General features: G+C 35.2%; 1 protein-coding gene and 2 pseudogenes across 1 annotated transcript; all 3 read right to left on the reverse strand.

Annotated features, from left to right (window-relative positions):
- Window positions 1–18,288: 18,288 nt before the first annotated feature.
- LOC131275276 (DCN1-like protein 1 pseudogene) lies at window positions 18,289–19,058 on the reverse strand (annotated as a pseudogene).
- A 9,480-nt stretch (window positions 19,059–28,538) lies between these two features.
- LOC131275277 (olfactory receptor 14A2-like) lies at window positions 28,539–37,086 on the reverse strand (annotated as a pseudogene).
- Window positions 37,087–59,488: 22,402 nt separating this feature from the next.
- LOC131275278 (olfactory receptor 5V1-like) lies at window positions 59,489–60,457 on the reverse strand. The gene has a single exon (XM_058285107.1). The coding sequence runs from the start codon at window positions 60,455–60,457 to the stop codon at window positions 59,489–59,491; it is 969 nt and encodes a 322-aa protein (XP_058141090.1).
- Window positions 60,458–72,089: the final 11,632 nt, after the last annotated feature.

Raw genomic sequence — 72,089 nt, forward strand, 5'->3', positions numbered from 1 at the left:
TTTTTTTTCTCCTTTCTTTTCAAGTTTGGATGTTCTATCTTCAGTATAACAAATTCTGTCTTTGATCAATTCAAATCTGCTGTTATATATGTTTATTTTTATTTTTTAATATCATCCATTGTGTTTGCATTCCCTTAAGCTCTTGTACTTTTCTTTGAGGTTTTCAACTTGTTCCTTATGCTTACCCATTGTCTTCTTATTATCAGTTATCATTTTAATCATATTTTCCTTCAACTCTTTCAATTGAGTTAGGAGATTTGTGTGATTATCATTGATTAATCTTTGTAAAACCTGCATCTCCTCAGGATAGTTGGTTTGTTCCTTTGACTTAGTCCATCTCATCCTGTTTCAGAGTGTGGCTTGTAATATTTTGCTGATGTTTAGGCATCTGAAATGTTGGTGTATTTACTCTGATGGTCATTTTTTCCGTCTTGCCCAGTGGTTTTGTTTCCCAGCTCCTATCTGATTTTGTTTTAACTTTTTCTGAGTGTTTAAAATTGCCTAGAGTAAGTTATCAGATATTCTCCCATGGATTTTGGACAAAGGAGATAAAAAAGTAGTCTTTTCCTCATAGTTTTTGGTGACCAGAAGGTTGTGCTTGTTGGTGAATGTTTTCATGGAGGTGTCTCTTTCAACATCTGCTTGCCTGTGCTTCTTGTGTAGCAAGAGCCAAGATTCAAAGCAGTATTTGCTCACCAAGTTCACTGATGAGTAACCACTCTCCAACTTCCATTGCATCCTTCTTTCACAAAGGGAAAGCTCTTCTTCTCTCAGTCAACTGCAGTGAACCATGAATTTTACCTAGGCTGCATATTTTGAAGGTGAGGGATAGACAAGTTTTCATGTCCACCATGGGGGTTCAGTAAATCACAATTATTTTAGGTTCTTCACCTCTTTGTCCCTCACCCTCCAGCATGTTGCACATCAATTTTCCAGGTCTGCTGACTCCAAATAAATGTCCCTCAGACAGTTTTCTACCCTTTTTTCCATTGCTTTTGTGAGAGATTTAAGCCTTGCCTGCCTACTCTGATGCCATCTTCCCTGTATTCTTGGAATTTGCCTCCGATTCTGAAGGACCTGCTTTAACAGGCTGGGGTTCAGAATTGAAAGTATGTCCTCATTGTTTATAAGAAATTATATATTCCACTTTATTAATTAGGTTTCAACTTGTGCATTAAAGGTATTCTATGGGGGGTTGAATGGGACCTCATATATATATATATTTTTAATGTAATATTATTACAAAGTCAATAAAAAATAAATTAATAAATACCAAAAAAACACACAAAAAACAAAAAACAAAAAATAAAATAAAGGTATTCTATGGAAGTGCTCACAGAATTCCTCAGAACTCCATTAACATTGATCAGAGTTTCCTTTATACACTGGTAGAAAGATTTTTTTTCTCATGGCAATCACTCTTCCAGCGGCCAGGTTGATTGACAAAAAAGACACATATTTCTAGGCCATTGTTTGGGCACTTGGTTTCTGTACTTAAAATTGTTATTGATTTGAAATCCTCAATTCATCAGTCTAGATCTGGGTCCTTATATATATTTTTTCAATTGCAAAGACATAATTTGGGGATTTCTCTGTTTTTTTCATCCATTTCTATGTATCTTTTAAAATGTTCAGCCATAGTTTTAAGTTCAGCCAGGTCTAATTCCTTCCAGCCTGCTACTTTTCTTTTTATATGTCACCCTATTTTGAGGTATAGGCCATTTACAAATAGGAGTACCCAAATTGGGCTAGAGAGTAGCAGTTTTTTCTCTAAATGCTACATGTTTTAGAAAAAAATAGTTTCTAATCTAATTTTAAAATTGATAGCATATCGACCCTTTATTGTTGCAGGTTTGAGCTGTCCAATCAATTCATGAAGTGAGGAGACTAATTGCTATTAGATGGAGAGAGTTCTGCTGAACAAAGAGAACAGTGGATTGGCAAAAATAGGCATGTATATTGTGAGTGTCTTTCGTTAGTGCAGCAAAGATAGTTTCTTAGGAATAAGGAAGGTAGCTGGAGTTAATCAAACAGTTGTTTTTAAATTTGTTTTTCTGGGAAAGGTGGGCATTTATAGGAAATATAAACTTATTTAGATTTTTAGTTTTCTGATGTGGGGCTTGGCACAGCTGCTACCATATTAGGCCTGCCAGATTTTATTTCTCACTATTTGTATCTAATATATTAGTGTGTGCTTGTTCATGTGAAACAATATGAAAATATTTTATATAATATCCCTATTAATGTAAAATAGCATGTAGGTTTAGTTTATAAGAGTTGAAAACTTATGCTAGATTAGAAATTAAATACTTCTTGGTCTTCAAGCAGACAGGAATTTCCTGTATATATTTTTAATGTATACATGTATGTATTTTTAAACTTTTGTTGGAAAACCAATTGGATATTATATATTGAATTTTAAATGTCAAATTTAATTTAATTCAGAATGTAATGTATTCTGTATATGTGCATTCATAAGAATAATGTAGAAGGAATGGTAAATAGGGATTTTCTCAAGTGTGAAGTTCAATTTTTTGGTAATGACTATTCCAAGTGGAACTTTACATAAAGGAATTCTTTAGAGCATAAAAAACAATGGAGTACATCGATCTCCAATCAGATGGTAGCATAGTGATTACCCTGGCACAAATTGAAGGGATATGGAAATGCATGGTGATCTATAGCTCTTCCCTTAGCGCCACACCAACTAGCCCATTAGGGTAATATTTATGGCCTAATTAACCTGTTTTCCATTATGGCTCTTTTATAAACTAATTCACCTATACATCAATAATTGTAATTTCCAAAATTCTTCTGGATGAGTTGATATTTCTATTACATTTTCAGTTTTTCAAACAAGTTAATTTTATTGTTACATATTAATAAAGCATAAATCCATCCAAAGAGTCCAGTCATCCATTGATGGACACCTGTGTTGTTTCCAACTTTTGGTTATCATGAATAATGCCACTATGAACATTAATGTGCAGATGTCTGTGTCTCTGCTCTCTGAGTATATACCTAGAATGGTATTGCTGGGTCACATGGCAAGTCTATATTCAACCTCCTTAGGAACTGCCAAACAGTCCTTCAAAGTGGTTGTACCATTCTACGTTCCCACCAACAATGAGGAAGTATTCTTATCACTCCACATCCTCTCCAAGGTTTAGTTTTCTCACTTGTTAATAGTGGCCAGTAAAATAGGTGTGAAATGATATTTCATTGTAGTTTGAAACCATTTGTTTTTCTTCTTTGAACATTTTTTCCAGTCTTTTGCCCATATTTATATAAGTAGTTTGTCTTTATTGTAGAGTTGTGTGATCTCTTTGTATATCATTGATATTAAATTATTATCGAATATGTGATTGCCAAATATTTTCTCCCATTGAGTTGTCTACCTTTTCCCCCTTTAGACCAAGCAAAAGGGTTTAATTTTCAGGAGGTCTCATTTACGTATTTTTTCTTTTGTTTCTTAGGCTTTGGGTATAATGTTTAAGAATCTAACACATACCATGCAATCTTGAAGAAATTTTCCTATAGGTCCTTCTAGGTTTTTATGGTTGTTGCTTTTATATTTAGGTCCTTGATCAATTCTGAGTTAAGTTTTGTATAAGGTGTGATATAGGAGTCTTCTTTCTTTATTTCAGTTATAGATATCCATTTCTCCCAACACCATTTGTTGACTAAACTGTTCTGGCACAGCTGGGAGGACTTGACCACCTTTTAACTAGAGATGTGAGAGATTATTTCTGAGTTCTTGATTAAGTTCCATTTGTAAATGTGTCTGTCTTTATGCCAGTACCATGCTGCTTTTACTACTGTAGCTTAATATGCGTTAAGTTCTAAAAGTGAGAGTCCTCCAAAATTTTTATCTCTATTAAAGATCTTTTTAGTTATTTGGTACCTCTTACTCTTCCAAATAAATTTGATAATTGGCTTTTCCACTTCTGCAATAAAGGCCATTGGGATTTTTATTGGAATAAATGAATCTGTAAATCAATTTGTGTAGAATTGGCATTTTAATGATATTTAGTCTTCCGATCCTTGAACACAGAATGTCCTTCCATTTATTTAAGATTTCTTTCAATTCTTTTACCAGTGTTTTGCAGTTTTCCAAATATAGGTCCTTAATGTATTTTGTTAAGTTTGTTTCTAAATTTTTGATATTCTAAATTGCTATTATAAATGGATTTTTTTCCTGGTTTCTTAGTAGTGTATAGAAATGCTATTGATTTTTGTGTATCAATCTTATATCCTCCAATTTGGTGGCTTGTCTGTTAGTTCTAATAGCTTTTTTGTGGATTTTTGGAAGATTCTAAATGCAAGATTGTATTATCTGCAAATAAAGTTTTACTTCTTCCTTTGCTATTTGAGTGCTTTAAATTCCTTGTCTAGCCTAATTGCTCTAACTAGAAACTCTAGAATATTATTGAATAACTGTGGTGACAGTGGACATTCTTATCTTGTTCCTGATCTCAACAGGAAATGTTTCAATCTTTCAACATTGAGTACTAGGCTAGCTGTAGGATTTTCATAGATGCACTTTACCATAATGAGAAAGCTTCCTTCTATTTATATCTTTTGGAGTGTTTTCATCTAGAAGAGTGCTGTATTTTCTCATATGCCTTTTCTGCATCAATTGAGAAAATCATGTGATTTTTCTTCTTCCATCAGTGTGGTTTATTTCATGAATTGATTTTCTTGTGTTGAACCACCCTTGCATACATGGGATAAAATTCACTTGATTGTCACAAATAATACTTTTAATTTGATTTTGGACTCAGTTTGCAAGTATTTTGTTGAGCAGTTCTCAATCTATATCCATGAGAGATATTGTTCTGTAACTTTCTTCTTTTATAGCATCTTTATCTGGTTTTGATGTTAGGGTGACGGGCTTATAAAATAAGTTTGGTAGCATTCTTTCCTTTCAATTTTTTGGAAGAGCTTGATGAAGACTGGCATTAGATCATCTGGTCCTGGACTTTTCATCTTTGTAAGGTTTTTGATAACTGTTTCAATCTCTTCACTTGTGATTGTTTTGTTGAGTTAGTGAAGTCGGTTTGTATGTTTCTAGGAGTCTGTCCATCTCCTGTACATTGTCTAGATTTTTGGCATACAGTTGTTCATAGTGTTCTCTTATGATCTCTTTAATTTCTGAAGTGTCAGTAATGTCCTCCATCTCATTTCTTGCTTTATTTTTTACATATCTCTTTTTTTTTGTCATTCTAAGGTTTTTGTCAATTTTATTGATTGTCTCAAATAATTTTTGGTTCTGTTGATTTTTTTTGTTATTGATTTCATTTATTTCTGCAGTTTAATATAATATATCATTCCTTGTTTTGGTTTAGGATTAGTTTACTTTCTTTAGTTCCTTCAGGTGTGTATTTAAATCTTGAATTTTAGCTCTTTCTTCTTTTTTAATGTAAACATTGAGAGTGAGAAATTGCCCTTTCAGCACTGCCTTAGCAGTGTCCCAGTTTTTGATATGTTGTGTTATCATATTCATTTTTCTCAAAGTGATTCCTTAGTTCTCTTGCAATTTCTTCTTTGACCCACTGATTAAGAGTGTGTTGTTTAATCTCCGTATGTTTTGTAATTTCCCCTTTTTCTGTCCATTTTAAATTTCCAGGTTCATTCTGTTATGATCAGAGAAAGTATTTTGTATAATTTGAATCTTTTTAAATTTATGGATTCTTGCCTGGTAACCCATCATATGGTCTGTCTTGGAGAAGGATCCATGAGCACAGAAAAAGAAAGTATATCACGCAGTTTGGGGGTACAATGCCATCTATATGTCTTTTAGGTCTAGTTCATTTATGATATTATTTAAATTCTTTTTTATTTTATTTTATTTTTTAAAAAATTTAAAGATACTTAGATTATACAACTGTTACATAAAAAATACAGGGGGTCCCCATATGCCCCACTCCCTATACCTCCCACATTTTCCCACATTAACATTCTTCATTAATGAGGTACATTCAATGAAACAGATGGATACATTTTGGAGCATTGCCACCAAGTGTGGAGTAAAGGTTACATTAGAGTTTACACTCTGCCACAAAATTCTGTAGATTACAACAAGATTTATAATGGCCCCTATTTGTCAGGGGATTCTTGCTGATATATAAGAGAATATGGCTGAGCTCCCTAAGATGGGAATTTGATATTCCTTCCGTTATTGTGTAAATCTCCACCCACAGTAAAAATGCACCATAAATATTTGAACATATTTCTATGCCTTATATGTATGCCCAGGGGATCTTCCTCCCATGTGTCCCCTGTCACACCCCATAGCAATAATCCTCCTCTGCCACAGATATAACACTTTTGTGACCCAAAACTTCAAAAATGAATCCAACAAACAGCCAAATATGATTGATAAGAATATTAATAAAAATGTTAGTTTTAAAAATAAGAAATAAAATACAAAAATTAAAAATTAAAACTTGAAAAATAAAAATTTGGAATAATAAAAATAATGGAAAAATTTTTTTAATTTTTTTTTAAATTTTTACCTTTCATCACTATAAGATCTGTTGTCCTTAGTGTACAGTGACATTGTTTTCTGTTTACTCCCCCAGGTACTTTTTTTTTTTTCATTTTGTCCTCAGAAAGTCTTAGATACAGAAAAGTCATGTACTAAATACAGGGGACTCCCATATACCCATCATCCTCCCTGTTTTTCCCCTTCCCCTATTAATAACATTGTATATGTTGATGGTACATTTGTTACAACTGCTGTACAAATATTGAAACATAGCTACCAACCATGGTAAATAGTTTACACTATGGTTTACATTTTGGACCATACACTTTTGTAAAATTTGATGCAACTCAACAAGGTCTGTATTCATAATAGCAAGGTCAATTAGAACACTTCCATCTCCTCTAAAATGCCCCCTGTTCCTTCTATTCCATTCCTTCCTCCCCCTCCCTCAGGACCCATGGCAACCCATGGGTCTTCAAGATTCATACATGTTATCCCATGTGTTAGTACTGTATTCCTTCTTACCGCTGAAAAATATTCCATTGTATGTATATACCACAATTAATTTTTCCATTCATTTATCCAAGAGTATTTGGGTTTATTCCAAGTTTTGGCAATAGTGAATAATGCCACTATGAACATTGGTGTGCATATATTTATTTATGTCCATGCTGTCCATTCTTTTGGGGATATACCAAGCAGTGGAATTGCTGGATCATATGGCAGTTCTAAATTTAGTTTTCTGAGGAACTGCTAAACTGTCCTCCATGGAGGCTATGCCATTCTACATTCCCACGAGCAGTTTATGAGGATTCCCATTCCTACACATCCTCTCCAGGACTTATAGTTCTGTTTTAACACCCACCAGTCTCATTGTATTTTTGTTCTGCATTTCCCTAACAGCTAGTGATGCTGAGTATCTCTGCATGTGTTTTTAGCCATTTGTATTTTTCTTTCAAAAAGTGTGTATTTAAATCCCTTGCCCATTGTCTGTCTTTTTATTTTTGTGCTATAGGATTTCTTTATGTATACAGGGTATTAGGCCCCTATCAGATACATGGTTATCAAATATTTTTACCCATTGAGTAGGCTGCCTCTTCACTTTCTTGGCAAATTTCTTTGAAATGCAAAGTTTAATTTTGAGGAGTTCCCATTCATCTATTTTTCTTTCATTGCTCATGCTTTGGGTGTAAAGTTCATGAAACTATTTCATTCTACAAGATCCCACAGATGCTTACTTACATTGTCTTCCAATGTCTTTATGGTCTTGGCTCTTATATTTAGATCTGTGATCCATCTTGAATTAATTTTTATATAAGATGTGAGATTTGTTCTTTTGGATAGGGATATCCAGTTCTCCAAGCACCATTTATTGAATAGGCCATTCTCTCTCTCCTATTTGAACAGGATTGGTGGTCCTGTTGAATATCAGTTGACTGTATGCACAAGGATCAATATCAGAACCCTCAATTTGGTTCCATTTGTCAGTATATCTATCATTGTGCCAATAACAAGCAGTGTTGACCACTGTAGCTTTTAAGTAGGTTTTAAACTTGGGTACTCTGTTCCCTGTAATTTCATTTTTCTTTTTCAGTATGTCTTTGGGTAGTCCAGGCCTCTTCCTCTTTCAAATAAATCTCATAGTTAGTATTCCCAATTCAATAAAAAATACTGTGGTGTTTTTATTGGATTTGTATCAAATCTATAAATCAGGTTGGGTAGTATAGACATCCTATCCATGAACAGGGAATATTTTTCCATTTATTTAAGTCTTCTTCGATTACTTTTAACACTGTTGTGTAGTTTTCTGCGTATCAGTCATTTTATATCTATAGCTAAATTTATTCCAAGGTATTTGATTATTTTTGTTGCTATTGTAAATGAGATTTTTTCTTGATTTCCTGCTCAGATTGCTCATTATTAGTGTATAGAAATGCTACTTATTTTAGATGTTTATCTTATATTCTGCAACTTTACTGAACTCATTTATAAGCTCTGAAAGCTTTGTTGTGGATTTCTCAGGGCTTTCTATATATGGGATCATGTTGTTAGCAAATAATGAAAATTTGACTTCTTCCCTTCCAATTTGGATGCCTTTTACATCTTTTTCTTGTCTAAGTGCTGGAGCAAGTTTCTCTAACACTGTGTTAAAGAGAAGTGGTGAAAGTTGGCATCCTTGTCTTGTTCCCAATCTGAGAGGGAAAGCTTTTAAGATTTCACCAGTGAATATGATATTAGTGGTGGGTCATATATACCCTTTATTATGTTCAGAAATTTCCTTCTATTCCTATCTTTTGTAGTGTTTTTATCAGGAAAGGCTGCTGTATTTTGTTGAATGCTTTTTCTGCATCTGTAGAGATCATCATGTGGTGTTTTCTTTCAATCTGTTTATGTAGTGTATTACATTGATTTTCTTATGTTGAACCATCCTTTAATACCAGGGATGAAACCCACTTGATCACAGTGTACAATTCATTTGATGTGTTGTTGAATATTGTTAGCAAGTATTTTGTTGAGGATTTTGGCATCTAAGTTCATTAGAGAGATTGGTAATTAAATTTACTTACTTGTGGCATATTTATTTCATGTTGCTTTTAAGATGATGTTGGCATCATAGAATGAGTTAGACAATATTCCCTCTACTACTTTATGGAAGAGTTTAAACAGGATTGGTGTTAGTTTTTTCTGTAATGTTTGTTAGAATTCACCTGTTAAGCCATATGGTCCTGGGCTTTTCTTATTTGTGAGACTTTTGGTGACTAATTTTATCTCTTTACATGTGATTGCACTGTTGAGTTCATCAATTTCTTCTTACAACAATGTAGATCATTTATGTGTTTCTAGAAGTTTGTCCGTTTACTCAAAATTATCCATCTTGCTGTTGTATAATTTTTCAAAGTAACCTTTCATGATACTCTTTATTTCTGTAGGGTCTGTAGAAATATACACTTCCTTGTTTTTTATTTTATGTATTTACATCTTCTTTCTTTATCTTTATTAATCTAGTTAAGGGTTTGTCAATTTTATTAATCTTTTTGAAGAATTGCTTTTGGTTTTATTTATTTTTTCTAGTGATTTCTTTTTTCCAATTTCATTTAGTTCATTTCTGATCTTTGTTATTTCTTTTTTTCTACTTCCTTTGTTCTTTTTCTAATTCCTACAGGGGTGCAGTTAGGTCTTGATTTAATTCTTTCTTCTTTTTTAATATAGGCATTTAGGGCTATGAATTTCCCTTCAAGTACTGCTTTGGCTGCATCCCATATGTTTTGATATGTTGTGTTTTCATTTTCATTCATTTCAAGGTAGTTACTGATTTCTTTTGACATTTCTTTCTTGACCTTCTCTTTTTCTAAGAATGTGTTGTATAACTTCCATATCTTTGTGCTTAATCTGGTTCTCTGCCCCTTACTAATTCCCAGCTTCATTCCATTTTGAACAGAGAAATTACTTTGTATACATTCTATCTTTCTGAATTCATTGAGAGTTCTGTAGCCTAGCATGTGATCTGTCCTGGAGAATAATCAATGTGCAATCAGGAAGAGTGTATATCCATTGTATTTGCGTTTAATGTTCTGCATATGTCTATTAAGGTCTTTATTGATTCCCTATCAAGATGTTCTTTCTATTGTGATAATGGTGTATTAAAGTCCCTGACTATAATTGTAAAGGCATCTATTTCTCCACTTAGTCTTTCTCGTGTTTGCTTCATGTACTTTGAGGTGCCTTGGTTAGGTGCATAAATATTTATGATTGTTCTCTCTTTTTGTTAGATTACCCTTTTTATTAATATTTAGTGTCCTTCTTTGTCTCTGACAATAATTTTGCATTTAATTCTATTTTGTCTGACATCATTAAAGCTACTTCTGCCCTTTTTTGTGTATTGTTTGCTTGTAAAATTATTTTCTAACAATTCAATTTCAGCCTCCTTGCATCCCTAGGTTTAAGATGGGTTTCTTGTAGACAGTATATAGATGGGTCCTTATCCATTCTGCCAATTTGTCTCCTGACTGATGAGTTTAGTACATTAACATTCAGTGTTATGACTCTCATGCAATTACTCACATTTGCCATATTTTCTTTGGGTTTATGTATGCCATATATTGTTCCCATTTCTCTTTTATCTTTTTAATTGTTCCTACAGTCTCCTCCAATTATCTCTTTCCTCTAAAGTGAGGAGAACTCACTTTAGAATTTGTGAAAGGCATGTTTCCTATTGACATAATATTTTCTTTTCTTTTTATCTGTGCATATTTTGATCTCTCCCTCATTTTGGGATGCCAGCTTTGCTGTCTAGAGATTTCTTGGCTGGAAGTTTTTTCTTTCAGCACCTTAACTGTGTCATACCACTGTCTTTTTGCCTCCATGGTTTCAGATGAGAAGTCATTGCTTAATCATATTGAGCTGCCCTTGTATGTAATGGTTCTCTTTTCTCTTGCTGCTTTCAGCATTCTCTGTCTTGATCATTGGAAAATTTGACAATTATATGTCTTGGAATCGGCCTTTTGGGACTTATTCTCTTTGGGGTGCACCGTAATTCCTGGACATGTTCATCCATCTCCCTCAGTATGTTTGGGGAGTTTTCAGCCATTTTTTCCTCCAACACTCCTTCTGTCCCTTTTCCCTTCTCTTCTTTCTCTGGTATGCTTATAATGCATATGTTTGTGCATTTCATGTTCTCATTCATATCTCTAAATCTGTGCTGGAATTTTTTCCTACTTTTTATCTATCTGTTCTTCTATCTTTTTATTTTCAGATGTAATGTCTTCCACATCACATTCTTTTCTCTGCCTGTTAAGTCTGCTGTTATGTGCTTTCAGTGCATTTTTTATTTCTTGGATTGTGCCTTTCATCATTACCACATTGGTTATCATCTTATGTAAGATTACTTTACAATTTCTTCAAGATATTCTCTCACTGTATTCTTAATGTTCTTAATCTCTTCCTTCACTATATTAAGCTGATTCATGATGTTTGTTTGGACAGCTCTGATTAGTTGTTCCATGTTCTGCATCTACTCTTGGTTTTTAGTTTATTCATTGGTCTCGGCTATATCTTCCTATTTTTTAATATGGCTTGTAATTTTCTTGATATGTTAATTCAGTTGATTAACTTCTCTCTCTATTCTGTGGTTTATTTTGTTATTTTTGAGTGTGTAAGATATTGCTTTGACACTTCAATGCTTTTATTGTATTTCCTTGCTGTTTTCTTTGTTCCCTTGAAAAAATTAGAACCAAAGAAATAGAGATAGTACAAAAAAAATGAATAATAGTAGTAATAATAACAAAAGGCTGGAAAGGGATTATACAAGACATAGGAAATTGAATAATTGACCCAAGGAATAATTGCAGAGGAATACAATTAGAAATGTGGAATAGAAACAATGAAAAAAGAAACAGAATAGAGACAAATATAGAGTAAATAAAAGGTTGGAATGTTAAGAAGAGGGGAAAAGAAAAGTAAAAGAAAGAAAGAAACCAAAAGAAAAAATAAACAACAGAGAAAGTAGGAAAGAGAGAGAGAAATGAGAACAACAAAAATTGGAGTTCAGGCAGAGAAGAAGTGCAGTGAAAGAGCAACAACAGAAAATAGAATATATAAAGATGAAGGAGAGAAAAATTTAGCACAGATAGAGAAATTGGTACACAAAAGCAAAAAAAGAAAATACTAACAGAAACAAAGGAAGGGAAACACAACAAGGAAACAAGATAGCATGTGCTAGTTTAAATTTAAAAAGAGGAAGATAGCCAAAAAGTTTTTTGAAAAACAAGATAAACATGGAAAAATAGCCTTCTTTTTTAGCTCCCTCGGGATTTTTTCAAGCTGCTAGTGTTCATCAATCACTCACCTTATGGGTTGCCCTCTGCTGGCTTTGAACTGGGTTTTAGTGTGTAAAATAAGGGAAATTTTTAAAAAGGAACTTTTGTGAAAAAATAAGAAATACAAGAAAAGCTAATACAAAGAGAAGGCCTATATATTCCTTATCATAAAGTTCCACCTGGATAGCTGATAACCTGGTGGGCCACTTCTCAGGGAAGAGCTGGGAATCAAACCAGCATTCTTGCATATCCTAGGCAAGAATTCTTCCACTGAGTTATTCTGCCTCCTTAGAATAATGAGCCTTTCAGAAGTTTATCCCTCCCTTTTCCCTCAGAAATGTTAGACTCCCTGCAGTCCATCCCAGTGGTGCTGACCAGCCTCCTGTCTCTGTCTCCTCTCTGATGTTATTCCTTTCTTTCCCTACGTGGGTGGGCCTGACCAGCTGCCTGAGGAGTTCCCTCCCCACTCTCTGTGGAGTCAGTGTCCTTTCTGATATACAAGGGGTCACAGCTGGCTAAACTCACCTCAAAGAAATCACTTTCTGCCCTCCCAGACTCCTCTTCTTGCCATGGGAACTGCCATCAGACTCCGTTTGGGAGCAAGGGGCCAAGTGCTCTACCTCATCTGTCTATGGTGTGTGCTGACACTTCCAGCCACTGATGTAAGCAACTCATGATTTCCCCCTGGCTTCTCTGTATTTCCAGTAATATCTCAAGGGTAGGCAATGGAAGCCCTTCCCAGCAACTGGAGGTTTAATAACTCATGACAACTTGTTTTGGCTTCTTCATCACTCTGTGTCCATTTGCTCCTCATTTTTTCTGTATCTTGCCCTTTTTATGAATATATAATGATGTTCTTCATCCTTATAACAGATTTTTGTTTGAAATCTCTTTTGTCTGATATTAGTATTGCTATTCTTGCTCTTTTTGGTTACTGTTTTAATGGAATACCTTTTTTCAACCTTTCACTTTTTACCTGGTCATGTCTGACATCTGAGGTAAATCTCTTCTACACAACTTATAAACAGTACATACATTTTTATCCAGTTATTAGTCTTTGTCTTTTTATTGGGGAGTTCAAACCATTACCATTCAATATTATTACTGTAAAGTATTACTTAGATCATCCACTTTGTACTTCAGCTCTCTATCTTTTATCATTCTATTGTCAGTCTTCTTATCCTTTACTTTATCCTTCCTAATGAATTTCATTTCTAAATTTTCTCCCAATGTCACCAATTTTTTCCATTAAGCCTGCAGCACTCCATCTAATAGTCTTGTAATTCTGGTCTTTTGGTAATACAATGTATCAAATTTTGTTTCTTTAAACACACCCTCTTTTTTGAAGGATGGTTTTGCTGGATAAAGAATTCTTAGCTGTTGTTTTTCTCTTTCAGTACCTTAAATATATCATACCACCTTCTTCTTGCCTCCATGTTCTCTGATGAGATTTTATCACTTAATTTTATCAAGTTTCCCTTTTTATGTGATTCCTTGCTCTTCTTTTGCTGCTTTCTAAGTCTGCTCTTTGTCTCTATTTGTCATTCTGAATAGTAGGTGTCTTGGGGTAAATCTTTTCAGATTTGTTCAGTTTGGGATTTGTTATCCTTCTTGGATATTGAAATTTATGTCATAAAAGTTGGGAAGTTTTCAGTCATTGTTTCCTCAAATATTCTTTCTGCATCTTTTCCATTCTCTTCTCCTTTTGGGACATGGATAACGCAAATGTTTGCGTGTTTCACATTGTCATTCAAATCCCTGAGTCTCTGTTCCTTTTTTTTATTTTCTTCCCTTTCTGTCGTCATGTCTTTTCGAGTTCAGATATTCTGTCTTCAAATCACTACTTCTGTCTTCAAGCAATTCAAATCTGCTCTTGTGGACATCTAATGGACTTTTAATCTCATTCATTATTACTTTAATTCCCATAAGTCTGCTACTTTTCTTTGCAGGCTTTCAAATTTTTCTTTATGCTTACCCAGTGTCTTCTTAATAACCTTTATTTCTCTAGGAATATTTTCTTTATATATTTTTAAGTGATTTAAGAGAGTTGTGTGATTATCACTGATACATTGTCTCACATCCCAGATCTCTTCAGGATATTTGGTTTTTCTTTTGGCAGGACCATTTCCTCCTGTTTCCTTAATAGACTTGAAAATTTTGCTGATGTCTGGGCATCTGAAAATGTTTGTAAATTTATTCTGATAGCCATAATTTCTCTCTTGCTTATTTTTTTTCACAGCTCTTCTGTGATATTTGGTTCAACTTATTCTAAGTCTTTAAAATTGCCTAACTTAAATTATCAAGTTTGGACCAGGGACTCACTAGTAGGCCACAGATTTTTCTCCTAGGGGTAGGATACAAAGAGAACAGAGAACAATTTTTGGCCTTTCAAACTCCAGACCTACCAGCTGATGGAGATGAGCAACACACATTTCCACAGAGGTGTTTCAGTCTTTGCCTTACTGTGCCCCTGTGTTAAATCTCCAGAGCAGAGATTCAAAGCAGGCTCTGTTGTCAAAATTAACTGAAGAAAAGCTTTCCACTCCTTCCCTTTTCCCTTGATACAACTGACAGGAAGGAAGATACCTGTTCCATTCTCAGTCAGCTGGAATGAACCTTTTTCAGCTGCCATGGGGGAATGGAAACTCACATTTGTCATTTGGGCTTCTTTGTATCTCTGTCCCTCACCCTCCTGGGAGTTGTGTGCTGACCCCCAAAGCAGGTCCTTCAGACAACTTTTGGCTCTTTTTCTATTGTTTCGGTGAGAGCATTGAGCTCTGCCTGTTAGTCTGGCACCATCTTCCCAAAATTCCACATTTTCAAATTTTATCACTGCAGGCACATGCAGATCTTGGGCTTTTATTTTATTTTTTTGGTTTTAAACCCTAGTATTTGTTTGTTTGTTTTTTTAAATCATTCATTAGGGTAGTACATTTGTTATAATTAATGAACAAACATTGAAGGATTGCTTCTAACCATGTTCTATGATTTTGCAATGATGGATACGGGTCTGGTATTAATTTTAATTCTATGATTCTTCATAGATTGAACAATCTTAACATTTATGCTATATGACTGTATTCAAAGTTTTATTTATTGTTGTTAATAATTACAAAGTAACTGTAAAAGTTTAGTATCAATCTGACAAACTCATTTTGTGCAAAAGGTCTTCATTTAAAAGAAAAAAATCATTAAAACTCCAAGTCACTGGGCAACAAACTAACACCAGAATTTTATGAAAAACTGTTTATATAGAAGTAAAAACCTAATGGGATCTCATTTCAAAACATAGCACATTTGAAGTACTCAATCAAAAAATTATAACTCAAAATCTTCAAACAGAAAGACAATACAGTACTTATATACACATATATAATGCATTTATGTATATATATAAACCTTAAATTTATTATAATTGAAGACCTTTATATTTGTAAAAAATGAAAAATCAGGAAACACTGAAAGGAGCAGGATGTTCTTTTACTTTCTCTTCATTTTGTTTAATACAATTCCAGTAACTTGAATATAAATGTTCAAATTATTCTTTTTTAATAATGTACTCTTAAAATAAAGTATTATCAATGAGGGCTATGGCTGGGACGCTCTTTGTCTCTTAAGAGATAACCTAAACTTGCTTCAGGGGCAATCACCAGACATTGTAAATCCTCACAGGGCCCACTGGATGGAATGGGGGAGAGTATGGGCCATGATGTCTACCATTGACCATAAGGTGCAGAGGTGCCCAAAGATGTACTTACCAAATGTAATGGATGTGTCATGATGATGGGAATAAGTGTTGCTGGGGGGGGGGGAGAGGTGGGGTGGGGGTGGTGGGGTTGAATGGGACTTCATATATATATATATATATTTTTTTTAAATGTAATATTATTACAAAGTCAATAAAAAAAAAGAGATAACCTAAACTATCTGTGACTTGTGGGTGTGGGATGATAAAAGGCTGCAGTCCTGCTCTTGGTGACCATGGCAATGACTCCAGTCCCAGGAAACAGTTTAACAATGTAAGGTCTATAAACTTTAAGTATTCAGGGGAAATGCAAACTAAATATGCTAAAAGCTTATCTAGAATGCCTGAGGTCCATGCTAAAAGCTTACCTAAGATGTGGAAAATATATATGCTAATTCAAGCCTATTGAGAACTGAAACAAAAGGACCATTTGGCCTTTCCTCTCTGTATAAAAGGGACTCAAAAATCTTGTTCCGGGCTTGGGATTGAAACAGAAAGCTCCCGAGTCCAGCCGACCATCAATAAACCATTTTTCCTTCTCAAAATCATTCCTGAGTCCTGGCCTTTCTGTATGCTAGTAAATGAACCTCTCTCAAATTCTACAACATTATTAGAAAATTAATATCTATGGGGAAAGATTTCAAAATCATGTAGTTAAAATAGTTTTAATATGTCATTGTTTCTGAAAATTATTTCTACATCTGCATGAAATGTTCTGCTATTCTAAAGTATATTCTTTTGCTAATTTCAACACTACATGTTAGAATATGAGTATCCCTGGATATACCAAGCAACACCTATGCCTATTACAAACATAATCATCCACCTTTTGAAGTTTTGCATTTTTTAAATTGACTTATGGAAATGTTTATTGTAGGAAGGCAATAACCCCTTTTTTCATATGTTAGTTTAGTGACCAGAAAAATGAACATTTTCAGCATGAAAGTAATTCATGGGTCTTATAATGAAAAAAATACAAGGAGACATTCTGCTTTCATGTGAAAATTAAATTAGTTTGAGTGAAACAACCAAACAAACAAAAAAAAAACGCTAAAGAGACTAAAAAATTTATGGAAATAGAAGCCAGATTGATATTTCACATCAAGAGAATGTTTCTTTAAAATTATTTGCTCTGAAGTAAACATTAGGCAACCACAGTGATTAGCAGTTAAAACAATTTCAATAAAATAAGAAGCTATCAAAAATGAGCTATTTGTCTGAAAGAGCAGTATCTATCTTATAAAGATTGAAGTTCATGACTCACCACAACCATTTTCAAATTTTAATTTCTACTATCTTCTTATAAATTAAAATAATCACATTTGTGTTCCATAGGGTGATGAGAAAAAAGAAGAGACTCAATACAAACCAAAAATAAACCCTCATGCCTAAATTTAGAATATTGTGTTATATAGCAATCTAAGCCATTCAAAATTAACTTATTTGACAGGCATATAAACATTTCAAAATCATACTGAAATCCAATTTTGTAATCCATAATATTGAAAGGAACAGAGTCTACCATTATGTAGACCTTTTCTATATAAAATCTCTCTGTAGAGCTATATATATAAATGTAGGTGCAGTAAGTGCAACCTAGTTCTGTAGAACCTTTTTGAATCCAAGGGTCTGAAGCACAATAAACTTTTCAAGTATGCACCAAATTGTCTAAAATTTTTCACATTGGTCATTATCATCAGATACTCTACTTACATCAACAATACACATGGTTTGTCAGGAAAAAAAATATACAATACTGAAACACCATTTCAGATACGGCACACTTAAATATATCACTTATTGGAAGTTCTAGCCTAGTATTGCAAATAGCCGAAAGCATATATTTAAGTTTTATAATTTTTTTGTGGTGTTCATGTGTTTAATTATTATGGTAAACCAGTTTCTGATGAAGACAACATTGTGCTTCATGTGAGAATGGAAACCTCAATATAGTCACCATAAAGCTTCTGAGAATTATAGAAGACTACAATGATATTCCACACATATAAAATGAATTCCACAATAGTAAAATTATAAATATTAAACACAGCCAAGACTAGAAGACAATCCCAAATCCCAATTAAAAGAATGACATACAACATGGTCTTAGATATATCCTTATAGTTTTGTTTCAACCTTTAGAATGAATTGTAAAGATTGATCTTCAGGTTCAGTTCAGCCAACAGAAATTAACTGTGCAGTTTTCTGCTGTATTTATTGTATAGACTATATACAATCTAGAAGATTCCTTTAGTGCTACACTGTTGTACCAATAATTTGAGGGCATGCAATTTCACAAAGTTATCAATAAGAACTTGCCGTGCACTTTCATCACAATTGGAGATGTCATCTGCAATTATTGTACTAAATCTAAAAGATTTCAAGTATCTCCAAGGACTGATCATTTAAGATTTTGAACAAAAACTTATTCCACTTATGGAATAATCTTCCATTAAGCACTAAATTCTTGTAGACAATGGCCATTTCTAGATCTAATCCTTATTTTTTTGTCCTAAATTCTTTGCAAAATTAAAAGTAAACTGGTAAAAATCCTAAATTCATACTGGTGCTTCCAATTCTTTTCCATATCATGTCTATAGACCTTTAGACTTTCTATGCTTTCACATCATAATTCTGTCTTGCCATCCATGAAATTTTGTTTGGAGAACTCACATTGTGTTACTGCTCTGAAGTTCCACTCAAAGACCAACACACTAATGCTGACTGGATAGAGTGCCACTTCATTAAAGTACTGCTGTATATTGTGTATTCCAATTTTTATTTTCATCTTGAGGGTCTCTGTATCTATTGTATAGTTGTTCTAACTTCTTTATGTCAAATAATCCTCTCATATACAAAGTTCCATGTTTGGGGGGAAAAATGCCTGTCGCAACATCTAACATTAATCATTTTGAGACAGACAGATTACTTCTTTCTATTCACAAGACTGTGTGAAGATCACATACTGACAAACTTTATCCTTCTGCAATGATTTCAACTTGTTCATTATGATATCCTCCAGGTCACTTCCCTTGGGCTTTTGTTTTAGCCTCTGTTAAAGTACCATATTATATTACAATACCACCATTTAGTAAGCTGATCTCTTCAATGAACATTTAGTTTGCTTCCAGTTTTTTTAAAGATTTTGTCTATCTTTCTATCTATCTATCTATCTATCTATCTATCTATCTATCTATCTATCTACCTACCTGCCTACCTATCTATCTATCCATCTATTTATCTTTCTTTCTCTCCCTGCCCCCTCATTTGTATTTGCTGTGTCTGTTCATCTTCTTTTGTTTCTGTAAGAGGTGCCAGGAACTGAACCCAGGACTTCCAATGTTGAAGGGAGGTGCTTAATCACTTAAGCACTCTCCATTCCCTGCTTTTTTGTGTGTTTCTTGTTGTGTCAACTGACCATGTCAACTCACTTCACCTGCCCATCATGCCATCTTGCCATCCTGCTCATCCTCTTTAGGAGGCCCTGGAAACCTACATTCCCTACTTTTTTGTATCTCTCATTGTTTTTTACTTCTTGTGTCTCTTGTTGTGTCATATTGTTGAGTCAGCTTGCCACACCTGCCAATCATGCCAGCTCACTGTCTTCTTCAGGAGGCACCAAGAACCAAACTACAGACCTCCCACATGGTGGGTAGGAGCCCAAACACTTAAGCCACATCTGCTTCCCTGCCTCTAGTTTAATTATCAAAATCTATTTTGCAATGATCATGTTTGATCACTTATTCCTGAAGATAGAGAAAATAGATTCTCAAGGGATATATCTTGTAGCATTAATCAAAGGATATGTAAATCTTGAACTTCTCTAGATAATGCCAATTGCTCTTTAAACAGTTGAAACAATTTACATTCTAAGTAGTGATGTCTAGTCATTCCCATTTCTTCACATCATTTTCCAAACTTGATATTCTCAATATTTGAATATTTTGTCAGATAAATGGAAAAGGGTATCAAATTTGTACTTTAATGTGGGTTTTCTGTTACTAGTGATTTGACTATCATTTCAGTTTCATTTGTGAATTTCTAACAAAAACTTATATTAATCCAGGTTAAGACTTTGAATAAATTCTCACTGAATTGAAGATAATTTGGTGGACAATTGAGGCATTACTGAGACTTCCCCGTATTGTACCTGGTGTACAACCCAAATATTCTCATCTCCTTTATATCTTTAATTTTTAAAACTATTCCCTCAAAGAGGTGTTTTTCTTCTTAGATGAGAGCTTTATTAGATAATTTATATTTTTAAAACTTCTTGTGAATGAGTAATATCCCTTTTGTCAAAAGACAAAGTGGTGTAGATGCTATACTACAGCATTTTGGGGGACACCAAAAGTTTGTTGCTGTGAGGAAGCAGGACTTCTTTCAAAATGGAGGAAGGTTCAAAATTCTAGGGATGGCAATTGATTTTTGTGGACATAAAAAGAAGTTACTTTGTCTCATCAATTAGATGAGGGTGTGTATGTCTTAGAAGGGCAGGTTTGGGCTTTATTTTATTCTGATTAAATGTAAAGAGTTAGAAGTTTCTTTAGCGATCTAGGTCACTTGCCTTGGAGATTTCAAATTTCAGAAGATATTAAGAGGAAATTAAAGAGACTTTAAAGGGAAGTAGCACATGAGGTTTTTTGTTTTGTTTTGTTTTTGTTTTGTTTTGTCTCAAAGTGGGCACTGGGTCATTCTTCATATAAGTTTTTGCATTGTTTTCTTTTAATCAAGCATATCACTTAAACTTTTTCCTCACTGTTTTGACATTTTGAAGTGTCCAGGGAACTCTCTTGGAGAATGTTCCACATTTGGGATTTTTCCAGTATTTCCTCCATAGTATTGTTCTATTTTCATGTAAACTGGAAGTTAGGTCTTAGTCTTGGTTATATTCAGATTAAAAATTTTTGTAAAGAATATTTCAAAGTTCAAGTATTTTACTAAACAAACATATCAGCAGGCACATGATAACAAGTGGTTTAATTCCTATTAATACCAATTTTAATCACTTTATTAAAGAGTTAACCATTTATTTTTCCATTATATATAGAGAGAATGTAATTCAGTGTTGAAATCATATCATTATGAGAATATATCCTTCACTTACAACACTTCCCTTAATGATTTATAGTATATGTTTCTGATTCTTGCTTGAATTATTTATAGCTTAAGTGATTAAAAATGATAACTTTTCAAATTATTTCAATCCTCTATATTTACTATGGCTCATCTTTTAAAGGTAAAATAAAACATCTTTTTTCATTGTTTTCCCAAGTAAAAACTCTTCCCATTTAACTTGGCAATAGATACATATCAAACAAGTCTTATTGTTTAGTAGTTTTATTTCTTAAGGAAAAAAAAACAAATATTTTTTTTACTTTTGCTGGGTTCTCTGGCAAAAATTAAAGATGATTTTACATGTAAGTAATATCTCAAAAGTATTTTTTAATTTTTATTTTTATGATCCTGTTTTGGGATGTTGAAAATCAAGAGTTTTCAAAAGATATTTGGGGACATGATTAATTACTCTTGAGGATGAGATTGCATTTGACAGAGAAACATTATCTGTTCATCTATTTAATCAAAATAACAAAAAATATTGGTGACCCAAGTGAAAAAGAATATATCATTAATGAGAAAAATGTTCTAAGACTGACACTTCCCAACCTCTGGACTTATAATAAAGCTACTGTCCTCCTGCTTGCATTTGTAGACACTCGGTTCCCTGGAGTGGAGAGGGAAGAAGTGCTGTGATGTGGGGGCATTTTCAGGATGCGGAGTTGTCCTGAATGATATTGCAGATACAGATGCAGAACATTATATATCCTGCCATAGCCCACTGAATGAACTGGGGGAGTGTGTAAACTACAATGTAACTATAATCCATGCAGTGAAGCAGTGCTCCAAAATGTATTCACCAAATGCAATGAATGTGTCACAATGATGAAAGTGGTTATTGATATTAGAGGAATGGGGTGGGGTGTGGGGTATAAGGGAACCGCATATATTTTTTAATGTAAGTTTTTTTATGATTTATGTATCTTTTTTAAAAAAGACAAATAAAATTTTAAAAGATTTTAAAAGCTTGTGTGATCAAGATGGGGTGTTATTGATCAAAAGATAGACAAATATATATGCCCTACAAATAAACCCACTTAAATATAGTAGATACATCATTAACTAAAGAACATAGTCCCAAAGGTTTCATTCTCATTGGACTAAGAGTGGAGTCTCCTTTTGCTCTGGGACTATACAACCTTGTCCACCTTTGCTCACCTGCTGCTTTTCTGATTGTGATGCAAACCAAGAGGCAGCCAGTGGTCAGGTTAGCTATTAACTATACAACCACTGTAATTAGTGAACTTGAATGATGTTGCTATAACCATCTCACAGGGAGAGTGAGCATGATGGACACATCCAGAGGAAGATATTTAGAAATGTAGTGCTGGAAAATTTCAATTATCTCGTCTCATTGGGATGTCAAGTTTGCAAATCAGATCTATGTTCCCAATTGAAGAAGAGAGAGGAACTTTGAACAGAAGTAAAAGGATTTCTCTGAAACCAGAATTCAGGTGTGCTATAGGAACCTGTTCTTCTGTATAAGGAGAATATTAAATGAGTGGGCATGGAAAGTGGCATTAAAAACAAGAAATGGTAACCATAAGATGTATTTCCAAGAAAAACATTTCTAGCATTTTATCATTGGGAACTCAAGTTCCAAAAAATCCCTCTAAATGCAATGATTTGCAAAATTTCCCTCAGATATCCACATGTGTCAGTTCATAAGAGAAGTGATTTGTATTTCAGCAAACACTTTGGAAAATCCTTCAGTTACCAATAATCTTTTACTCAACAAAAGCAAGTACACACTAGAAATAAATCAAATGCTTATCATCTTAATGGCAAAGCCTTTATTAAAACCCCTATCCATAGATAACACAGGGGAGCCAAAGCTAGAGAGAAAGTCTTTTGAATGTTATTATGTGAGAGCACCCTCAGTAGATGTTCTTATGTTAGAGAACATGAGTAAAAACCCACACTGGTGAGAAACACTGAATGTCATTAGTTTGGAAAAAACTTCATCCATTGTTTTGACTTTAAATGACATGAACGGGTAAACACTGGAGAGAAACCTTCTGAATGCCACCTTTGTGGAAAAGACTTCAGTCAATATTCTACCCTTAGATAATAATAACATGGAAGAATTCACACTGGAGAGAAACCCTATGAATGTCATCTAGTTGGGAAAGCTTACACCTATTCTTCTGACCTTAGAGAACATGAGAGGGTTACCTGGAAAAAAAGCACATCAATGCTATCTGTATGAGAAAACTTTCAGTAGATATTGTCAACTTAGAAAACATGAGAAAACTCACACTGGGTAGACGTCTTATGAATGTTATTAATGTAGGAAAGGCTTCTTTAAATATTCTGATATTATAAAATTTGAGAACATTTACATTTAAGAATTGACACCTATTTCAATTTTCACTTGAAAATTCACACCAATTATTGACAAATATCATCAATATAGGAGAACCTTAAATTTAGACAAAATGAGAGAATTCAAACTAGATGGAAATCCAATGAAAGCTATATATGTCAAAATGTCTTCAGGCAGTGTTCTAATCTTTGATGATATGATGTCTTTCATTACAAATATTTTTAATAAGGAAGAGAATTCATCCTTTAACACACCAGAGAACACACACTGAAGAAACACTATATTTGTAATCAACATGGAAGAGCTTTACTTCAACATTACCACTTCAGACTATCTAAACTAATTGGTATTGAAAGGAATGTTACAAATGTCATCTATATAGCAAAGCCTTCCACTTTTAGTCTGATGATATACAACATGATTGAACTAACAACATAAATGTAAAAAAGTGTAAGAGTCTTCAACTACCACTCTTTAAGGCATAAATAAGAAAAAAATACATGGAAGAGAAATTATGAGTCTATAGTCATGTGGGAATGCCTTAACTTATAATTTTTCCTTTAAACTGATTGATCTACATAAGAAAGACACATTAGGTCTGTAATCCATGTGCACAAACATTTTGCCATTCACCAGCCTTGATGTGCTCAATAAAGTTTAATGTAGGCATAACCACTAAAATAAACAATAAGTGGGTCAAATCTTAACTAGTAAGGTCCAAACCCCTAGTGGCAGTGCCAGATAATTCACATTGGGTAAGTAATTCAGTGAAAATCATGAGAAGTAATTTATCAATACAGCAATGCTTGTAGGTTGAGAATTCACACCATGTAAAATACTCTCAGAATCATAAAGGAAGGAAAGTCTTCAGTGAGCAGGCAAGGATGACATCTCTCACCTCTGTAGCTCCACCATGCAAAATGTTGAGGGACTGAATTCTTTATCTTAAGTAGAAGTCAAGAAACTGATGTTGGTCCTCATCAAAGAATAGAAAAAAAAATTATGTAAAAGTTGGTTAAAGGAAAAACTTGTACTTTTTGCAGATGATATGATGGATTATGTAAAACCACTATTAAATTAAGAGAAATTTTAATAAATTAATGAATTTAGGAGTTCAGAGCATACAAAAAAATTCAATTTTATTTATACTTACAAGTAATCATAAAATAAAGTACAAGAGGCAGGTGCAAACCACCAAAATATAAGATGCATGATTGTTTTTTCTAAATGAAGAATAATTTTAAATGAAGATGAGTAAAGCTCTATACTGGTAATTAAACTTACTTAGAGGATTTATGGAAGATCTAGATATATGTGATATGTACCACACATACAGATTCAAAGCCTAAGTAATATGATTGCATCAGTTCTCCCACATATGATCTATAGATTAAATACAATTCCAGGGAAGTGGATGTAGTTCAAACAATTGAGCTCCCACCTAACTTATGGGAGGTCCTGGGTTTGGGTCCTGGTGCCTCCTGGAAAAGACAAGCCATGTGACAGGCCTATACAGCTAGCTGGCACAAGATGGCACAACAAGTAGACACAAAGAGGAAAGACAATAAAAGACACAATGAAGTGGGGAGTTGAAGTGGCTCAAGTGATTAAGCACCTCTCTTCCACATTCCCGTATTTGGTTCCCAGTGTACCATGAGCAGGTATAGAGAGGAGGCAGTGAGTACAAACAATGGGGCAGGATAAATAAACAAAATAAATCTTAAAAACAAAATAGGCAGTTTCAATCTCTATTTTGTGAAGAATTGTGGAGAGTAAAATGTGTAATGCCACTTGCACAGTCACTTTCTTTTGATAATTTTGTAAATACTAAAGAAACATAAGGTGGCTAAAAGAAAGAAAGTGTTCTTTTTTGATATGCAAGATTAATAGCCAGAGTACCATTATTCTCCTGCAAGTGATTCCATCTTAGCTGAGAGAAAAAAATCTTGTTTTTGTGATATCAAGGTATGAGTAAAACTTCCACACTTGTATGAAATATTTTTCCCTGATATAAATGAAAAATAGTATGATCTTTCATAAATCATGTTTTATTGTGAATAAAATAAACATACTCAACAACTAAAAAAACAGCAAAAAAGAACATAGTAATTGAATAGAAAAAGGGTAATCTTATCAAAAAATGGTATTGGAACAGCTACACAATCACATAAAAGAACTTAATCTCAAAATGTACCCCTCCTTCACAAAAATCAACTCAAAATGAATCATGGACTTAATGTAAAATAAAAAGCTATAAAACTTCTAGAAGATAAGATAGGAAAAATAAAGGTGAATTTAATTTTGGTGATAAATTTATAGATATAACAACATAAATACAATACATGAAAAATGATGTTGGACTTAATTAAAATGAAAAACTTCTTCTCTGTGAAAATCACTGCTAATATAAAGGAAAGACAAGTTATACACTTGGAGAAAATACATGAAAACACACCTCTGCTAAAGTTCTTATATCCAAAATATACAAATAACACATTAAATTCAACAAAAAGGAAACAAGCCAGTTACAAAATGGACAATAGATCTGAGCAGCTACCTCTCCAAAGGAAGTATACAAAAGGAAAATAATTATGTGGAAATATGTTCAACATCGTATGTTATATTAGCCAGGATTTGCTAGAGAAACAGAATCAACAAGAGATAGTTGTCAATAGTATGCAATTTTATATGAGTCTCTCACATGACCGCGGGGATGCACAAGTCCAGGTTCTGCAAGCAGGCTGCAACTGGGGGCTCCAATGAAAGTTCAGTGAAGGTTCTTGATGAGTCTGGGAGACATTGGCTGTCCAAAGATGAGTTGGGAAATTCTCCCTCAATGCTGGAATCACTTCCCCTTTTAAGCATTCAGTTTGATTGGATAAAGTGTCACTCATTGCTGATGGCAATCTCCCATATTGATGTAATTATAACCAGCTATCTATGATTTACCACTGCAGTTAAGTAATGGTGACTAAAGTCCATACATGCCCTTGTATTACAGTTAGCCCAGTACTAACTTGACCAAACAATTACCTGGCAGAATTGATACTTTAGCCTAACCATCACATGTGTTATTAGAAAATTGCAAATTAAGACAACAATGTAACACCATTCCACACTGATTAGTATTACTAAAATCCAAAACACTGCCAGCCCCAAATGCAGACAAATATGTGGACCTAGGAAATTTCATTCATTACTGGTGAAACAGACACTTTGGAAGACAGTCTGGCAGTTTCTTACAAAGGTCATCAAGTTTTGACATATAGTCCCGTAATTGTGCTTGTAAGTATTTACTTAAATAAAATAAGAGCATATGTCCTCACAAAAACATGCCCATGAATGTTTATGGATGCTTTATTCATAATTGCCTAAAATTTTAAGCAACCAAAAGGTCCTTTAATATTTGAATGCATACAGGAACCATGGTACATCCATACAATGGAACATTATTTAGTAATAAATAGTATTGAGTTATCAAGTTATGAAAGGACATGGAAGAGCTGTAAATGCATATTGCCAAGTGAAATAAGCCAGTCTGAAAAAGTAGCATATAGATTCCATATATATAACATTCTGGAAAAGACAAAACTATAGAGACACTTAAAATTTAGTGAGTGCAGGAATTCAGGGATACTGCAGTACGATGAATTGTTGGAGCAAAGGGCATTTTTAGGACAGTGAAATCATTTGGTTTGACACTGTAATGGTGGATACATTACATTATGCACTTTTCAAAACCCATATAACTATATAATGCAAAGATTGATCCCTAATATAAATGATGGAATTAGTCAATAATAACAGTGTGCCAACAGTATTTCATCAACTATAACTAATAACCCATCATAGCAATGCATAGTACTAAGAATAAGAGAAGCCAATTATGCAGAACAAGTTGATGTATGGAAACTCTCTCTACTTTCTGAATATTTCTGTAATAATAAAAAAGCTCTAAAGATCTAATAAATACTATAACATACATTAAAGTAACATACCACAACAAAATACTTAGGAAACTTTTTTCTCTCCTTACAAAACTAATGCAATAATAAAGAATATATAAAATATAAAGCACAGAAAATAGTTCTGTCAAGATAGAGACAAAGAATCTCTAGATTACATAGAAAATAACTTTTTCACATTTTAAGTATCAGTTAATAAACCAAAGAAGAAATGTCATTAAAATTGGGTGATTTTTGCTATAACATCAAACTGTTTCATTGCTTCTTTTGCTTCTTTTAAGTCTCATATAATAATACAACACAAGGACATCAACACAAGGAGAGATAAAGGCTTTTCTGGATTCCAGGCAATGAAGACAAATAGGCACACACAGTTCCTTTCTGGAAATCTTAGTGACCTGGATGAGCACAATCTATCTTTGAGAACTTGTCTCAGAAGGACCTTCCTCTGTGATTTTACCTTTGCTGTAGGTTTTTGTTGAGTTTTGTATGTCTCTTGGCATACCTGTTTAGTGTCCCTTAGCCTACCACATTCTTTTTGCCTGCTTTTTTCTATACCTCATCACTACACAATCAAAAACTTCAGGAAATTCATGTATGACATTCATGTTGGGAGCTTAAATCCTTTTCATAGTACTATACTCATTGAACCAACTCAGTCATTTTTCATTCATAAAGTGAATAATATATTATTGATCTATGAATGAAATACATAAAATGAGTTTTAAAATATCAAAAATGTAAGCATCATGATAAACAGAACCACTTCTTTTAGGTACATATCACAGATATCACAGGAGAGATGCTTTTCATAGAAGAGCACAAATTAGATTATGACAACTATGTTTTATCCTCATGTACAGCAATTATCTGGTATTTGGAAAAACAATTTTAGCTCATGATGATTCATTTCTTCATGGCCAAACAAAAATATATCCACTGTTTCATCATCTCAAATCTTTCCAAATTTAAAATTAAGGTAATTTATGAAAAAACTGTCTGTGATGCATTAAGTCCCTATATAACTGACAGCCTCTTGGAATTATTAAATGCAGTGAGTCTCTCAATTGTATATTTTTTATAGCAACCTCATCAGTGCCTGTTTTCATGTCCTTGTTCCTTAAGCAGTAGATTACAGGGTTGAGGATTGGAGGAAACACAGTATAGAGTACATAAGGCAGGTTGTCAATAACTGAGGGTGTATTTGAAGATGGCTTGAGATAAACAAAAGAAGCAGTTATCATAAAAACTCTGAAAACTGTGAGGTGGGGGATGCATGTGGAGAAAGCTTTTGACTGACCTACTGTGGTGGGAATCTTCAGCACAGTGGAGAAAACATAAATATAAGAGATTACAATACAGATGAAGCAAGATATACCTAAAAACATATCAACCCCTATGCTTGCATAAACTACCACTTATGTTTCAGAGCAAGAAATACTTAACAATGAAGGAACATCACTTTAAAACTGTGGAATCAAATTGAAGCCACAGAAAGGCATTGAAAATACACCAGCTTTGTACACAACTCCAAAGAGTCCTCCAATTTTCCAGGAAGCACTTGCTATCAATTCACAAGTGCAGCCATTCATGTTGACTCTATAGGGCAAAGGATCATAGATGACTATGTAGCCGTCATAAGACATAGCTGTGAGAATACATATGTCATCTGCTGAGGATGTAGTCATTAAAAGTAGTTGGAATGCACACCCTAAAATGGAAATGGAACTCACATGAATCAGGCTGTTGGCAATGAACTTTGGGATTGGAACTGATAAAAAGAAGACATCCGAGGAAGACATGTTCTTTAGGAAGACATACATGCATGCATGGAGTTGCAGATCTAGGGTAATGAGGGTGATAATGAGTATGTTACTCATTAGAGCTACCAGATAAATCAGAAGGAAGAGCACGCCATGTATAACCTGCTGCTCTGGGACATCAGAAAATCATACCAAGAGGAATCCTGTCAGCAAAGTATATTGGCCATGCTAGTAGTTTCCGTTCACTTCCTGGCAAAGCAAGGTGATAGACAAAAAGCAAAATTAGTCTATACCACATAACAAGTATCATACTTATAGAAATATTACATTGAAAAAGAGACATACAATATCCTTTCTAACTTAAGTACTTCTTTAGATATACCTAAAAAACTCATACTTCAATTTTTAAAGGTAAAAACACTTCATAGGTAAACTGGGAAATTATTTAGCATTATTTACCAGCATTTCACCTGATGGTATAGCCTCAATCTCAATTTGCTAGAAGATGGATATAAATTAACTAAATAAATATATTTTCTAAACACAAGTGCATTTGTATCTCACTATGATTGAGATAGGCATCAAGTGCTTTTTATTTTGGAAAAATTATCCAAAATTCTATTGCTTTAAATTGCGATATTATCCCTACAACTCAATACAAAAAAAAAATAAATGTCATTATTCATATATTGTCATGATCATGAACTCCCACTTTTATTGAAAAATCATACCGAGGTAAATAAGTTATATTTTTCCTTATGGACAAAGATAAGTGGAGAAAAAAATTCTATGTTCAATCCTTATATTATCATGAAGTCATGAAATTAAAATATCTTGAAATTCTCATTTTGTATGTGAAGGAAATTATTGAATTATCTATCAAAATTCCACTTCCATTGAATGCCCTCAGTTATACTAGAGTCACATTGCATAGAGACTGCATCATAGTTGAATTTATCTATAAAACGTACTTGAGAGTTCACATGGCAAAATAATCTTCCCCATCCTACCTAGATTTTTTTTCCATCTGGTTATGCTTGTTGCAGTTAATTTTTAAAACACTACCAAATATCTTTTTCAGTGTTCAAAATAGTTTTACTAGATTTTTAGTTACTGATGCCAAATTACTGAGTTATTTATTGAAAAGATGGGAACTATCACTTATATACTAGACAATGACCTAAGTGGTTAAGTTAAACTATAAAGATTATTTCCTGAGAGATAGCATTATTTAGGGGACAATAAAGAGTATGTAAACCCACAAACAATCATGAGTTCAGGTAGTTACAGTTGCTATTAAAATAGTAAAAAATTGTGTTGGTGTAGAGATTAACTAGGTGCCTCTTTGAGATTGGGAATGAAAAGGGCTCTTTTTGGGAATGACTTAAAGTCTGAAGCATAAATGTAGAAAAAGAGCCTATAGGGCAAAGAACTGAGGAGATAATGCTTTAGGAAACACATGAAATTTACAGCTTGGAAAATAACAGTGAAAGTAATGGACACATGTATAAAATGTCAGCAAGCAGTATGTAGTGAACTTGGAGCATGTCTAGTATTGAAAGAATTCTGAAAATTGTTAAGGTTGGATAAATAAAGAAGTACCAACAGAAAAAAGAAGAGTGGAGAACTTGACAGTAAAGTTTCATTCTTTTTGGCCCCTGCATAAACTTTCTTTAGGAGCTACATGCTTTTTAAAAATGTTTAGAAACTGACAGTATTTTAAGCTTTTACTAACAGAAATTTGAAAATCATAACTTAAAATAATTCCGATTCTTCAATTACACAGTGGATTACTTATCAGATGTACTTCAAGAGAAAATTCCAGCAATTGCTCTAGAGGGTGGAAATTTTTCTACTCCAAAAAGTGTTTTATTTATTACTTGTGACTTTAAAGTAAAATGGAACATCTAGCTTCCTTTGGAACTATTTCTATTTTGTTTCTGATAAAGAACACAATGGACTCTGCTAACCTGGGACAGATTCTTCTCATTGACGCATCTTATATTGATGTGGTAACAGTCAATTGGCTTCCTTTTACTTCAAATATGATGTGAACTGGAAAGTTCTATAGTCAGATTAACTTCAGGAAATTATTAAGAAATACATTTAATCCCTTCAGAATTCCCAAAGAGGTTAATTCTTAAAAGTGTTCTCAATATTCTTGTTAACTATTTACCTCTTAAGAATGTTATCAATATAATTGTTGGTATTTTCAATAGGCAGAATTGTTCAAACCTCAGAACATATTCTGGAATTCACCTTAGAGGGTATGACCAGACTTCTATTACAGTAATAATGGAGTACTTAAATGTTCTCTTAATTTTACTTATTATGCAGTTTTACACTATACTATGGGTTAAAGGTTAGGAAGCATTAATAGAGGAAATATTTACTTGAGCATTTTGTTAAAAATGAAATTTCCTGTTAAATAATCTTAATGGCTTTGACTCAGAAGTCTAAGAATGTGCATTTATTCAATCACCTTGGTGTTTCAGATTCACCCCATGCTTTGAGAAACCATGCATAGAGCAGGAATCACCTAATATGAAAATTAAAATAAATTTAGAGTATAACCCCTCATGGTAAAGTGAATAAAGTGAAATAATTTTTCAATATGTAGTGTGAAAATTCAGAATTGTTTTTTTCCCATCTATATTAGGTAAACACTTTTTCTTGAATACTTCCAAAATATTTTTTATTGGGTATATAGTAGCAAAATTCTATTCATCTACTACATATTCCCAAGAAAATATTTTAATTAGTAAAGCTTGGTCTCTCTTTCATAGAGTTAAGGGCATGAATTTTAGTGTAGCAAATTTGATAAGATTTTTATAGTCACATATATGATCTGTAGGACCATGAGCATCTATTATTTTTTAAATAGTAAATGCTGTTTCATAAATATTAACCAAATTTAATATTGGAAAATAGAGAATCAGATATGAAAATAAGTTTGTATGAGTAATAATCAAGTATGCAGTTTTATTTTAGATCACACAAGCTTTTACTAAGATCAATCTGATGTAAAAATTTGAATTAAAATTAAAGTACTTAGCTATTGTGAGTAATAAAAAAGGTAATTCATTTAAAATGTTTACAACTATTTAGAAAAAATAGTTAAATTAATTGAGAAAACATCAGATTAATTCCAGAATGAATATCACAAATAAATATAGTTGTTCTTTAGTTTTGTAATGAAAGTATCTGTCTTGGTCATACTGCAGTAAGTAGATTATGTTATGGGAGTTTCTCTCATGAGACAGGTTCTGTGATATAAGTGTTAAAGCATCTCTCTTTTTAGACTCTCTTTTTTTCTTTTGAAAACATTTTTTTACTGAGAAATAAGTAATATGCAGAAAGATGCACAGATTTTAATTCTAGTCATACTAATAGCTACAATTGTTTCCCTTATTTTGAAAGAAGCTTTAGATTACATAAATGTTACATTGACAATATAGGGGATACCCATATACCCCACCCTACTCACACACTCTCTCAAATTAACAAGTGTAATTAGTGTGATTTATTTGTTACAGTTGATAAAAATACACTGAAGAATTGTTACTAACCATGGTCTATAGTTTACACTTTGGTTGCACTTTGAACTGCACAATTTTATAGGTTTTGACATGTTAGAAAGAAATCTTCTGGAAGAAAATAAGGCTCACTTGATTGTGAAGAAGAAAAGAATTTATTCTCAATCTTGCAAGAAAGGGTGCACAATCAGAAAATGTGGCTGGTGCCCCAAACAAAGAAAAATGACACAATTTATACCCCTCAGCCTACCATACAAGCCCTTCCTCTGTTTCTCCATAGACTGGATACTTCAGAGGTTACAGCCTATCTGAGAAGCTCTAAATTTCCCACACAAAAGTTTGATTAACCTCTTATCCCATACATTCCAACCATTTTAGCTTTTACCTGCTCCCCTTTGCCAAATAAGGAATGGAATTTAGTGCTGAATTGGCATTGATTTAGGTCTTTTTGGGCATCTTTTTTATTGCTTATAGGACTGGCTTAAGTTGGTTTCCTTTGTGCCTGCTTAACCTGGGAGTGGGAACCTAAAGCAGTAGGCTGCTAGGTTACATTAATCAATATTCCTTTATGTGAAAACTAAACTAATCTGCATTTCTTACAATTGCCCCTCTTTCTTTTAAACTCTTTTTAGTTTTCACATTTCCATTCTTCAAATTTTCTAAGCGCTATCTCACACATAATAATCTCCTTTTTTAAGGTGGTACAGATTGTTTTGCCTACACTGTATGGACATTTGTTTGGTTAGGGCAGATTCAATGAGTCTTTGAACTAGCTCTCAGGCACATGGAATGATACAGCATCTGACTGTGGTAAGCACCCCAGCTGAGATAATGAGGGAAGTTAAGATGGACAGTGCAATCCCTTTCCATTATCCAAGCCAAATTTCAAGCCATTCTGTGAGTGAATTACTAATGCCAGAATTCTCTAATTACTCAGAGAGGGCTGTTAGGCCTTGTAAAGCTTTAGTGATAGTTCCATCAGAGCGGTGTTATTGGGGTTGAATATATAGCAACTACCTCCAATCATAACACAGACACCCCCTTTCTCAGCCAGCATCATATCTAAGGCCATTCTATTTTCTCATGCCATTCTGCTAGTAGCATCTAATTGTTCTGCAATTCCCTTAACTGCATTCCTGATGTAATTAATAAATCTCTGTTGATTATAATAGGTATAATTAGTCCAGTCTACATTTTTATTAATGGTGACCCACCAGAAGAAGAATGACTCAAACCCAGCTGCTACCTGATTTCTAGCCTTACATTCATCTGGGACTCCTCGGGGAACTCCTATATTGTCTAAATAGATCCACTCATCAAAAGAACCAAGTAAATTTTTCTCTCTCCCTCCCTGGGATGATATTCTCACTTCTTTTTCAAATGCCAAGGTGAATGGGATAGCCAATTGGACCAGAGCACAGGTTCCGCCCCACTTCTCAGGCAGTACTGGTCAGAGAACACCCTTTCCACAGTACCACCACAGGTCTGCTTGAGGTCTGACCAAACTGGAGAAATTGTCAGTATGATCATTGCTTACATTCTACACTTGTGTACATGGGGCCGTAGTTCTAAGACCCTGGAATCCTTTTCCTTATCTACAGAGACAAGCAGAGTGATTCCCTGGGTTCAGCAGGGAGGCAGGTATGGCCTTGATGTTTCCATTTTTGACCGGTGGGAAGAGAGGACAACGTACTACAATATTCACCAGGAGTAGAATTTTGAAAGAGGAGTATCATGCACTTAAACTCCTTTTCATGCTTTTCCATACCGAGCAGAAAGGGTACAATAAGAGCTGTGGGAAGGCCTGTTGAACAAGTGTAACATTTGCTTTTGTTTAGACTCTGGACTATATATTTGATACACTCTACTCAGGCATTTGTGTCCCCATATCCATATTTCTATGGTTTGCTTTAAATACTCTGCCTTAAGTATCCTAACTATTTTGGAATCATTTTGAATTGAGCCAGCAAACCCTGATGTCTGAGGGATAACAAAGTAGAAGAAAAGGCCAGTATATAATTTTGAAGAAAGAGATCCTTCAACTCAAAGGAGAGGAGTTCTCCACACTTTCCAGTTAAGGGCAGACCAAAAAGCATTTCATAAGGAGAAGTTACCAGTTCCCTCCTAGGGGAGGTTCAGATTCTTAACAGAGCTATAGGTAAACATTTAACCCGTGGTAATTTGGTTTCTAAGAGCAACATAGAGAGATTTTTTTTTAAGGTTTTGTTCATTCTTTCCACTTTCCCTGATGATGGTGGGTGCCAGGGTGTATGGAAGTTCTACGTGACACCTAGACCCTTCATAATATTTTGCAACACTCTGGATGTAAAGTGACTACCATTGTCTGAATCTATGTTTTCTACTAACTCATATTGGGGAATGATTTGTTCAAGGATAATTTTGAAGCCCCTGATGCTATAGCTGAATCAAGAGGGTATGCTTCTACCCACCCTGTCAGGTGATCCACAATAAACAGAACATACTTTAGTAGACCTTCCTTACCTCTGCTATTGATCAATCCCCTTTCTTCCCTAATTTTTCCAAAGATGTGGACCACACCAAAGGCATATTTATAATTTGTGTAGACTGTGCCATCTTTTTCCTCTGACAATTTAAGGACTCGATTTAATGCATACAGCTCACAAGTTTGAGCTGACCAATCACTGGGCAGCTGGCCAGCTTCTTTCACCTCCCAAGTTAGCCCATCAACAACAGCATAGCCATTATGCCTTTTTCCTTCCAGGACTCTAGAAGACCCATCTATAAACAAATTTTCCCCTGAATGTAAGGAAAGATCCCCTAGGTCAGGCTGGACTCGGGTTTGATATTCAATTAAGTCTAAACAATCATGTTCAGGAGTTTCTACCTGGTTGGGATCTTTCCCAAGGAAAGAAGCTGGGTTCACACTATAATGAATTGTCAGTATTAAATCGTCTTTTTCCATTAGAATAGCCTCATATTTCAGAATTCGGGAATCTGTTAACCATCTTCCTGCTTTTTGAGACAAAATAGCCCTGACCTGATGAGGGGTGCTAACAACTAAGTCCCCTCCAAAGGTCAGTTTCCTGCTTTCTTCTACTAAGAGAGCAGTTGCTGCCATGGTCTGAACACACCCTGGCCATCCCCTGGAGACAGGATGCAGGATTCTGGAAAAGAAGGCCACGGGCTTCCTTTGGCCTCCCCAGATCTGGGTTAGGACTCCCAACTGTCCCCTTATCTACTGTAAGAAACAGATGGAAAGGTTTCTCGAGGGAGGGAAGGGCTAGAACAGGGACTTGCACCTATGCCCGTTTGAGCCCATTTAAGGCCTTTACTTCCTCCTCCTTCCATTCTAATGTGTCAGACTCCTCCTCCAACAGTTTTGGTATAACCCTTTGGTTTGGGATGCATAAGAATCTATCCATAATCTACAATATCCCACCAATCCCAAAAATCTTCTTAGTTCTCTTTTTGTCCAGGGAAGAGGTAATTCAGCAAAGGCCTGAATTCTTTCTGGATTTATCTTTCTCCTTCCCTCACTAATGAGATGACCTAAGTATTTGACTTCCTTTTCTACAAATTGTAGCTTACTTTTTGATACTCTTAGCCCTTGATCTCCCAAGAAATTCAATAAGCTCTCTGTAGTTCGGACCACTGTCTGCCTTTCTTCACCTGATAATAGCATATCATCTACATATTGTAAAAGGGAAGTTTCAGGTGGGACTGCAAATTTCTCCAATACTTTTTCCAGTTCCTGCCCAAAGAGGTTGGGGGATTCTGTGAAGCCTTGGGGTAAAACTGCCCACCTATATTGCTGTTTTCTTCCTGTAGAGGAATCCTCCCACTCAAAGGCAAACAAGTCTCTACTCTCTGGGTCAAGGGGACAGGCCCAAAAATCATCTTTTAGATCTATTACATTAAACCAGTTATGATGACAGGGGATCTTACTAAGGAGAGTGTTTGGATTTGGTACTACTGAGTGCCAAATCTTAATGATTTGATTAATGGCCCTTAGATCCTGTACCAACCTCCAACTACTGTCTGATTTCTGAATGGGCAAGATAGGAGAATTGAAGGGGGACATGCAGAGCTCCAAGAGTCCATCCCAAAGGAGGTCTTCAATGATGGGTTGAAGTCCCTGCTTCCCCTTAAAGGGAATGGGATATTTTCTTTGACAAATAATTTCCCCTTCCTTTTTCAATTTGATTTTAATAGAGGGCACCTGCAAACCCCCTCTATTCCCTTCTCTTACCCACACTTCCTCTCTGATACCTTTTTCATATTCTTCAGTGAGCATGGCTAAGACTACTTCTAACTGTCCATCCCTTACTTCCAAATCCAAACCCATGACTATTAAGTCCCTTCCCAACAAATTACTCCCGGCTTCTGGGATGTACAATAAACGGCTTAAAATTTGATTGCCTGCCCAACAAATATTAGTGGGAGAAAGAATGGGGACCTCAAATCCTTCTCCTTTTACCCCTGCGACTCTAAGGGAACTTCCAGAGAATTTGGTTCCTCTGGGGATATAAGTCACAGAGGATCGGGCTGTGCCAGTGTCCACAAGAAATGTGATTTCTTCCTGATATGGGCCCACCCTTAGATTTACTAAAGGCTCCCAGTGTGCTTTAAAAGGGAGGAGCCTCAGATACCCCTAATACTCAGAATTCATGAGGGGAACTATCTGACTCTCTTTCTTTAAACTGGGGCATTCCCTTTTGAAATGACCAGGCCTCCCACAGTGATAGCACCCTGCAGAGCCTTGCATTCTACTTGTCACCTTGTCTAAATAAGCCCATTTTGCACTTTATCTCTCCTCTGCCTGTTTGCTCCCTGGCTCATCTCCAGTCTTTTCCTAACCATTTGATTGACTGTGCTAATCATAACATTTGCTTTCTGTTTCTGCTTTTCCTCCTCTCTCCTTACAAACACTTTCTGGGACTCTCTCAATAACTTTTCCAATGGCTTATCCATCCATCCTTCTATTTTCTGAATCTTCTTCTGAATGTCAGGCCAAGACCTTTTCACATAGCTGACTTTTAACATTCCCTGAGCCACAGGATCATCAGGGTCCATCCCTGAGTATTTTCTCACTTGGTCCCTCAGTCACTGCAGGTAAACAGAAGGAGTTTCATCCTTCTCCTGGGCTACTTCAAAGGCCTTATTCAAGTTTTGAGATTTGAGTATGGTCAATTTGATCCTCTGCATAATGAGGTCTCTAAAATCTTTCATTTATGCTCTGTCCCCCAGGTCATTATTATCCCAATTAGGGTCTGTGTTTGGGAACTTCTGTCCTGCAGCCATTACCTCTTGTCCAGGCAGATGCTGCCTTTCCCACTTCTTCATAGCTGCCCTTCACACCATTCCTCTTTCTTCTCCTGTAAAGAGGATATTCAGTATGGACATAAGTTCAGGCCAGGTGTATCAACTAGGAACTAGGAATTGATCTACTTGTTCAGCCAGCCCCACTGGATCTTCCATTAGAGATTTCATCTCATTTTTGAAGTTTCTTAATTCAGTATTTGTCAGTGGGGCATTCACATAGCTAATCGCCCCTGGCCACATTGGTACTTCTCTCAGCAGATACAAAGGTTCAGTGGAGTTTTGTTCTTTCACTCTCTTCTCCTCAGATGATATGGGGAATGGAAAATTTTATCTTTCTTACACTGTTCCAATTCTTTCCTCAGCTGTTGGTGGGTTGTAACCAGTGGGGCTGTTGGCCCTGCTTTATTCCCCTGTTCCCCAGGGTTTACAATGGCCTCTGTTGGGCCCTCCAAGTCTAATGGCCCTTCTCCTGGGAGGGGAGGGGGAACATAAGGAGGAGGGAGATTAGACAGGGGGTTCCAGAGTTTAGTTTCCACAGCTTTTGTTTCTGTAGCCTTAGTTTCTGCAAGCTTAGTCTTGGTGCCTGGATTTTCCACTTTCATAGGATAGAAAGTGGCCCCCTTTCCCTTTAACCAGCACATGGCATAGGCAGACTCTTCTTTGGAGAAGGGTGTTTTTCCATTAACATACAGTACAAGGTCAGCACAAAGCCAATCCTCATCTGCTCCGTATTTTGGTCAGAATGCATCAGGCAGTAAAATACTTTCCTTGGTCCAGATACAACAGCAGTATTTAATTATTTTCTTCTTGTCTTTTCCCTTGGTCTGATCACTATTGGTCCATGATTTAACATCCTCTCTAGTGGACCATCTGGAGGAATGTCTCTGGGGGATCCTACAGATACCCCTTCCTCTTTTTCCCAGTTGACTGACTGCCTCTATTTTCCATTCTGAATCTTGTCTGGGTCTCTTTCATTTGAATGTTTTGCTTTGTCCATCTCCAGCTCTTTCCCTCACGGGAGAAAGGAAACATAAATTGGGACTCTGTACTCACTTTGCGTCATGTGTCACGTGTCTCATGCACACTCAGTGAACCTCAGACTCATCAGAATTCCTGACCACCAAGGTAATACTTAATAGCCTTTGTTCTTACCTCGGTCCATGCATGGAGTCACCTGGTCAACAAGAGGCAGATTTTCCCTTCCCTTTTTCTCATCCACAATCAGAAGATCTAAGTGTCTGTTCTCAGGTCTCCTGCCTGCCAGAGGTGAGGCCCCCACCAGTGGAGTCCAAGACCACTTAAACAGGCCGGCCACACCTCCCTGTCATTCACCACACAGTCCACTCTCTGAAGCCTCAGAATCCCAGGTGAGTCTCCAAAGCTGTTAGGAAGAAATCTTCAGGAAGAAAATAAGGCTCACCTGATTGTGGAGAAAAAAAGAATTTATTCTCAATTTTGCAAGAAGGGGTGCACAACTGCCTATAGGCCTGGCTTAAGCTGGTTTACTTTGTTCCTGCTTAACCCAGGAGTGGGAGATTGAGGCAGTAGGCTGCCAGGTTACATTAATCAATATTTTCTTCCTTTATGTGAAAACTAAACTAATCTTCATTTCTTACAGATGAAATGTATAATGGCCTGTATCCATCACTGCAAAATCATGTAGAACAATTCCAATATCTCCAATATGTCCCATGTTGCAAATATTTTACCTCTCCATCCCCTCAGAACCTATGGTGATCACTGTTTTTATATGAATATTATAAGTTTTTCCTTAGTAAAATATTAACATCTACTTTTGTCCATGGTTGCTTTTCCCCCTTATGTTTGTTCATTCCTCAATCTTGAGGATTTGGGGATGGTGACACCTGCTCTACTTCATATTGAGGTGTGGCTTAGCCCTTGTGGACCAGATGGAAGGAAATGTTTTGTTTGAACTTGTAGATACTCTTTCCTTTGGAGATTTGTGTTGTCCATCATCATCACCTTGTTACTTGTCCTGTGCAAGACAAATGAACTAGAGAATAGGGGGTTGATTTCAACTCATCTGAGATTCAGGGCTCCACCAGGATATGAACAGACCAAAGACTTAAGTCCCTGGCTCACATATTTTACAGGTTTAGTGCTAATTACAGGTTCAAGTAAAAGAGGTAGAAGTATCTAGTTTACAGAAATTTTAAATGAGCCTAACTTTGTTACAATGGGAAAATAGGTAGTCAGATATTTCGAGGTAAGCCCCACTGAATGGATGCTGATTTTATGGAGTTGTGTTTCTTGCCTGTAGTGTTAGGATATCTCTGCAGCCCGTGGGAGCACCTCTGTTTATGGTTTTCTTTACTGTGGCAGTTAGTGAGGTCAGCCTTAGACACACATAGTGTAATCTCTGGAATGACCTTCTAACTCACTTTGAAATCAATTAGACTTAAAATTTGTTTTTAGTTACTATTTCCCCCTTTTAGTCAAGGTCTTCTTCCAAATACATCACTACTTGGTGCTTGTTAATAATCCTTCAGTACCAGGAAGGCATATCTTCAGGAGTCATGTACCACACTGGAGAAAGGTAGTGAGTTTATATGCTGTCTGGCTTAGAGAAAGTATGCATTTAAGCTACAAGGAGGCTTTCAGGAGTTAACTCTTAGGCAATACATATAACTAAGCTAAGTTTCCAGTTGACAAGAAATGGTTCAAAAGTACAATCATCAGTATCAAGGGCCTGGCATAATGATCTGTCCTCCCATAGGCCCTGCCCATGTACTCTAGTGATTCTTGCCATTTAAGTAAAGAATGTAGCAGGACTCCCATGGATGGGAATTTAATATTCTTTTGGTTATTGTATGGGTCTCTACCCTCCAAGACAACAGCCCACGTCACTTAAACACATTCATAGTCTGTAGAGGCATGTCACAGGTGCACCTCTCCTGACACATCCCCCCACCACTGACACCCCACAGCAGTAATCCCCCCTACCACACTTGCACCTTTTCTGCAATCCAAAACCTCCCCAAAACAAAGCCATAATAATAAGAATTAAAGTATTATTAATTTGTATTGACCTCCCTTTAATGTCAGTCTTTTAAAATATTCCCTGAAATGTAGAAAATTCCTTAATTTAATACCACCTATATTTCTAGCCATGAGTTAAAATTAACCATTTAAAGTTCAAAACTCAATACTCTTCCCTATAAAACATAATACTTTTATCTTAAGGTTTTGTCCCCCCTGAGGGCCAAAATAACACCTGTTATCTGAGTCTTATTCCTGTATATTTATCTATCAGATCTCTAGAGATTAAAACAAAATATTTAAGAACTGAAGGTAAAGTTTTGGGAATGAGGAATATAATAGAGGTCATGATCCTGGAAAATCCCTATGAAGAAATCACTTTCATATTTTGATATGCTGCAGCATTATTCAGGTTCTAGGAATTGAAGGTACTTGATTCAAAATGTTAGAATCTCATTATTTCATCAAATCTAGTTCAATGCATTCTTTTATTTTCATAGATATCCCAAGGGTATCAGAAAGTCTAGGAAGAGAGCCTTAACCACTACTCTAATAGGAACACACCTATACTCTAGGAAGCAGACTCACATTAAATTATGAGCGTGTTGACCTGATATTAAATGAGAAAATATAATTTGCAATCATTGCATTTTGTTGTTGTAGAAGTTGAAAGAGGTTCAATTATTTGCATGTGGAAAGGCCAAGACTCAGGAATGATTTTGAGAAGGAAAAATGGCTTATTGATGGCCGGCCAGACTCAGGAGCTTTCTGTTTCAAACCCAAGCCCTGAACAAGATTGTCAAGTTCTTTTTATACAGGGTGGGGGTCAAATGGTGCTTTTATCAAAGAAAACTACTTTCTTTGTTAGTTAAGCCTTTGCCTGAGTACCAGATAGGTTTTGAATTAACATATTGCCCACATTTCAGGTGAGCTTGAATTAGCATCTTGCCCACATTCTGTCTGGATGCAACCTCGGATACACATTTAGTCCTACATCCTTTCTGAACATTCAAAGCCCATATCACTTAACCAGATTTCTAGAGACCAGGCACACTTGGGTACAGAATTAGATGATTTTAAATTTATGCACAGGCTATATTATACTTCCCATTCGAGGCCAAGTCCAAGTTCCCTTAAGTTTTGGCATCACCACCATCAGCGTTTCCCTGGTCTGACTAGTATGTATATAGAGTTTGCATTGCTAAATGGCCTCCCAGTGATGTGGGCTCTGAGTGGGAGGCTCTTTGTCTCTTCAGAGATAACCTTAACCTAAACTGTCTGTCCTGACTTGTGGGTGTGGAATGGTAAGAGGCTGCAGTCCTGCCCTTTGTGACCATGGCAATGACTCCAGTCCCAGGAAACAGTTTAACAATGCAAAGTCTATAAACGTCAAATATTCAGGGTAAATGCAAACCAAATGTGCTAAAAGCTTATCTAGAATGTATGAAGTCCATGCTAAAAGCTTACCTAGGATGGTGGAAGATATATGCTAATTCAAACCTATTGAGCACTGAAACAAAAGAACATTTGGCCTTTCCTCTCTGTACAAAAGGAACTCAAAAATCTTGTTCAGGGCTCGGGTTTGAAATAGAAAGCTTATGAGTCTGGCCAGCCATCAGTAAACCACTTTTCCTTCTTGAAATCATTCCTGAGTCCTGGCCTTTCTATATGCAAATAATTGAGCCTAGTATCAAATTCTACAGCATTTTTGGGGGCTCTCCCAGGATTGCAAATGAAGGCCAGAGATGGTAGCATTTTGCTGCCCCTTCCAAATCCCTGAAGCTGGGAGGACTTGGGTGAACCCCAAATCTGGGTGCCCCTGGATTAAGTTTAATCCAGAAAAGATGTGAGCCCCACCAGAATCTTCCTGACAAAAATCGAGGGCAATGGAGGGTCTGAAGATAAAGATTCTGGGAATGAAAAAGAACTCTGAACATGGAAGAAGGTAACACTTTCCGGGTGAGCAGAGTCTGAAGAACCCTAGCCTTAATTGCGAGGAAGGGAGCCTGATCACTTCCAGAGAAAACCGCAGTAGGCCCAGAAAATTGGGGGGAAGCCATTCTCTCTAGGTCTGGAAAAAGGAGAAAAATAGGGGAAAAGCCTGGTGTTTTGGGTTTGTCTAACTGCATGCTAGAATCTGGTACTGGTCTTATATCCATTGAAGGAATGGAGGCCTGATTATAATAGGAAGGGCTATTTATAGGTGCAAGTCCTAATGTCCTGGAAATTGGTCTGGATTTTTTAAAAAACTTGGTTACAGGAAAATGGATCAGCTTTTCTGATGAAGCTTGGTCTGGGTGTAAAGTTAAAGTGAAAAAGGTCTAGCTGGAATCTTTTGTTATGGTGCTGAATTGTGAATGAATTGTCTTTATACCAGATGTTAATGATAAGTGTTCTCTCTAAGGTTTGTGATGGCTGTGGGGGCAGCCATACTGGAAAAATATATGTATAAAGAACTGGTGGGTCAGATTAGTGACCTTTGTGCTTCTGTCTGTGTCAGCTCAATGCTAGTGTTGGAGTTGTGCAGTTATGTAAAGTAGAATATAGTTGAGCTGGAACCCTCCCTTACCATTGGCAAGGGGGTGAATTGATTATGGGGCAAAACTGTGGAGTCTGGATGTTTGCACATGCTCTGCTGCCTCATCTATGGTCTGCCCCTTTGCTGGGGAGGTTGTGTCTGTGCCATGTACCTGGGTTTGTTGGGGCTGTCCCAGTCAGCGTGGCTGGGTCCCAGGGAGGGGTGCCAAATTTGAGTCAATTCTGTCTGTCCATTTTGGCAGAAAGCTGAAAAGGGGGGAGCAGCTTGCCCCTTTCCAGTGCGTCCACACCTTCTATTCATAAGCCATATTTCTATCTGATTGTTGTGCACACGACTGCCTGGAAGGAGGAAGGTGAAGGGGATGAAAAGCAAAATCAAAATAAATGCTGTAAAGTTCCCTCCCTAGGGTGTAAAAGCCCAGAATACATTTGCATTCTGCCCAGGTTCTTTACTTTTCCAAATCGCTTCTCTGTAAGACTGTAGAAATACTTTGAAATGTTTTAAAACTGTAAACTCATCTGAAGAAAGGAGGCTATCACTTGAAACAATACACCTCTAATCACTTGATAGCCTTTTCAATGGCCTTACTGAGAACTTCAGGGTTGTGAGTCTACAGAGAAAAAAGAAGAAAAAAAAGGAATGAAATGCCACTTTGAAATCTATGTTTGGCTTTTTTCAGTTGCTGGCACCTAAGAATTCATGGTAAAAAGGTAAAAATGTAGTTTAAAATGAATCTTTAAATGCCAATACTCTCTTGCTGGTGAATTAAATGCATAACTTGCAGATGAGAATTTGTTCCATTACTGAAAAAAGGCAGGACTTCACAGAATTGTTACTAATAAAATTCTTGTAGCTTAATTAATAGAGGTATCCAATTCACCTCAAGGTTAAAAAAATTAATAAAAACTGTAACTAAGAGTTAAAATCATTTATAAATGCATTCATATTATAAAGCAGTGGGAAGATAATAGCTGAAATAACTGGGTAAATTTAGCCTGAAACTATTATTGTAAGTGTAAATTCTAAACTAACCTTTCCTTCGTTTATGGTTACTTCAAGCCTAACCTCACCCTTTGCCTTTGTCTATGGTTATTTCATAATAGCTTCTGCCCCTGCAGTCCAGAGAAGAGCTGGGACATCCCTGTCTCCTGTCCTGGTATTAATAACCCTGCTTTCTCTCATGAATCCAAGTGTAAACTAAATTGCTGCCTGTTGGAATTCTTAGCCCATAGGGCTAAACGACCACTGGAGTTTTTATTATCTCCAAGGACTGGGTGGAATAAAGGCAGTCTCCTGCTTTAACTGTCAGTATTCCTAAGAGTGGCAATTCATGAGAGAAACCAGTCTGTCTCCCTGAGGCTTCAAGAATTAATCTTGTTGCTTATCTAAAATTCTGCTAAATTTAAGGTAAAATATAAAGTTCTGAAACAAAAAAGAATTGTGTTAAAACACTGGGAGCATTTTGGTTACAATCCATTAGTTAAGAAACAAAATTCTTGTGTAAAACTGCATGGACATAGTGTAAAACTGCACAGTAATAGTGCAAATTAAGAAAAGTTTCAGCACTCTTTGAAATGTTTTGCAGTAACATTTATTTTGTAAAAAGTGGAAGTTTTAAGTATCTAAAGTTATGTTTTTGTGTCAAACTATTCCTGTCTGCCTATTTGCTCAAATTGTTGAGGTAAATATACAGTTATATAAGTAATATATATTTATGGACCCCAAATTAAGCTAAACAGTATATAAAATAATGCAAATTATAAGTAACATTAATGAGTTGTGTTTCTGTGTCTAACTATTTGTGTCTACCATTTGCTCGGTGTATGTCTTCATATATCAGGATGATAGTGTCCAATTAACAAGTGAGAATTCTTAAAAGAGCTCTATTCAAATTGTTAAAAATTAAATATGCAGTTATATATGTGAATAAATATTCTTGGAACCCAAATTAGACTAAGCAGGCTGAAAAAGTCATATAAAAATCTGATCATAGAAACTATTGGGAAAGGACCTCCTCTTTGCAAGAGCTTTAAAGGCAAGACTAGGTGTGGCAGATTAAAACTATCTACTAGGCTAAGGAATTAAGAATCAGTTTGCCCTGTAATTTCCCAGTTTAAACCTTTGTCAGTGATAAAATGCGAAAAACAAAGATTAGGTTAGTTTTCACATAAACGAAGAAAATATTGATTAATGTAACCTGGCAGCCTACTGCCTCAGTCTCCCACTCCCAGGTTAAACAGCAACAAAAGAAACCAGCTTAAGCCAGCCCTATAGGCAATAAAAGGATGCCCAAGAAAGAGCTAAGTCAATACCAATTCAGCACTAAATTCCATTCCTTATTTGACAAAGGAGAGCAAGTAAAACTAACATGGTTGGAATGTGATGGAGGAAGTGATTAAATCACAAACTTTTGTGTGGGAAAGTTAGATCTTCTCGGATAGGCTGTAACTTCTGTAGTATCCAATCTATGGAGAAACAGAGGAAGGGCTTGTGTGCTAGGCTTAGGAGTGTAAATTGTGTCATTCTTCTTTGTTTGAGGTGCCAGCCATGTTTTCTAGTTGTGTGACCCTTTTTGCAAGATTGAGAATAAATTCTTTTTCCTCCATAATTGGGTGAGCCTTATTTTCTTCCAGAAGAACATTTCTTTCCAACAAAATAAAGGTAATTAGTGGCTCTGTTGACAAATTTCAGTAAGTAAAGTCCATAAAAACTATGGAGAGATCTTTCCTGAATTATAATTAAACAAATTAAGTTATTGTGTAATGTGTTTTGAAACCTGGTAGTCAGTATGCTTTTAAAAATTACTCATTTTCATAACTTAAAGTTTAGCTTCCTGTAAAGATGTAATTGCCCCGGCCAGCAGGGCATGGGACGGGGTCTCATGGTTGCGTGGAGGAGAATGGTGAGACAGGAGACGCGAGGAATGACAGCGAGACAGGGTGAGGATCAAGCTGTAAAATTTTATTGTGAGAACAAAGCATTTATACTCTTGGGGAGGGGAGGGGTGGTGGGAGAGGGGGTAGGGGCTAGGGATTGGTAGCTGCTGTTGCTAGGGTGGAGGGCAGACTTCAGTTTCGCACCTTGCGCCTGCATACTACCTTATCAGCCTGGGCAGTGGCGGGAAACGGAGAACAAAGGAGTGGGGAGGAAGAATAAAGAAGTGGGCTCCGCTCTGGCGGCCATGTTACTGGCATTGCTGAACTCAGTGTATACTCGTATTGACTGCTCCCAACATAAAGATAAAAAGAGAACATTCCTTGCAAAAACTGTAATGGTTTCATGTTTATTTAGATTGAGTGTAATCTCCCATAGTTAACTTATAAACTAAATTAACATTATATGTACAAAATCTTTACAATAATAAAACTTGTAAGTTCATGTTAATGAAATTATGCTAAAGAAAATAGATTGTAAATATGCTCTCTTAAAGAAATAAAGTAAATTTCTTTGGTTAGCAATGTAATTTAATAAGTTTATTTAAACATAAGGTAACTAGTCAATGTGGTTGTAGTCAATTATAAAGAGTTTGTAAAACATCTTCCAAACTGAAAACTTTTAAATAGTTCTAGTTCTAGATGTCATTGCTAACTAAAAACTTGGATTGGTATTGGTTGCAAAAAATAACTTCGTGGTACTAAAACCTGTCTGAAGGCCACCGCAAGGTGCATATTTAAGTAAATGGTAATAAAAAGTTATCTTGATTCTATTGGAATCTTCTGTTTTCATTTTAACAATAAGAAATAGTTTTTTCCCTCTATTACTAAAGTAAAATACCTACTATTATCTTAATGATAAAATTGTATAAGTAAACAGTCATTTGATATATGATGTGTTGCATTAAATTGTTTAATATATATAAACAAGGAATAAACTTCAACATTGTAAAACTCTTTTGTGCATTCAAACCAGGCCTTAAATACATTACAGGTTGCCTCTCCATGTGAGTTCTTCACTAGGCTGGTCACTGACCTCTCAATTAGAAATATTTGCTATATCAGCCTCTGGTTCTGCTCCTGAAATCAATGGAAACTATGTTGCAGTTTCAAGCTCCTGCAGCAGCCAATGATAACTCGGTATAGCCAAATGTACAATGGATATCACCTCCAGACTGGCACTGTTCCATAGTGCCAGAGAGCACTATGCACCAGGCTGGTAGAATACTGGAAACTCTCTAAGATCAATGATGCTGCAACTTGCTCACTGTGAAGAACATGCTAAGTGGAGCCATGATTCCAGGATACTTAAGTAAAACGTGAACACAATTGGCATTATGGCCTGCTTCTATGGAGAGATAACATGTAAGGTATTACAATCCTGAAATTTAAAACTCTTAATTACAACTCAGAATATTAATACATTAATTAATATTAAAGTGCTGTACTTTTATCCTGTACTAAATATATGCCTAATAATTACAACGTTATCTTTTCTATTCAGGATCAGGTACAGCAGTATATTAGACATGTTAAATTCCTGGTAACTTTATTTTCTAAATAATTAATAAACATGTCTATAAAATAAGGCAATGACCTTAGCCAGGCTCAGCCAACTTACTATTCTAGTGTACTCTACTGTGTAGCAAAAATGAAGCTTGCTTGCTTGCTAATAATGGGTCACCTATTAAAGTCAAAATTATCACAAATTGTACAATTAAAACTGAAATGTAAAAAAAAAAAAAACTTTATTCTGTAGTTCTGATCCACTCCCACAACTAAAAACTAAGAAAATTTCCATCTTAGTGCACTAATCCTGAATGAAACCAACTGTCCAAAAGGTGCCAGTTCATCAGGAGCATCTAACAGAACACATGAGTGCCAATTATTAAACAGCCTGAAATGCATCTTCAAAATAAAGCTAAGTATCTATTGCAATTTCTCCCTAAAAATACCTTAGAGAAAAAATATATATATACTGTTCCCACCAGCTTTTAAAAGGGGTGCCATCTTTAAAAGCACCTAACCTTGTCTACCTCTGTAATCCAATGTCTTCTTTTAAAACCAGATATTCCAAAATTTTAATTAAGTTTGTTTCTTTCAGAGTGAACATCTTATTAACCATATGAAAACTTCATCCAACTTCATACAGAATGCCAGATCCATCTTCCTCCAGTTAAAATAAATAGAGTTTTATACCTTGTTAGGCAATGACTACAGCCCATGGCCAGCAGGAAGCAGTTACAGAAAAGAGATCATCTCCCTTCAGCACCCCTTTAAGATTAAAGGTGTAAACTCTTTAAGGGTAAAACAAAATTAATAGATGGATCTGGAGCCTGACTGAAAATCTACGTGGGCACTGGTAGCCCTGGGATGACTGCAGGGGAGCCCCCATCCCAGAACTCTACTGTCCAGAGTGAAAACTTATAAACTTCTGGGAACAGGCTACTGGATGCTACACTGAAAATTGGTAAGTAAAGTAATCAATCAAAACAACAAACAGCCATCCACCTCATAGCTCCAACAAAAATTATGTGAAAGCTTAGCAAGTTAAACTTGGCATAAGGGGGGAATGATGTGGGCTATGGGTGGGAGGCTCTTTGTCTCTTTGGAGATAACCTTAACCTAAGCTGTCTGTCCTAACTTGTGGGTGTGGGATGGTGAGAGGCTTCAGCCCTGCCCTTGGTAACTATGGCAATGACTCCAGCCCCAGGAAACAGTTTATCAATGCAAACTCTATAAACTTTAAATATTCAAGGAAAATGCAAACCAAATGTGCTAAAAGCTTATCTAGAATGTATGAAGTCCATGCTAAAAACTTACCTAGGATATGGAAGATATATATGCTAATTCAAACCAATTGAGAACTGAAACAAAAAGGACCATTTGGCCTTTCCTTTCTGTATAAAAGAGACTCAAAAATCTTGTTTGGGGCTCAGGTTTGAAACAGAAAGCTCCTGAGTCCAGCTGGCCATCAATAAACCATTTTTCCATCTCAAAATCATTCCTGAGTCCTGGCCTTTCTATATGCAAATAATTGAACATTTCTTAAATTCTACAACATTTTGAAATAAAAAGATACTTTTCAGGACCTGACTTAGAGAAAGCAGATTTGAACATTATGTTCCTTTAAAAGTGATGAGACTTGCTTCTTAAAAAAATAAGAAAATGATAAGGTTAAACTGCAAGAATCTATTCTGATAAAACAGGCCTTTTTTGTGTACTGATTATTCAGAAGAAAAACTCTTTATAAACTTTTACTAAAACAGACCAATGACTTGAGAAACTTTGAGAAAGAACTAAATTTTAACTTTGCATCAATATTCTATTTGATACTAAAGCTTTTAAAACTTTATAGATAGACTCATCAAATCTTACTCAACTTTAACAATAAAAATTCCTTTTCCATGAACCTTCTGCACATTTGGTATTCATTCAGGCTTTGTCCCACAGTTTGCTCTTTCTAATAACCAATTATTTTATCTTAGGACAACCTTATTTTCTGTTTCTTTAATAATAAAATCACATTCCGTACATCCTATATACATAAGTTACCAAAATGATTTTGGAAACTGTCTCCAAGCAAACTTCTTACAACATACAATTACCATTAACACTAAACAAACTTTTAAAAATAATGATTTAGTTTGGTTATATGCAAAAATAACTTTATTTTAAATACCTAGTAGTATGCAATACTAGAAACAGTCTTTAGAAACAAGTTGGCAGGGGAGGCTGGCTGCCAACAAGTTTTCCTGTTAAAAAATTACTTTTCGTTATTATTGTCAATTCAGTTTCTGTTTAATAATGACTTCTTGAAGTTAGCCATGTAAACACTTTAATTCAAACAATGCTTCCAAAAACTTCTTATAATTATTTATAACCATATAGACTATAATTATATTATTTTAAGACAAATTTCACCTTCACAGAATACATTTCCTTACTTAACATTACCATAATACCTTCTATAATTTGCCATATGCATTCAAGTCCTGTCTTGCATATGTTCATTCTGGTTTTATGAAAACTAGCCATCTTATTTTAGGACAAAACACACTTTATTTGAACAGCTTATTAAATTTCAGTCAGCACTCCAACAAACTTTTTACTTTCTTTAATATTCTTTTAAGTTTTACATCCTTCATTTTATCCTGTGAAGAAAAATAACTATTAATTTCAATTTAGGCAAGAACTATTCTTTATGAAGACTCATAGTAATTTCATTAATCAAGACTTACAATTTTTATCATTGTAGAGATCTCATTAACATTTAAACTTATGTATTAATGTAAGCATTTATGTAATTTTTGGCCATTTGAATAGAGCTCTTTTAGAAATATTTATTTATTAATTTATATTACCATGTATCAAAATATATGCTTACATTGAACAAACAAACAAAAAAACAATTACAACACAGCAACAGAAACATAAAGTTTACTACTTGACTCACAATTCTTACTTTCCTGGTATTGTTGTTTTTTAAGCTCTCCATCATTTCACAGCTTAGATTTTACTGCTTTTAACATTTCTTCTAGAATCCATGTTGCCTGTAACATGCAAACTTGTTCTTGGAAACACTTTTATTAGTAATCAGCAACCAGTTAGAATAACTTGAGCAGCATAAATGCAGTTAAGCTTTTATTTAGCAGTTTAGACAGACAGTTAACACTCATTTTTTTTTATTACTACTCTTTAAGACTACACTAAGACTTGAAGTTCAGGAGTAAGGTATTGGTTGAAAACCAAAAATTCCTTTTAACAACTTGCTAAAAGTTATGTACTAATTTTATTAATTTGGCCAAATAGGCCCAATCAGAATCAGAATGGAAACAAAAGAGAACACCAATGTTGCCATGTTTTCATCCTCTTCCAGAGGTTTAATTCTATTACCCCCAGTAGCCCACAGCCATATTATCATGTAGGCAGCAGGGGGTTTGCACAGTGGCTACGAGAATATTTTCCTTATCTTAGTTAATGCTTTAACAGAGAGTTTTCTAAAAAGCATGATTTTACTAACAAGGGCCTTTTGCCTGTATGGGACATTGTATTTGTGACTTAACCTCTCATTGTACAAGTGGCTCAATATGATTTCCCTTCCATTCTGACCTTCAAGATGCCCTGTTGTAAAGCTGACAACTTTGGCTGAGATTCTCTGGGTGTGGGAGAGGGAGGAGTTGCCAGTGGGGGGGGGGGAGTAACTTTCTAAAGTCAATTAATGAAGGATCTGAAGGCAAAACAACTTTAGATTTAGTATCAAAACATTTAATAATAGTCCAAGTGGGTCAAATAGTAAGATGGAGCAAAACACCTTGTACATGGAATTTTTTAACTCTTTTTTATGCTCTTTCCTAATCACCTAATTCTAAACTTATTGCTGGGAACTATGAGCAATATTGTTCTATATTCTCTAAGAGTTCTAAAATATGAGACCCACTGGCCTCAGCTCCTCTTGCCTTGAGGCGTTGATTTCAAGGCGACAGACATATGGGTGAACTGTCTCCATTTCCCATCATAACCCTGCTAAAATACCTGAGAATGTCCTTACTCACCAAGGACTTGGAAGGCCTTCTAAACAATTCAGGGTTCTGCAAAATTACAACACCTTTAGTTTCACTCGAAGCAATTCTTCTTCCCCTTGAGTCTGTGTTTGGATGCCAGTTGCTGAGACCAGCTCAGCAATAGGTTTGCATGAAGGAAAGGTGGTGCAGAACTGAAGAAATAAAAGGAGAGAAAGAAAGACACAAGAGAGAAAATAAAGATGGGACCAGGGTACTCAACAGCTTCTGGAACTGAGAGCCTTAACCCTAGTTTCCACATCATATTTATCAGAAATTACAAAGCAGTAGTTATCTATGTTTATTTTCAAGACTGCTTGTTATTAAAGCTGTAGCACCTGCAATGCTAGGGAGCAGGCCGTAACGAAGTTCAAACATCTCCACATGCAAACAATTTTCGTGCTAATCAGAGAGTGTTCTGTCTAGTCAAGGCCAGCGTTCCTAAACCTGCACTTCTTATCAGCATTATGGAAATGCTTCAAATTCAAGCCAGGTTCCCACATTCAAATTCAGGCTATTTTCCCACACAATCTCTTTCATCATTTTGGCACATTCATTGCATTTGATGAATACATTTTGGCGCACTGCTGCACTGCATGGATTATAGTTTACATGGTAGTTTACACTCTCTCCCAGTACATTCAGTGGGTAATGGCAGGATATATAATATCCAGCATCTGTCCCTGCAATATCATTTAGGACAACCCCATGTCCCAAAAATGCCCCCACATCACATCTCTTCTTCCCTCTCTCTGCCCTCAGCAACTACCATGGTCTCTTTCTCCATATCAGTGCAACAATTTCTTCCTTTGCTAGTCACAATATTTCTGTAGTAGAATATTAGTAGAATCTAATTCGTATTTTATTCCTCCATAATGTGGACCTTCAGAATGTGATGTCCATTCCACCTCTAAATTGGGAGAGGGCTTAGATCCCACAGGGTTGATGGATGCAGTTCTCCTGTTGGCAGTTGTAGACACTCTCAGTTCCCTTCTATTGTGGTGACCACATTCATCTCCCTGTTAGCTGACCTAAGTAAGTCCAATGAACCATAAATTTGGAGTTGCAACTGTACTGATTCTCAGGGCCCAGCTGGCACATGGACAGTCAGAGATTCAAGTGTCCTGAGTATACACTAACCCCAGTGCCAACCACAGGTTTGGTAAAAGTGACAGAAGAAGAGGCATGTGTGGAAAGGTCACATCTGAGTCCAATTTCATCACACTCAGGAACACAAATTCTATATGGAACTATTGTGATTAGTATTGGAAGAAATTGTAGCATTGATGTGGAGAAAGTGGCCATGGTAGCTGCTGAGGGTAGGGAGAGGGAAGAAGAGATATGAGGTGGGGGCATTTTCAGGACCTGGAGTTGTCCTGGGTGGTACTGCAGGGACAAATGCTGGACATTGTAAGTTCTGCCGAGGTCCACTGGGTAGACTGGGGGAAAGTATAAACTAAAATTAAACCACTGTTCATATGGTACAGTAGTGCTCCAAAATGTATTCACCAAATGCAATGAATATGTCATGATGATGAAAGAGCTTGTTGATGTAGGAGGAGTGGGGTCAGTGGGGTGGAGGGTATATGGGGACCTCATATATTTTTTTAAAGTAATATTAAAAAAATAAAGAAGAAAAGAAAAAGAATGATTCTCAGACTTAGAAATTGAATGTAGTATTCCATGCAAGTTTGCTGAACTGTAGAGTACCTGTGACTCATGTTTTCTCCCAATTTCTCCTTATGATAATAAAAATGTTTATCCTTTGTTTGTTTATATGTGTATTGGAAGAAGAAACATTGTTTTTACACCACATAAACTGATCAAAAGAAAAAAAAATCTTATGATATCTCTATAGATGCAGAAAAACTTTTCAACAAAATACAACACCCTGAAGTGATTATTTTGAAGTGACAAAAACACTTCAAAAGATAGGAATAAAAGGAGATCTCCTCAAAATGTTAAAGGGTATAAATGAAAAACCCACAGCTAACATCATATTCAATTGTGAAATCCAAAAAGCTTTCCCTCTGTAATCTGTAACAAGACATGGATGCCCACTGTTACCACTCATATTTAACATTGTGTTAGAAGTACTTGTGGGAGAACTTAGGCAAGGAAAAGATATAAAAGGCATTCAAAGTAGAAACGAAGAAGTAAAAATTCAATTATTTGTAGATGAAATGATCGCCTATGTTGAAAGTCCTGAGAAAACTGCAACAAAGCTTCTAGAGCTTACATATGAGTTCAGTAAAGGAGCAGTTTATAAGATTAATGTGCAAAAATCAGTAACAATTCTGTACACAATAAAGATCAATCTGAGGTGGAAATGAAGAAAAATCCCATTAACAACAGCAATTAAAAGCATCAAATACCTAGGAATAAATTTAACTAAAGAGATAAATGACTTCTATACAGTAAATTGCACAACGGAGTTACAGCAAATCAAAGAAGACCTAAATAAATGTAAAATATTCACTGTTCATGGATTGGAATATTAACATCATTAAGATGTCTATCCTACCCAAACTGATTTACAGATTTAACACAATCCTAATAAAAATTACTACAGTATATTTTAGTAAATGGAAAAGTTAACTATAAAATTTATTTGGAAAGGCAAGAGAACCAGAATAGCAAAAGACATTTGTAAAGAAAAAAGTTATTGGAGGAATCACACCACCTGACTTTAAAAATTGCTGCAAAGATATGCATGTTTTGGCTATGCATGGTATTGACACAAGGATAGACATATTGACCAATGGAACTAAAGTGAGAAATCTGATATAGACCCTTACATATAGAGTCAACTGATATTCAACAAGGCCACCAAGCCCATTCAATTGGGAGGGAGTGGCCTCTTTAACAAATGGGGCCTAGATAACTGGATATCCATATTCAAAATAATGAGATGGGAATACCAGCTCACACCTTATATAAAAATTAACTCAAGATGGATCAAGTTCTAAATATAATAACTAAGACCATAAAGATCTTGGAAGATAATGTAGGGAAGCAACTACAAGACCTTGTATTAAGAAATGGATTCATGAACTTTATGCACAAAGTACAAGCAGTGGAAGAAAAATTAGATAAATGGGTCCTCTTCAAAATTATAAACTTTTACACCTCAAAGGAGTTTGTCAAGAAAGTGAAAAAGCAGCCTATTCAATGGGAGAACATATTTGGTAACCATATATCTGATAGGAATCTAATATCCAGCAAATATAAAGAAATCCTATACCTCAAAAATAAAAAGACAAACCCATTGAATAAATGGGTAAGTGATTTGATTAGACCTCTCTCCATAGTAGAAATACAGTGACTAAAATCACATGAAAAGATGCTCAACATCACTAGCTATTAGGATAATGCAAATCAAACCTACAATGAGATATCATCTTATACCCATTAGACTGGTGACTTTTATAAAACCAGAGGACTACAAGTGCTGGAGAGGATGTGGAGAGGAGTGCTGTTGAGAATGTAGAAGTGTACAGCCATGGTGGAGGACAGTTTTGCAGTTCCTCAGGAAGTTAACTATAGAACTGCCACATGATCCAGCAATCCACTGCTGGGTGTATACCTAGAAGAATTGAAAGCAGGGACATAGACATATGCACACCAATGTTCATAGTGGTATTATTTACTATTGGCAAATTTGGAAACAATTCAAATCTCCATAAATGGGTAAAAAATCATGGTATATACACTCAATGGAATATTACTCAGTTGTAAGAATGAATGCGGTATTAAAACATGGAATAACATGGATGAATCTTGAAGATATTATGTTGAGTGAAGGAAAGCAGGTATTGAAGGACAAATATTACATGACCTCACTGATATGAATTAAGCAAATTGACCAGACCCACAGAGCTAGAGTCTGGAAGCTACGTTCACAGGAGACAGAAAGGGAGAAGAAGGTTGTGAGCTAATGCCCTATGGTCAAAATCTATGATAAGCTGGAAATGTGTATTTGTGCAATTGATGAGTATGACAGTGATGCAGTGATAATTTTGGGTTGGGCAGTCTGGTTTGTGAGGGGATGCGGTGAGAACTGTGGGTTGGACTCTCTGTGGAATTAGGGGAAGGTTGGGATAAATACCAGGAGAACACTGGGGATTTGCAGGTATGTGCTTGCAACTTCAATGTTGGAATTGTTCTTTTAGTAAAATGGCAGGGGAGGGTAACTGATTTAGTGTGTTCGATGTGGGGGGCATTTAGGATAGGGTGCACTGGGTCAGGCTTCTAGGGAGTGTGTAAGTGTTCATCTTGTCATAGTATATTATATCAGTAGGTGGAGATGCACATAATGAGTGGGAAGATGTTGGACTCCCATCCTGCTATGTTCTCAAATAGCGTGGTAGGAGTCTCTTGAGAGCATATGCAGTACCTAGTAAGTAAGGACAGGCCGGTATGTCAAGCCCTCAATGTTGTTGCAAGTAAGTGTGAATCTTGTTTCTCAAGGAGTGAAGCTTGGTGGCTGGCACGGATCCTGAGGGGAGAGGGGGTGGAATAGAATAAATGTAACATGGGGCATTTTGGGAATGATGGAAGTGTGCTACATGATCTTGCAATAAAGAATACAGGCCATGTTAAATTTCATCAAAATTTATAAAAGCATATGGTCCAAAATGTAAATCATACTCTTGATCATGGTTAGTAGCAACATTTCAATATATGTACATCTACTAAATATAAATATACCATCCACATATAAAATGTTAATAAGGGAAAGAGGAAAATGGGGAGGATGTTGAGTATATGGGAACTCCCTATCTTTTGTATGTGACATTTCTGTAACCTAAAGCATCTCTGAAGACAAAACGAAAAAATTACTACATGGTCTAAGGCATGGACAAAGGGTTTACTATAAAGTGAGATGTGCACCTAGGGCCTCAGGTCAGGTCTTTTTAAAGTTTCCTCCTCCCCATTTATAATGTTTTAAAAGTCTTTCCTCCTCCCCATTCATAATTTTGAGGGAGATCCCCAGCTGTTTATTGTTTTGATTGGTTGCCCCACCTGTCAGTTTGCAGGGGATGAACCAATGGTGAGGCCTTGGCTGGGGATATCCAAGGCTTTCCCTTGACCCCAAATGGGTTTCTCATCACCAAGATCTCATGGGATCCCTCAGGAGGTTTCTGGATGGGATCTCACGGCCATGTGGTCTCCCAGCCATGTTGTCTTTTTACCTTGTTGTGTTCTGGATTTTCAATGATTACCCGTCTTCCATTTTCCTATACTAACCAGACTTAGGGCCATCACATAAGTCAGGATATTCCTTTTTAAGGTCAACTGTGCCATATAACATAAACATGGAAGTGACATCTCATTATATTATCATGTTCTGGGGACTAGGGCATAAAATCTATGGTGGAACATTTTTAGACATTTTTCTTACCACAACTATAAGCATTAATTTTCACAGTCCTTTTAGAATCAATATTCTACTATTTTAAGTGAAATGTACAAATTTTACCAATGCATAGATCAATTTATTTCCCCTTCAAGGCTTTAGTTATCTTGGGTTTTAACATTTACATCTGTTATCAACCCCATGAGACAATGTTTTCTTTTTTGTGCTTTGACATCCAAAATGTATTACAAGAACCAAGAATAATCTATTTTATTAGAACAGATGTAGCATTTTTGCTGCATTTTTTTATTAAAGATATTCCAAAATTCTCTCTGGTATCATTTTCCTTTGTCTGAATAACTTCTTTCAGCATATGTTACCAATTAATTCCTTTAATTTACTTTATCTGACAATGACTTTCTTTTATCTCATTCCTGTATTAGGTTATTCCAGAGATACAGAAAGGACAAGTAGGCTGGCAAGTTTGAAGTCTGCAAAGCAAACTCTTGTCTGGATTCTCTAGTAAAGGTGATGTTGAAGTCCTTATTATGAATACACCAGGGGAAAATCACTGGCTAGACATTTCAGCAAGAGTATATATTGATTTTGAGGCAGAAATAAAATCCCCAGTGCTCTCTTGTAAAACCTCAGGTTGAGTGGATGAAGGGATACCAAATAACAAAAGGCAATCTTCCTTTGTTGGTTATGGATGCAATTGAATGTTTGTAGTGCAAATCCCATCTACACAACAGATTCAGTGTAACAAGTAAGTCAGGCTTTGAGCAAGCAACTGGACACAACACTTGTTCATAAAGATTAGAGAGAGATGGTTTCTAGCAAAAGAGAAAATATTTAGTGCTATACTGTGAATAGTGAGGAAAGGCAGAGCACTTGTGTATAGGCTTTTACATTAAAATACAAAAAAGAAAATGTGATCACCAGTCTTGGGACAATTTATTAGGAAGTAATAGGAATACACAGAATTGAGGTTTATTGTGGAAAAGATTAAATGTTGTTGATTTGAAATAGTGTACAACACAAGAAATGGTCTAGAGGAAACCTTTTGATTTCTGGAGGTGACAGAATGAGAAAATCAAGGGAAAATAATGAGCAACCCACTATCAGAAATGACAATGTACTAGTCACACTGAATGCTATTAGTGAGTTTCAAGAAAAAGAAGCACTTAAAATTGACAATTTAAATCTGGGTAGCTTGGAAAATTTGGTATAATTAATAAAAATATTGGATAATCTATAAGAGGATTTGTGCCTGTTTGTACATGATAGAAGATGATACTTTCAGCTTTGAACATGCTGACATGAATATAATAATAATATACTGAAATGAATAAGATATCTAAAATCAGAGATACAGAAATGTAAGGCTCCACTTGAAAGGAGAGGTGAAAATGAGAATGGATGTGGACACAGGAAAAAAGAAACGTGGAGAAATATAGACTTGGGTATTGAAGGAGAGGAAAAGTGAAATGATAGTATTAAGGAAGCATATGAGAAGAAGAAGGTTGGCAATTGAGGTAAAGAAAATAAGAAGAATATCTACAGATTAATTTAAATAAATATAGAAATAAATAAAAACAGATATAGATATAAACATATAAAATATAAAATATATAGGTGATATAGATATATTGATATAGGTAAGATATAATTTTGCTGATGGCTATGGAATATGGACATAGGTAAAATGACCACAGATCCAATATTTACTTAACATACCCATTTATACCACTAATGTCATTGCTATTAACATTTCTCTGTTTGTTCTATTAAATGCTATTCTTGGATGATATTATTTTATTTTTGCAATGGGTACATATGGATATAGCTAAATGCACAGGCACAGCACTACGATTCTAAGTATATGTGTGTGTGTTGTAGTATGTGTAAATTTTGATATATGCATAGGTATGTGTACTATATAGATACCTATCTAGAAATAAACATTCTTTCTATGAATTCTTCCAGTTCTTCCTATGAATTCAATCTAAGAGCAGTGCTAAATAACTTCTTCATCAATATTTGGTTTGGTGTAAACATGTTTTAGGACATAAAACTTTTTTAAGTGCCCCTTTAACCTCTGTGTTTCTCAAGCTGTAGATGATAGGGTTCAACATTGGGGTGATGACCACATACAGCATCGGGATAAGTCTGTCTTTGGCTGCAGAATACTGACTGGAGGAAGGACGGATATAGGTAAATATTGCTGTGCCATAAAATAGACAGACCACAATGAGGTGGGAAGCACATGTGGAGAAGGCCTTGTGCTTCCCTTCAGCTGACTGCATCTTAAGGACAGTGGATATGATGTAGATATAAGAAATAAAGGTGATCAGAAAGGCACTGCACCCCAAGATTTCTGCTAAAACTAAAGCAAGCATCTCTGCCTCATATGTGGAAGAACAGGAGAGTGCCACCACTGGCAGAATGTCACAATAATACTGGTTAATCTGATTGGATTTACAGAAAGACAGGCGGAATGTGAACACTGTATGCATAAGGGAATGAAGAAACCCAGCTGCCCAGGTTCCAGATGACAGCTGGGCACTGCGCACATTGGTCATGATGAGGCTGTAACGAAGTGGGAAACAGATGGCCACATACCGGTCATAAGCCATGACAGCTAGAAGGAAGACCTCAGTCCCTGCCAGGGCCACCAAGAAATAAACCTGCAAAGCACACCCAATAAAAGAAATGCTTTGCTTCTCAGTCAGGAGGTTCTCAAGAATCTTGGTAACAGTAGCTGATGGGCAGAATATGTCTAAGAGGGACAAATTTGCCAAGAAAGAATACATGGGTGTGTGGAGCTTTTTCTCAGTCCCAATGGCTAGGAGAATGGTACCATTTCCCAACAAAGTGACCTGATAGACGATAGCCAAAACTACAAAGAAAGGATAGCGCACCTCTGGAAGATCAGAGATTCCTGTGAGAATGAATTCATTCACTCTGGTGAGATTGTCAATATCCATCTGTTCTCTCCACATAGCTCTTTCTGGAACAAATGAAGCCAATATACACAGGTCAATATAAAAAGTCTAAGATCCTAGTGGTTATCAATACTTGGAAAATCGTTTGGCCATGATTGTGAATGAAATTAGATAACTATTTTCACTACAGATTTCAAATTATTAGAAGTACTGATAAAAACATCCCACACATTTAGTTTTTTGGGAATTTCCCCCCTTATTTCTTTCACAAGATGCTGGCATTTGTGATTGCACAATCCATTGAAAGTTGATGGTCCACCCCCCCACACACCTGCTTAGGTACTTACCTCTTTCTGTCTGATATTATCACAGCATGTATACTTTTATGAATTGTCTATATACTAAGTTCCAGGAAGATAGAAGAAGTGAATTGTTCCTTGAATGTAAGTTTTAATGACTGTTGACAACTAGCAGCACAGAGTGAAAGACGGATTCATAATTCTTCAGAGAAAGAATGAATTGTGTATAATTTGGTTTGTCGAAGTGATTCTATTGGAAAGAATAAATATGCCAATACTTCTATAATTTCAAAATCATATTCACTTAAAAGAGCAACTTTTTATATCTTCAAAAGGCATAGCAATACAAATTAAATTAAGCCTATTTAATATAAAAAAAACCTATTTATAATGTCTGAAAGTGAAACCTGTAAGAAGCAGACTAGTTTGCATATATATCAATTGCTTTTCCCCTTAAATTTAAGTATTTGATCACATTTCACTTAAAATCGATATATGCTAGAACATATGGTTTATTTATTCTTGTTTAGTTTTCTAATAACATTTCAGTATTCTAAAAGAGTCCAAATCCTCACAAAGTTTATTATTATTTACAAAAATGATTCATTTAATTGAAGGTTGGCAAACTGATATTTATGTAAATTTTTTCTATTTTAAAATTAAAACCTATTATTTACAAAAAAGAGAGACACAAGTGCATGATAGAAAATTCAAACTGAAAAAAATAGTAAAATGTCAAAATAGTCTCTGGTTCTCCTACATCACTTCTTGCCCCTCATTTATTTTATCTCGTAGAAATTTTTCATGATTTCTTGACTCAGATAAAATGCATGGCATAAATACACAAAGTATGCAAATGGTTTCTTCAAACAAATAGAATCATTATTTTTACTAGGATTTTTATTTTTCCCCAGAAAGATTTAAAAATGAATTGTAGAGATTAATTTGAAGATGTTATTATTATTTCCTTAATGGCTCTATTTCTATTCTTTGATTTCCTTAAACAGCAAAACCATTGTTCCTCACTTGAAATAAAATAAACTCTTTTCTGTTTTGCACTGTAAATAATTGGACTTTTTAAAGAAAATTATTATCTGAAGCACAAAATGCTTAGATAACGTTATTCTATGAGAATTTGTTTGTTAATTGAGTGAATAAGGAAAGATAGAATTTAAAATATCTGCAACATTAATTCTTAATTCTTAAATAGCCAAGATTCTGCAAAGTGGTGTATAAATTATATTAATACATTGAAAAAGAATACTGAATATGAGAAATTAAAAGCACCTTTTGCAAGACATATTAAAATCTAGAGGCAGTACACATTACATTTTATATTAAGTGCTCCTTTAACTTTAAAACCACACTTACAAAATTGACTTATTTTTTCTAAACAACAAGTATGAGAATTAAGTCAATAAGAACACAGAGGTGAGTTCTACATGATGCTACATGACCAACATTTATCATGAACAACAATAGATTTTCCCTAAACTGTGCCTATGAGTATATACATTTACTAAGTCAAACTTTTGGTATCACTATTGACAGATAAAATAGAGCACTTTCTTTTAACTTAGACAGTCCAGAATGTAACTAAATATTTTCTTGCCTTTTTTAGTTTCAGAGATGACATTGCCGATATGAGGTTTTAACGAGATGAAAGTAAAATAATCCCTCCAAAAATATGCATTAGTAAAGACAAATTAACTCCTCGTTTATATAGAGTGTTCATATTGGAATTTGTTCTTTAATTTGTATCATGCTCCCTTTTCCCCTTTGGGTATGCAACAGTTAGAACTCTGGAGGGAATATGCTTTTCTTCTTGATAAAACCCAGTTACTTGCTATAAATTTGCATTTTTACGATAGAAAAAGTTTAAAACTATTTTTAACATATTATTGCAATCTTTTATATTGCTTGTACTATTTACCATGCACATGAAAAATGATGTTGTTACAGCCCTTAATGTCCAAATGAATGGGAATTTGAATTTATTTTAACCTGTAATTTGTAACTTTATTTCCAGCAGTGCATGGATTACCAATGACCTTGTAAATAATTATAAATTAATTACTTTATTTGAAATCACACACTTAAATATATCTTTTAAGATGTCAGTAGTTCATACCAATTCTCCTAACTCCAATTAAATATCAATAAGATAATCCATGCGTACTTCCGTATATCTCCTTTCTTTTTTCGGAATTCTTATTTCCAATATTGGAAAATCTGGTTCCCAAAGATTTCCCTGTATTTAATCATTTTCCATAGCTTATCATAAATACCTATTTTGTAAATACTACACTGATGCTTCCACCCCTGAGAAAAAAGTACCAAATTATATTGCAATCCTTATTTTTTAGTATATATGTCACTAAATTAAAATTCATAGCATCCAATGTTGATACCTTACTAAAATGAATTCTCTTTGTATTGTCTTTATTATAATAAAACTTTGATAGACAAGGAGGTTGCTTTTCATTTTTACATTCTATATCAGGACTTGCTTTTTACATCCATTCAAATATAATTGTTTAAAATTTAAAAATATGAAACACAACATAAATACATAAAAATTTATGTTCCAGAATTTTCACTGCAACCCTACCCCTCCCACTCAGTCCTTAACTAAGGCAACCTCTTTCAAATTTTGATGCATTTTCTCAGTGAACCTCATTACAAGTATTATTAAAAGTCTATGTATAATATTTAAACTAGAGGATAAACTAGAGACTGTATAACATAGTGAACCCAGTGATGGATGAGGATTATTGTTAGTAGTACAATCACTATTGTTAGTAGTACAAACTATTGTTAGTAGTACAAACAAGAATGTTCTCTGAACTAGAAGCAATATATTTCAGTATTATAAGGTGTTAAGAATTTGGTGATACTTGGGGAAAACACAACTAATGCAATTAATGGACTATAGTTAACAGTAATATTGTAATATTTTTGCATCATTGACAAAGAAATAACATGTTAATGCTAAGGGTCAAAAAGAGGGGGTTATAAGAAAATATGGGATTTCTCTTTTTGGAGTAATGAAAACATTTGAAAATTGAGTGAAATTATGACAGCACACGTCCATGATCGAACAGAGCCACAGAGTGTAAAATTTGGATGTATTATACAAGAATTAAGAATGTATAAAACACTGCATGTTGTGATGAATGATGAACTGTGGTTCACAGTACAAATATGAGAATGTTCTGTCATGAACAATAACAAAGGTATAATATTAATACATGGCGATAATAAGGAGAGGATTTATGGAAAAACACATTAAATGTATCTATGAACTAGAGCTAGCTGTAATATTTTGATGAGGCAATTTCTTCATTTGTAATAAACAATAACAATGCATGGTGTTGATGGTGGAGTGATGTATGGGAATCCTGTGTTATGAATGAGGATTTTTTAAGCTCACATATCTCTAACAAAAAATGTGTATGTATGAGTTGGTTATATGTTTATATATGTGTATACATATATTTATTATTTTTTCTTATTTTTCTATTTTGGATGAAAGGAGGACTGCTACACACATTATGTGCTTCTTACCATTGATACATATATTTTTTAATGTTACATGCAAAAACTATGAGGTCCCCATATAGCCCTCACCCCCTCACCCCACTCCTACCCCATCAACAACCTCTTTCACCATCGTGGTACATTCATTGCATTTGGTTTTTATTTAAAAATTATGTAAATAAATGAATATTAGTTTCTAGAGAAGCATACTCTTTAGTCTTTAATATGATTTGGCATTTCTTTGAATTATTCTAACTAAAATAAGAGAAGGTATAATTTATAGCACTATTAATTATTAATGTAGCATACATTATTATAATATTTTATAATGTATTTAGACAGGCAAGTGCTATTGTATAATATGTTAATTTACATATGTATATTTATAATATTTGTAATGTTAAATTAAGGTTGACATTATGCTTGGCTTTGAGAATGATATTTTGATTTTATTGGTGATATCAATCAAACAAAATAAAAATAAAACATTTTTTCATAGATCAGTGATACATGAGCCTCATCTAAAGCAAAATAATCAGTTCATTGTACAGTTATTTTCCAAACTGTCAAAGTTTATACTTCTATATTTTAAAAATCAAATGTTCATTATAATTCCATAATTTTTTTCCCATTCATTACTTGCCTCAAGCTGCTGCTCATTCTGGATTCTTCTAACCTAGAAGGTATTGTTAGAACTCTAATCCCTGGATTTATTAAAATTATCATCACCATCAACATTGTAATTTAATTAGTAAAATTACTATTGAAATAAAAATTATATACAAAGAAGGTAAATTTTCTCCATTTTTCTGTTCTTTTTATTTTTTTAAATTATTCTCAAATCAAATTGCAATAAAAAAGACTTTTTTGACTGCATTTTCTATGAATGTTAACACATGTATAAATTCTTGTAACCACCTCCACAAGCAAGATATAGAATACTTTTCAAATATCACCTGTTGCTACTTATTTTTTTTTTAAGATTTATTTTATTTATTTCCCAATCCCCACCCCCCTGCCCCAGTTGCCTTTTCTCTATGTCTATTTGCTACATCGTCTTTGTCCACTTCTGTTGTTGTCAGCGGCACGGGAATCTGTGTTTCTTTTTGTTGTGTCATCTTGTTGTGTCAGCTCTCTGTGTGTGCAGTGCCACTCCTGGGCAGGCTGCACATTCTTTCGTGCTGGGCGGCTTTCCTTATGGGGTGTACTCCTTGCGCATGGGGCTCCCCTGTGCGGGGGGACACCCCTGCGTGGCATGGCACTCCTTGCACGCATCAGCACTGCACGTGGGCCAGCGCCACACGGGTCAACGGGGCCAGGGTTTGAACCGCCGGACCTCCACTGTGGTAGATGGATGCCCTATCCACTGGGCCAAGTCCGCTCCCCACTACTTATTTTTAATCACACTAATTTCCCACCCTAACCCCTGGCAAATAGAATGCTGTTCTTCTTCACTATACTTTGCCATTAAAATAAGGTCATATATTTTTTATCTCAAATTATTGCCTTTAAGATATACCTAAGTTAAAATGTATTGAAAGTTTATTCATTTTTAATGATGAGTAGTATTATATTATAGGATGTTCCATTGTAGGCTTTTTCTCTTTTTTGTTTCAAATATATATATTTTTTTATTTTCAAGTAGCTTTAGATTACATAAATGTTACATAAAAAATATAAGGTTGGGAGCAAAAGTGGCTCAAGACATTAGACACCTCCTTCCTACATGGGAGGATGAGGGGTCCAAGGTTCAGTTCCTGGTGCCTCCTAAATATATATATATATATGTGTGTGTGTGTGTGTGTGTGTGTGTGTATAGCTAGAGAGAGAGAGAGAGAGAGAGAAGGGATGCTATTATGCCCAACTCCTACCCCTCCCACACTTTCCCACATTAACAATATCCAATATCCTTCATTAGTGTGATACACTTGTTACAAATGATGAACAATTACTGAAGCATTGCTACTAACCATGGACTAGAGTTGGAATTTTAGTTTACACTCTCTGTCCTGCACGATTTTGTAGTTTATGACAAAATATACAATGGCTTTTATCCCTGATTGCAATGTCATGCAGGACAATTCCTATGTTCAAAAAATACCCCCATATTTGCCACTGTACTTTCCTCTCCAATTCCTTAGAACTTTTGGTGGTCACTGTGGTTTCAAGCATTCTCATATTGAAGGACCCTGGGGTTATTTGCAGATTTTGATTATCATAGCTAGAGTGAATATAAATATATATACACTAGTTTTTGCATGAACATAAATTTTCAATTCTCTCATATAATTATATAGCAATGGAATATGATGGGTATAGGTTATTAGAAACAGAAAAAAAAATCCCAATATGCTGTACTATTTTACATTTATACCAGTATTAGAGGAGCGTTCCAGATGACAAACATGCCAAGAATATTTTGGTGTTGCTGACTCATTTTATTTCAGCTGTGGTTTCTCATGTTAGCTTAAATTTGCTTTTCTAGAAGAGTTACCACTGCTTAATGTCTTTTCATATGTTTTCTGTTTGTTTGTTTTTTAAAAGATACTTAGATTACATAAATATTTCACAAAAATAAAGCACTACATTAATAATAGTACTATAAATTATAACTCCTCTTATTTTAGAATAATTCAAAGAAACAGTACGCCATATTAAAGGCTAAAGAGTATGTTTCTCTAGAAATTAATATTCACTTATTTACATAATTTTTAAAAAATATCAATGGTAAGAAGCACATAACGTGTGTAGCAGTCCTCCTTTCATGCAAAAAAGGAAGATAAGAAAAAATAATAAATATATATATGCATATGTAAACATATAACCAACTCATACAAACACATCTTTTGTTAGAGATATGTGAGCTTAAAAAATCCTCATTCATAATATACAGGATTCCCATACATCACTCCACCATCAACACCATGTATTGTTATTGTTTATTACAAATGAGGAAAGTGCCTCATCAAAATATTACAGCTAGCTCTAGTCCATAGGATATATTTCATATGTTTTTCCATAGTCCATTAGCTGGCTTCTTTCAGCCTAGGTTAGTATTGCCTGCTTTTTGAACTTTAGATGAGTAAAATCATATTCTTGTATGCATTTTTGTTTATTTTTTTCATTCTCATTATTTACCTGCAAGTAGTCTATGTTGTTAATACATAGACATAATTTGTACATTTTCTTTGCTCTATATACTTCCATTTTATAGAAATATACCCACTTATCTACTAATTCTATCATTGATTGACAATTCTATTATTTTCAGTTTCACTTCTCTTACACATATCACTGTCATTAGTATTCTTCTATATAGCTATATGATAATTACAGTTTCAATTTGTATTTCCATCATGACTAATGATGTTGAATTTACTTTTGAGAGGATGGAATTTGGAAAATGCAGCAGAAAATGTTATCCAAAACCATTATACTCTATTGTGTAAACTAATATTTAGGGGTCACAATTCCTTCTGTGGACACCATTTTAAATATAAAATATTATTCTGCTAGATTGAATCAGGGTGTAAATGCCATCATTTCTTTCATAGAGATGGAGTATGTAACTCATCCAGCTACTCCACAGACTCTACTTCATAAAATCTGATGTGCTCAACTTACCTTCTAACTTTGGAGTTTCATTTCATAATCCGAATGCAACTTGTTGTTGCCATTGACCCTGCTTATTACACCCATGCCCTTTCGATATGTTATTCCTACCATTTTAGACAAAAGTGAGAATGAAACAATAATGGAAGTACATGCCACAGTTCCTTGCAAGAAATCACACAACCCAATCATAAAAAGACAAGCAGCCCAATTAAAAAATGAGCTGAAACTTGAATACACATTTCTCTAAAAAGGAAATACAAATTGTCAAAAATCTCATGAAAAATAAAGTTCGGTCTCATTAGTTCTTAGAGAAATGCAGATCAAAACTATATTGAGATCATTTCACACCTTATAGGATAACCATTATTACAAATTAGAAAAGTATAAATGATGAGCAGGACATGGAAAAATAGGAGCACTTCTTTGCTGTTTTGGGGAATGTAGAAGTGTCTACAATTTGTGGAAGAGAGTTTGTTGATTCTTCAAGAAAATAAGTATAGAACTGACATATGATCCCCCAATCCCATTACTAGAAATACATTCAGAATAAGTGAAAACAAGGATGTAAGCTGACATTTGCACACCAATGATAATAGTAGCTTTATTCACAATTGCTACAATAAGGAATCAATCCAAGTATCCATCAATCGATGAATGGAGAAACAAAACGGGCATATACATAGAATGGAATAATCTATGGCAGAGATTCATATGGGAGAATTTTCACTGATGAAATTTTGAAGTCAATGCATGCTTCATAAAATTCATGATGTATCCTTTCTGTGGTAGTTTGAGTCTTTTATTGAGCCTAGAAAATTATGTTCTTAAACTGGTCCTTTCCTGGGATATTTGGACTTTGATTGGTTTGGATTCAGTTTACGGCCTTTCACAGGAACCAAAAGCTAAAATCAAAGGAACTCATAAAATTGGAGACCATCAGATGCCACCATTATGCTCTGCCATGTACCTGATTATCCATAGCTATAGCTCAGGAAAAAGGCATCTCCTGACAAAGTCCTGATTTGGACATTTTCACAGCCTCAGAACTATAAGCTTGTATCTTAATAAACCCCCATTGTAAACACTGTAAAAGCCAACCTATTTCTGATATATTGTTTTGGCAGCCTTTAACAAACTAAAACAGAAACTGGTAACAGGTAATGTAGTTCTGCTAGGTAAATGCCAAAAATTTTATAAGGGCTCTTAAAATGAGTAAAGGGAATATTCTGGAAGAACTCTGAGGTGCTTAATAGAAAAGGCTTAGATTGATTTGAAGAGAATTTTAGTGGGGATATGGATACTAAGGGTACTTTTGATGAAGACTTGACAGAAATGATGAGTGTAGCATTGGAAACTGGAAGAAAAATTATCCTAGTTTTAAAGTGGCTGAGAAATTGGCAAAATCATGTTCTGAAGTTTGAAGGAAGGCAGACTTTGAAAGACTAGCTTGAATATTTAGCTGATGAAACTTAAAAACAAATGTGTAAACTGTGACCTGACTTCCCTTTGCATCTTATAGTAGCTTAGGAGAGGAAAGATATAATCTGAGAACAGACTCCTAGGCACAAAGAAGCCAGATATTGATGATTTGGAAAATTCTGAGTTTCGGAAAAGCAGCTCCACAGAGAATAGTGCCCTTTGTAAAGATTTAACTGAACATGGACCTAGTCAGCCATTTCCTTGCAAATCAGCATTGGAAATGGAGTTATCAAGGAAAGATTTATGAAAAGGCATTCTCTGATGGTTGGGACCCCTGCATACTGCACGCAAATCCTGTAAGTATTTTATGAGATTTGTATGAATGGAACCACTGCAAGCCTGGAATAAAAAGAAAAGAAAAGGTATAGATGGAAAGAAAAATGACTTTGAAGGAAGAACCATGGAAGCCGAGGTCTGGAATGAAAACATCTTGGGCCAAGACAGGGACACTAACTATTCCCATGTGTATGAAAAGGGTGAGTATGCCCTGGCATTTGGAGAGGGAGGGCATTCCACCCCACTATTCAGAAAGAAGTTACAACCCCAGGTTTCAGAGAGGGTGGATCCCAATCCCTGGGGACTGGGTAGAGTTAGACCACCACTTCATCTTCCTGAGGGTGTTGAGTCTGCGCCTCAGATATTTTGAAGTGTCTGGGAATAACTCCATTGTTTTCATAGAGTAAGGCCCAGAGTTCAGCTGCTACCCTGTTCCTTAATGAGGGTGCAGCTGAGAGCATAGCTACTGGGCAAGCCTCTGGAAAGTGTGGGACTCCCATTCCATGAGGACATGAGGATAAGAGACCATGGTTCTATAGATGACTCTTAGACTTTGAAATTTAATGGGGTATTCAATGCAGATTTTCAGAACTGAGACTTGTGGCTCCTGTTTTCCTTCCAATTTCTCCCTATGGCAATGGGAACATTTATTCTATGACTGTCTCTCATTTATACATTTGAATCAGATAATTTTTATCAGTTTCACAGTCTAAAGTCTGAGGGAAATTTTGCCCCAAGGTAGACTACTTGATATTGTTATTGAAATGATTTAAAGGTTTTAGAAATATTGTGATGAAATAAATGTATTTTGCATATGGAAAGAATGTGTCTTTTTTGGGTCAAGAGGTTAGAGTGTGGTAGTTTGAGTCATTTGTGAAACCCAGAATATTATATTTTTAAATTGGTCCATTCCTGTGTGAGTGAACTTATTGTACATATAACTGTTTTTTTAATTAGATCGCTTCAGTAAATTGTGACTCAGAGTGGGTCTTAATCATCTTACATGAGCCTTTATAAATGGATGAATACAAATAGAGGGGTTCACAGGGACAGACAGAGGCTCAGAGAAGAAATTCCCAGAAGATGGCAGAAAAAGACCCAGGAGCCAGATTTGAAATCAATGGAGCCCACGTAAGTAGATACTGGCAAATGATGCCATTGTGCCCTGCGCATGCCTAATCACCCATAGCTACATCTCAGGGAGAAGGCATCTCCTGAAGAAGCATTGGTTGGGACATTTTCACAACCTCAGAACAGTAAATTTATAACTTAATAAATTCCACTCTTTAAGTCAACCCATTTCTGGTATATTGCTTTGTCAATCTTTAGCAAACAAAATAAAATTCATGATGTATACTCTGTAAATGAGAAAGGAAACTCAGTGAAAAATAAAATTCTAATTACCAAGGATCCTTAAAACCGTAAGAATCACTATCTTATCCATGTCTTATCCATGTCTTATACATGTCCCAAATAGTCCACAGCTATTTAGACACTCACAGTGCATATATATATATATATTCACCCTATTGTGAAGCCTTGATATATAGCAACATCCTCACCAAATGGTAAGTATATTAGTCTGCCACAGTGATGTTGGTTCAAAGTACCAAAGATCTGTTGGCTCTTATAAAGAGTATTTATTTAGGGTAAAAAGCTTACAATCCCAAGACCATGGAAAGTCCAACTCAAGGTACGATAGGAGGTGCTTTCTCATGAAAGTCAGCAGCCACATGTTGAAGTAAGATGGTGTTTGATCTGTACTGGTTTTCAGCCTTCACCTCTGGGCTTTCTCTTCCTCTTGAGGTTTTTTGGGCTCAGCTTTTTCCTGATCTCAGCTGTAAGCTGGAATATTGTTTGTATTTCAGGTTTTCCTATATCAGTCTTGGCTCTCTTCCTAAGGTCAGCTGTAAGCTATCAGGTGAATGGGTCATCTCTCCCTAGGACCCCAGGATAAAAAATGACAGAGCTCACTCTCTTCTGGTATGTCTTCTTGAATGAGTGTCCATTTAAATCAGTCTACCAAGGGGGTGGGGGCTCAACTTGAGTTATGCCTTATTGATACAGCTCATTTAGGAGTACTACATTGATTTTATCAAGTAAAATTAATCAGAGGCCCTCACTAAATTTAATACAAATCAAAGTGTATCACACCCTGAGGAATAGATTAGTTTAGAAACATAAACTTTATCTTTCTGGGATTCATAAATAAATCTCAACCTGTCACAGTGGGTTAACCTCCAAAAGATCTGTAGCAATTAGGTATCCATAGTGTCCATATATGGTGTCCAAATAACACAAATCACAAGAAGAGTGGAAAATCAATAACTAAAATATTTTTTGCAGATACAGACACTTAAAGAATAAATGGAGCATCCATAAATAAATATTATATTTATTCCACTTAAACATTCAGATAGTATGAGTTAGAGAAAACTTGTTATTTTGTAAAAGTTCTGAGAATATTAAATAACATGCAA

The sequence above is a fragment of the Dasypus novemcinctus genome, chromosome 22 (genome assembly GCF_030445035.2).
Source record: "Dasypus novemcinctus isolate mDasNov1 chromosome 22, mDasNov1.1.hap2, whole genome shotgun sequence".
Classification (NCBI taxonomy): domain Eukaryota; kingdom Metazoa; phylum Chordata; class Mammalia; order Cingulata; family Dasypodidae; genus Dasypus; species Dasypus novemcinctus.

Coding starts and splice junctions, on each gene's coding strand:
- LOC131275278 (XM_058285107.1), bottom strand. CDS start 60,457: ATGTGGAGAGAACAGATGGATATTGACAATCTCACCAGAGTGAATGAA.